We start from the raw sequence: 57092 nt of genomic DNA, 5'->3' as shown, positions 1-57092 counted from the left end.
CTCTGATTGTGAATGAAAATGAGGACATTCCCTCTCCTAAGTATGGTTGAGGGGAAGGTTTTGTTGTGGATGTGAGGGAAAGAATAGCCAGAGGCTTCTGGAAGGATCCAGACTGAATCCAGCCATGTGAGGAGGGGGAAAGGGGAGAAAGAGAGAGAGAGAGAGAGAGAGAGAGAGAGAGAGAGAGAGAGAGAGAGAGAGAGAGAGAGAGAGAGAGAGAGAGGAAGAGAGGGGGTGTGGCAAATGGACCAAGAAGCCAAGAAAGTGGCTGGGAACTGAGAGAACCAGGTCAAAATGGCTGAGTTATGTAGGGATCAGAGACTGGGGGGAAGGGAAGCAAAACTCAGCCCCTGGTGGGAAGTGGGGGGGAGAGGTTCAGGGTAGGGGGTGAGGAGAGAAGCCTGGGAAGAGCCACAGGTACTGAGTGACCAGGAGAGCTGGCCAGCATCTGCTTTGATACGTTAATAGACATTTTAGTTAACCATTTGTCCAGGTTTCTTTGTTTGTCGAGACTGGGTTTCACTACATAACTTGGGCTGGCCTGAAACTTGCTATGTAGACCAGGCCGATCCTCTGGAGTGCTGGGATTACAGGCTTGCAGTACCATGCCCACTGGCTCTCTGTAGGTTTTGTTTTGTTTTAGTGGATTTAGACCAGTGGCAGGCTGCTGGGTGCTTCTTACAAAAACTAGCAGGTAGTTTTCCTAAAGCTCATTAGATATGACTTAAGTCTACAGAGTGAGTTCCAGGACAGTCAGGGCTACAGAGAAAACCACATCTCGAAAATGCAAACAAACGAAATCCTTCTATTTCAAAATTCCATGTGCCCTGCCAGTCTTACTTGTCCCATCTGTCTCCCAGAGACACATCCGTCTCTTTCCTCCAGGTCTCCTGGGTACAAGTCAGCAGCCCCAGCATTACAAAAACAGTCGCTGGCCCTTGATGAGTGTTCTTACATAGAGCAAATTAGTCTTGCTTTTGAAACAAACTCACTGCAGAATTCTGGTGTTATAATGACTTTTTAGCTCAAAATAAGTGTTTCCGTTCTGTAATTAAAGAAGTCTTCGGGTCTCAGGATGCTTTGTCATGGTGGTAGTTATAGCCTCTAGGTCACCAACCATAATTTTGTTCCTGTTAAATTAAAACAACAGAAGAAACCTATGCGCTGGAACTGTAAGGTGACTGCATTAACTTCATTTTACCAATAATTGTGTCTCACAGACATTTCAATTCAATTGATCTGGATGGGACTGGGGCACTTTGTATCTTTTAAAAACATGCGCTTCCCCCAAATAATTCTAGCATGGAGAACTTCTGTCCTGAGGGACGCTCACTCTGGGGTGTGCGCCCCATCCTCTTCCCTCCTGCTCAGGCACCCTCCTGGGACAAGATGGGCCAGCGGTAGGTGGTTTTGTCTGGCAGTATAACTGCTTCCCAGAACGGGGAAACTGACATCATGGCTTCTGTGGAACCAAAACGCGAGCCACTGAATTATCACACATTATTATCAAGTCTCCATATCTTACAGGAAGGAGTTTCTGTTTTCCTAAACCTAATGCATCCCGCAAACCATGTTTTTCAACCTGTGCTGACCTTGTAACCCCATGATGTACGCCTACCCCTTTGTCTTGCTAAACTGAACACTGTGATGACTGTCCTCCCACACGACAGATTCTTGCCCTCATCTACCCGACAGGCAGCCTTGAGAGCCAAGTCTGTCACTCTTCTGTCCAGTGCTAACGGGCAATTCAACAGCTGTTTCCTATCATCCTAACCCTTCCCCCATAAAAGAGGACCACTCCTTCTTAGGTAGAGCTGTGGATGGCCCAGTGAACTTGCACTTGTTCCCAAGACTCAGGAAATGGATAAATTACTGCCAGAGTTCTGGAGAGTACCCAGAGGAAACAGCCTAAAGATGGGAAACTATCCAAAAATCCATCAGCAAAGGCCCTGCGTGTTGTCATCTGGGAACTCTAATCCCCTTGGTTCAAGTAAACACCACAGACTGCGGTGCGATGCTTTAATGAAGTAGAATAAAGTAAAAAGACCAAATATTAGATGCTGATTCATGGACTTCTTTAGTGACTTACTCAAAGCACTGCTTGCACTGCACACGCGTGACTCCACTGGCTACCTGGAGCAGAATGACCCAGAGAAAGAGCTGAAACAACGATCTGTTGCCCTTAACAACCTGCTGATTGCCAAGCACCTGTCTGTAAAATCTCTCTTGCTTGCCCACCCCATCTTGTGGTTTTAGATTATAAAGGAGGAATGCAAAACAGACCCCGGGGGCCAAAGCCTGTCAGGTGCTGCCCTACCTTGGAACTGGTAATGTCTCTCCTCCCTTTTCATTGGTGCTGGAGTGCTTAGTCCAGCAAGATTCCCGCATCTTGTAAATCCATTGGTTTGTTTTTGGTTGGTGTTGACCAACTGTGCAGCTCACACACAGTAGGGCTGGGACCTCCCAGCTGCTAGCATTTGCTGGTAGGTAGCAGTGACAACCCAAACAAAGGAGGCTAGAGTTCCAACACAGCACCTCAACAGTTTCCAATTAAAGACGTCATTAAAGATGGCACACGCAAGTCAGACACACACCCTTATGCCCAGTAGTCTGGAGAAAGAAGCAAGTAAATCTCTATCAGCTTGAGGTCAGTATTGTCAACATACAGAATTCCAGGACAGCCAAGGTTATATAGTGAGACCCTATCTGAGGTACAGGAGGGCCTATCATTAGCTGGAATCATAGACAGCAGCAGGGAAGCATTGGCAGGAAGATTAGGTTAACCTAAGACCCAAGATAAGAACAACTGAATTTTGCACAGGGGAGTGCGAAAGAGTCCTCCAGATAGCATTCCATTTGTCTAATTAAAGAAACCCTGCTCTGATGCAAAACGCTGCTGGCACCCAGCAGCAAGGTGCTGAATGCAGGTGAGTGTGAGATGGGCATTTGAGCTGGATGTGGTGCAGTGCTATAGACTGTTGCTATGGAGTTGCTCCCAGGGACCAACTGCATGGACCTTGCATACACTCTAAAGCTCAAACTGGATTTGGTAGTGGAGGTTCGTTACCGGCAGGGCTTGCCACCCAGAGTCTGACCTTAGAGCCAGCACCAACAACTTCACCTAGAAGCTTGCTAGAAAAAAACCACTGAATGTGTTGCAAAGTTTTTAGGCCCATAAGATATATGTAACATAAAGTCTACCACTGTCAAGCGTACATTTCCGTGGTATTAAATGCATTCACATTTTTTGAACAATCTCATTATCCCATCTTGAGAACCTTTCATTTCCCAAACGGAAGTTCTGATCCCTAAACCTGAAAACAAGTCCCCCAGCGTGTGTCATAGACATGGGAATAGTCAGTAAGCTCCAGGTTAGGGGACTTCTGAGCATGACTAACCCAACCACGGCCTAGCGGACCCAATTACATCATGCCTAACTAAGCCTCCCAGGACCCAAGGAAGGGGCTACTCCCACAGATTCCAGGCTCCTGCCGAGGGAATGGTCAGGCATTTTCTTCAAGGTTGCACAGGTGGGAAAGGATTATGTGAGCTACCATCCGGGTAAAATCTTCTCACCCAGGTGTCTTGCGTTTGAGGGTGCACCTTGAAGAAGAGCGGCTCTTGGATAAGATGAGAAACCTTTTTCTCCATAGCTCCTTACAGTTGTGTATCTGGTAGAGAGACTTGGTGAACCTGGACTCTGTTATCAGTATTTGTCTCTCTAGAAACTATTCTCTTACACAGTTCAACTCAATGTATTTCTAGTTTAGAACACTCCGGAGCAGAGAGGGTGATCAAACAGGAAGCTGACACTGCAGGGCTCTGGGCAGGGTGCAGTAGAATGGCCAGGCTCCCTACTGCCCCCAAGGCTCCCAGGTTCAAGAGCTCAACATAGCTCAAGGGTGGGAATTCCAAAAGACCTTGCCTGGAGTGTGACTCAGGAGTCCTGGCTGGCCTACCTCATTACAGCTGAAGCTAGGAGCTCTACAAAATCCGAAGCCTTGAGTAATTAGAAAGGATACAGCCCATAGAAGGCACAGAAACACACAGGGAAATTCCACTGGAGACATCCGAAATGAACTGACTGTTGACTCAGCAATAGCTTGCAAGGTCAGCTGTGACCAGATAGGTCCAAAGATGCACAGCTGGCTAAGCCTGCTGCTCCAGAACATACAGAGAGCACATCCAGCCACTGAAAGCCGCTTAATAGTGGCATGAATTAAGCGTGTGTGTGTGTGTGTGTGTGTGTGTGTGTGTGTGTGTGTGCGCCCTGTGCCTGACTTGATCCCCTTGCCTCCCAGTGGCAAGGTGTGTGTCACCCTGAGGGCTTGTCCTGTTCATCTTCGAATTTATAGAGTCTCACCCAGCACCCTGCACTGAAGTCCTTCCAAGCTAATTAGAGCACAGACAACCACAGGCACTGGGTAGCTCTCCTTGGGCTTCCAGATACTTTTGACTGTGCTTTTTTTTTTTTTTTTTTGGTCTGTCAAAAAGGTAAACTGAGGCAGGATACAAAATTTTAAAGACTTTTATTTTTACAGAACACACGGACTCATGAATTGAGCAGTTCCAAACTAAGAGGGTTTGGGGACTTCGTTCCCCAAGCATAAAGGATGGGTTTCTGTAGGAAATGTTTGGGTTACATGGCCAGTGAATTAGCTCAATGGGTAAGGCAACCTGTTGTCAAGTCTGAGGACCTGAGTTCAATTCCAGGGTTCCACATGGCCGAAGGAGAGAACTCTTGACAGCTGTCCTCTGACCTCCACCTGTGTCCTATGGCATGACACCCCCCCACACAAAAATAAATATTCAGCAATAAAATCGCATTATTTAGTCTTTCCCCTAAAACATGTCTATTTAACATGCTTACTTCATCGGATGTTTCTGAGCAGCTAAGCTAAAGTTCTGTTTTCTTTAGTCTAGACAGATGCAAACTAGAACAAAGTTGTTTTGCTTGTATTTGCAAAGTTAAAGGTTAAGGTCACTCCTGGGGCCTAGCCAGTTCTGTTTAGGGATCCTTCCCTGCACCTTGTTTGCAGATTAATTTACTTTAACAGGTGGCTTCCCTGGGAAATATTGCATGATACATGCTCATGAGGAGGGAACTCACGCCTAATGAGACTAGGCGATTCTTCTACTGAAACTCATCCAAACTCACAACCAAAAAGACTGTTCAACGCTGTCCAAGCACAGGTTTAGTGACCGAGTTGAGTCTCCCCTGGTTGCGTCTGTGCCCTGAGGACGCTTGCACCCTGATAGATTCAGAAGAACTGCTATATTCTTTTCTCACCCTACCCTGAAGTCTAACATTCATGTTTTATTTTTTTAAGGCATGGTCTCACTGTGTAGTGCAGATTTCCCTAAAACTAATTGTGGAACCCGTTCTGGCCTCAAGCTCCTTACCTCCTGCCTCCTCCTTCCAAGCCCTGGGATTGCACACATGCACCGCCATGCCTGAGCCTGAAGAGTAAGTTTTAAAAAGTGCTCATTATAGAAAAATTTAAACACAAAGATCCCTCGTATTCCTTCCCTGGTGATCCAGCAGGGTCAGCCTGGCTTTGTTCTCACCCCCACCTCCCCCAACCTCTATTTTGAAACATATCCCAGCACATATTTCAATGTGTATGCATAGTGACTTAAAAATGACCTCTAAATCTTCACCATGTCTGAAAAGTGAATAATGCCTTCACATCATCAAGTATTCTATTACTCACACATTTCTGGCTATCTAAGGAGGGAACAGCCATCCTTTGGGGATTGAATTAAATTCTGTATGTGGTTGCTATAACAATTTGAGACAAGGTCTCACTATGTAGACCAGCTGATCTCGAGCTCGGGGAGGTCTACCTGCCTCTCTCTCTCCGCAGTGCTGGAGTTAACAGTATATTATATCACCATGCTCCTCAGAAACATTTTAAAATCCAAGGTTTTCTCCTCCCTCTCTTTATGGTCCTCTCCTTGTGTTTGCTTTATTTGCTGAAGAACCCTGGTCCTTTGTCACAGTGTCCCCACAGTCTATATGTCTTTGGTAATTACATTTGTTTCCAAAATTTCACCCCAATCTTTTACAAGTGTGCCAGTTATATAAAAAGTGAAAGTCCCACCCACCTTAATCCCAGTGCCATAACCCAACCATAACCACAGCTAATAGCGGACCACTCTAACGGCTGTGTATCGTTCAATAGTGGGGGAGGAGGTAGTTTTCTCCTATATAACGTGGGTAGAGCTAGATGCTGCAGGTAAAACTAGAAAGCCTCTTGGGTGGGGGCCCCAACTTATGTTTGTTTTATTAAGCCACATACTCGGCAAGTTCTCTGAAGTTCTCCTTCATTCACAAAGAAAATAAAATGTGGGAGAAGAGACAGTCGGACATTAGCCAATGACATATACAGTAAAATACAAAGGGAACACTATTCATTCATCTCTAGCAGAAAAAATGTGAAATGACCCCACTCAAAGCTGTGAGTCTATGGTAAAATCCTTGTGCTTGGTCTTGAAATATGTATCTGGAATATGTATCAAGCCAGAAAACATTCTCAGCTCTGATGGGTGATGCCAAGGGTCGACTTGAATGGATCATGGGGTGCCTGACTAGTTGATTAGAGTATTTCAGCATTTGGGAGGTAGAGACCAGAGGACTGGGGAGTTCAAGGCCATCTTCAGCCATAGAGTGAGCTCAAAGGCAGTCCTAGCTCAAGTTAGTGTGTGTATGAGTGTGTGTGTGTGAGTGTGTGTGTGTGTGAGTGTGTGTGAGTGTGTGTGTGTGTGTGTGAATGTGTGTGTGTGTGCATGCGTGCACACTTGTGCACACCAGAGGTTATGTGTGGTGTCTCATCTATGGCCCTCCATCTTTTTTGAGACAAGCTCTCTCACTGAGCCCAGAGGTCCCTGATTGGCTAGGCTGGCCAGCCTGGCTAGGCTAGTTGGTGAGTTAAACTCAGGGCACCATGTTTGCCATACACTTTACCAACTGAGCCATCTCACCAGCCCCTTGCCAAATCTTTTGAGTAAATCATTTCTACAGTTTATTGGTTCTCTTTCCCTGAAGAACCTACACTAATGCAGCATTTATGCCAAAGCAATCCCATTCCTGAGATCTGAATTCTATGAAAATGTATCATTCAACAAATTAGCCATGGTGTTATTTATAAAAACAAAACAAAACAACAACAAAAAATCTAAGCAACATATCTGCTTACTAGATGGGAACCAAAGGGACTATGGTACATTAATTTGAAAGAAAATTATACAACCATTAATAATAACAGAAAATTATATAGCAGCATGGGAAAGCATTACAACTAAATGTAATTTATTTTAAAATGAGAACATAAAATCAGAAAAACTCTATATGAAGAAAAAGTACATAATGAAAAATGTGTTTGAGTCATAGGAGTAAATACAATTAAAAAACCTTTCTCTCACCAACTTAACATTTTAAAACAATAAATAAAAGGTATGAAATGAAAACAATGAGGGTGTTAAATTATCAGTGATAACTAGAGTATATTTTAGAATTATACATACCTACACCCAAGTTCTACTTTGTAAGATTCTGAGATGAGGTCGGGACCACTATCTATTCACAAACACACACACATACACACACATGCACATGCACATACATATACACACACAAACCATGCATAGTCCACCAACCCACAAATAGGTGATTCTTGATTCCAATGCATGGTGGTGGCAAATTCTCAGCATCAAGTCCCCCAAGTCTATGTGGAGTCATAAGCTGTCATTGCCTCTAGGCACTGTAGGTGATAAAGGCCAGGCTAGCCTCAGCATGGACCTGGACGGCTTCAGTCTCTCTCTGCAGTGTCTGTGGACTGTAAGCAAGCAGAGGCATGGCCCTCGGAACAGGACTGCTCCACGAGGCGGAAGGCCTCCAGGAACTCATTGATATCGATGCGGCCATCCTTGTTGAAGTCGATGCTTCTGGCGAGGTCACAGATGTTGTCATCTGTGATGTCAATGTTCATGTGGGAGCTGAAGAGCTTCCACGTCTGTCTGAACTCATCCAGGGAGATGAATCCTTACAAGAGGGGAGAAGCCAGTGAGCCCATAGAGTTATGGTGCTAGTATCTATTGTCTGACTTGCTCCGGGAAAGCGATTCCCCAACTAGTAGGCAGACGCAGACCCCAAGGCCGAGGGTGAAGTATAAACTCCCAAGGGCACCACAGAAAAGTGCGGATCATGAGTAGCTTTCAGCAGGGAGCAGCTATGCTCTCTGGGGGCGCGGGCATCCAGCAATGTTGGAGACATTTTACAGTTGTAGCAAACGTGAGAGTAGTGTACTATGGGCGCCTAGTGGACAAAAGCAGAGCTGCTGCTTAACACCACACAATGCACAAAAACCCCTCAAAATACATCATCCTGCTCCAAATGACAGCCGTGGGTGTCTTACGCTAACTCATCCTAGTCTTACGCTTATTCATACTGTTTACAAGACGTGTGTAAGCCAGGTACACTTGACCTTTCCTCATGGGATGTAGAGGTGTGAGGTTTGCTTGAGCCCACGACTTAGACTCCAGCCTGGACAGTGTTCTGACACCTCACCTCAAAACAGCTCATAACATAACAAGAGCCCTTGGACCCATGGGCAATTCGTTGGAATTTATTTTCGGTTTGGTTTTCAGTAGTTGTAGAAGTTGAACCCAGGCCACGGCCTCTCGGATGGCTGACCAGGGCTCTACCACCACGCTTCATCCTCAGCTCACATCAGCTACGCTTTTCTCATTGTGGTTATTAGTGTAGTGTCTCTGCTCACAACCATACACATGCTTATGCGTGCTCTTGTCCATGCGAGCCACAGTCTGCATGTGGAGGTCAGAGGGCAACTTTCAGGAGTCATTTCTCTCCCCGCCTTCCGCTGTGGGTTCTGGGAATTCTCAGGCAAGTCCCTCTTTACCCACTGAGTCATCTCACTGGCCTGCAATTGATTTTTTTTTTTAAAACAAACATTCCAAGGTCACCGGATGAAGCCAGGAGTGGAGGTGAGAGCTGTGATCTGGGACAGCTAAAGAGGGTGAGGCAGGGGGATGACATGAGGCAGGGGGATGACGTGAGCCCGGGAGTTTACAGGCAGCCTAGAGAACACGGGAAGAGTCCATCTCAAACAGATACCAACAAATCTCACCAAGACCATCTGGTGTAGAAAGTGTTTTTCCAGCGCGGCTGGGGACAGCTCAGCAGCAGCAATGGCAGGACAATGGGTCACTTTACCTGAATGATCACTGTCGATGACCCTAAAAATCGTCTCCAAGTTGGATCGGTTTCGATAGAGTTTTTCCAGAAGACTCGACTGGATGTTCTGTAAGAAAGAAAAAAATAAATAAAACCACCTTATCTTTTTTTGTCCTAACATATAATTAGGGCACACAATGAACCCTGACAATTATCCATTCTCAAAAAAAAAAAAAAAACAAAACCAAAGCTATTTTATTATTATTCCACCTCTCTGGAGTGAAGTAGGAATGTCATTCATGGTAAAAAAAAAAAAAAAAAAAATTCTAAAATTGACGGTGGCGGATGGTTGCCTATATTTGAGAATAGCCATCCTTTACATCCAGAGGTTCAGGGTCCATGGTTTAACCATGGATGAAAATCGTGTCAGTGCTGAACATGTACAGACTTTTCCTGTCATTATTCCCTCTACAATCCAGAGTCGCAGGTTTTTACATACCATTTGCATTGCATTAGATATTATAAGTAACCTAGAGATTAAAGCCTGCTGGAGGATGTGCACAACCATGCTTTTCACACAGGGATTTGAGCATCCACAGCCCCCAGCACCCTCCTCATGCCAGATAACAAGGGATGAGCATATGCTGCACATTATTGAACTGTGTTCTTTCAGGTGGGTGAATTTACAGAACGTGTGAATTATGTTGCAGCAAGGATGTTCTTTAAAAAGCACATAACAGAAAGTCTCACTTAATGGCATTGTCAGTAACTATTTATTTACTAGTATTTTAGTATAAAGGAAGAGTCACAGACAGTGTTAGGAAAACAAAATGAGATTTAAAGTCAGTAGACTTGAGTCTGTTTTGTTCTGGAGGTTGATCCAGGGCTTTGGACATGCTAATCACATGCTTTCCCACAAAGTACACCCTTAGCCCATGCGTGAGTCACTGCTGGGGAATTCTCTAACCCCAGGCTAACGTCTTAAGCTCTATGGGCAGTGCATTCTAATAGCACAGGGTAAAACCTACCTCTGGGGGAGGGGATTAATTGAGGCAGCTATGTAAACCCCCAGAACACACAGTTTGATACATGGGAACATAACAATTAATTGCTTCTGTTTTCCCCAGCCTGCCTTTGGGGCCCTAAACCGCTGTTTCAGAATTGAGGGGGTTCTGAGGCTATGGTGTGCTCCCTGTTACCCCTGTCACCCCCTTACCTCTCGGCTCAGCTGTTCTTTGGCCAAGCTCTCCAACCAGGATTTGTATTCCAGCACATTATCCGCGGAACTGTTCACCAGCTGTGGCCGGAGCATCCGCCATGGCAGGCCCAGGTGCAGCACAGACTCCACGGCAACTGCCCAGTCACTCAGGGTGACCGTGCCTGCGGGAACCGCCGGGCCTGTTGAGCTGCTGCCTAGAAACTCAGTTTTGTCCGGCAGGACGTGCATGCCATGTATACGTTTTTTATCCTGACATTCTTGAACTATAGGTGGGTAACAGGAAGAATGGGCGGTACTGTCCCTTCTCTTGGTAGAGCTGACTGGAAACAAGGCTTGCCAGATGTTATGCAAGGTGCCGATTTGAATTTCAGATAGGCAACAAAGCTTAAGTGTGTGTTAAATATGATATAAAATTCTGCGTCTGCCTATAATTAAAATTTAATGATGCATTCTTTTGTTTATTAAATTTGGGTCCATGAAGATTATTGTAAATAATATCATAAAATGTTTGTGTATATGTATGTACATATAAGTATTTGTATATGTACGTGAAAATATGTGTGTATGTATGTGTGTGTATTGAAGGGCTCTCTAACAGGTCCAAGCTTGGCAAACATGGCTTTGGCCGGCTTGTTTTTTCCCATTCCCTCTTCCTTGCTAAACCGTGGATACCACCAAGGTCTATTCCCTTATTTGGCTACTTCCTCCTCCTGAGACTGACTATCAAGGTCCAGCTATCAAAGTGTTGAAGTGCAACAGCAAAGCCTCCTTTTGGCTCACCTAATTAACATGCCCAATTTAAAACCAAACAGTCATCCTAATGAGAGCTTTCCTCTTTCCCCCTTCATAAATTGCCTTTTGCCTGTGGCAACGTCTGTCTCCCCCTCTACCCAGAGGCAGTCCTCTGTCCCTCCTGGACAAACATCCGGTCCCCTTCCCCTTTTCCCTTGGGCCTTTTCCCTTCTCCTTAGCCACGGTCACACTCCAGCCTGCTGAGACTCCCTAGGTGTGTTTCTTGTCCTTACCGCTCCCATCCACGTCATGCTTCTGAAATTCGAGAAGCAGGTCTGAGGAATGAGCAAATAAGTTCTGCCGCAGGGCTCTCAGGGCTGACTCCTCCACCCTGCTGATCCTGGAACACGGAGAGAAGGGGGTGTGAAAAGCTGAGTCTAAGATAAGCCCTGGATTGCTGCAGGAGCCTCCTCTCTTTCTCAGTACCTAGGACTCCCAAGAGCTCAACTTTGGAGGGAAGTGTTCCATTTCTTAAGTCTCCCTCTGGAGAAAGAGTGCCTCTACTAGCCGGGTGGTGGTGACACACGCCTTTAATTCCAGCACTTGGGAGGCAGAGGCAGGCAGATCTCTGTGATCTGTGAGTTCGAGGCCTAGTGTACAAGAGCTAGCTCCAAAACTACAGAGAAACCCTGTCTCGAAAAACCAAAACCAAAACCAAAACCAAAAAACCAGATTGCCCCTGCTGTCAAGTATTCTAAACAGACTATGCCTCCATCCATAAAAAGGTATAAAAGGCCATCGGCCTCACAGGGTGAAAGTGGACTTTAAATAAGAAAATTCATAGTGAGCATTTCGTAGAAAGCCTCGCATCATCCTAAATCATCATGTTTTCCTATTATTAAGCAGAAAATGAAAATGATATTTACATAAAAAACACAAAAATCACTAATTCAAGTTTTTTAAAATTATTTTTGATGAAAAAAAAGAGTATTGAAATCAAGCTTTGCCCATGCTAAGCATGTATGGTAGTAACAAATTATGGCCCTAACCCAATTTTCTCATTTTTATTGGGTCAACCAAATAATTATGGGCATAGCACTTGGCCCAAAATAGATACTCGATAAATATTTATAGCTGTAGGGACAAGAGATAGAAAACAAATGTACTTAATTTGTGATATCAAAGAGCCAACCATTCTATAAATTATGATCAGCTAACCTTTCTTTTCAAGTGATAACTATTTTTTAAAGCATTTTTGTTATGTTTGATAAAACTATTGACCAGGTATAGTGATACATGCCTACAATCCCGGCACTCTGGAGGCAGACAGAAGGTTTAGGAGTTCAAGGTTAGTCTTGGCTACATAGCAAGTTCAAAGCTAGTCTGGAAAACATGAGGCATTCTTGCAAAGAAAAAAAAAAGAAAAGGAAATAGGGGTTTTTTTTTTGTTGTTGTTAGAAAAATGTTCATTACAATTTAAGCTATTTACCTAGCAACCCATATGCAGGTTCCAATAACCTTTTGTGTGAGCTATCTGAAACTTGGTCCAAATTGCCTGGGTATATGAGCCCACAAGATCTGTCTAGAATTTGTTATTACACCAGAAGTTAACAGATCTATAGACCCTAAAAAGAACAGGTTAGTGCAGTCATTTGAATGATGCCCTTGCAAACAGTAGGCATTGACAGTTAGGCAGGGACTTGGGGCAGCAATGCCTAGACAGCCTTCAGTCTGGATGAGGTTCTCTGTATCACCTGGAACTCTGCATGTAGTGTGTGTGTGCGTGCGTGTGTGTGTGTGTGCGTGCATGTGCGTGTGTGTGTGTAACTGCCACAGCATGCGTGTGTTGATCAGAGAATAACTTTCAAGAGTTGGGTCTCCTTTTATCACGTGAATCCCAGGCACGGAACTCAGGTTGTCTGGCTTGGTTGTAGATGCCTTTACCCGCCAACCGTCTGGCCAGCTTGCCTGCTTAGACATCCTCCACACCCTCTGAAGTGGGTAGCACCGTAATGACACAATGCCATGGCCTTGCCAGCTGAAACACAGGCTGGCTATGCTGTCCCATAGGACATGAATTTGAACAGGAAGCGAACTCTGAACCAGGCTCTTCTGAGAAAGGCGAGCGCGAGCTGACAGCCTTGAGGCCTTGGGACAGTCCCCTTATTGAGTTCTAACTTAACCATTGTGTTTTAAGTGGCTGATGCTGTTGACAATGACTTCTGGGGAAGTTAGGCTAAGTGATTTAATAATAATTAATTAGTAACTTAATAATAAGTAAGTTGTAATAAGCAATTAGTAACTTAATAACAACGCACTCAGTGTTTACCATGAGAGGAATTCTATTTGCTCTTCTTATTAAAGCTCACTGTCACAGAGTCCCCCACGTTGACTCTATAGTGACAACAGCTAAATCCTAGAAGATTGCAGTCTTCCGGTGCTGGGTCCATTCCTGGGGAGTGGCTGAGTAGCCAGCCCTGTGGGACGCTCAGGTGACTGGGTTTTTTTTGTTTTGTTTTTTAATAAAGCTCCAAGGATGATCTGGATTCACGAGAGGGTTTATTCTATGTGGGAAATTTACATTTTATGTCACATTTCTTTCTGAAAAAGGTTGGACTCAAAGTCAATGTTAAATCTTTAATATTTTAAATCTCTACCCACTTGATTTATGCTAACTTTGTCCATTTTGACTTTTAATTTAGTTTGACTGAATAATTAAACAAGACTGTTCAGCAGACTAAAGTTGGACCTCTCAGCAAGCTCTCGTTTGCCCCAAGCCCTCTTCTCCATGGGAGGCAATAATGAATAGTCATTAAACCCAGGAACGCTACAATCTGAGTGCCAGGGTGCAGAGTGCCAGCCTCACTACAGGCTGGCTGAGCTAAGCTCTGTTTCTTAGTAAATTCATCTAGCAACATGAAATGGATCAAATGAAAACATGTCACAAACTCAGTGTGAGATAATATATGGAAATTCTTATAACTCTCTACATACATTAAATTCTCCACTAGAGTCAGAATTCCAAATCATCTCAACAGATGCCATTCAGATCCTAGCCCGAGCTTCCTTCCTGAAAAGACTCACAGTTAGCAAACCTGTGCTCTCGAATCTATTTGCCAAGTCCCATGAGTGTGTTACCCCTTGGGGTAACACAAACCGTAACTGAGTAGCAGGAAATAGAATAGCATTGACAGGACTTAGTGGCCTGACATCAGGAGGTCTGACCTCCTGGATCTTATCCAGAGACGCCTGTATCAGTGATGGGAGGCTGAAGAGGAGAGGGTGTGGAGAAGCAAGCCACTCTAGTTTGCTAGGACACATTCTCCAAAGGTTCATGTGCTGGGGACTTGAACCGCAGTGTGGTGATGGAACTTTTGTAGGGTGGGGCTGAGAACAAGGTCCTTAGGTCAACACACAGATACACACACAGACACAGACACACACACACACACACACACACATGCATACACACACATGCATACACGCAAGAGATTTAGGCAGTTCTTGTGGGACTTTTGACTGAGTTCTGTGAGAAAACTATTAAAATAGATGAAACCTAAGCCCCCTTCACCTTGTCTGCTTCCCGCCTCAAGTTGTGATCTTTCCCTGAGTCCTTACCCCTGATGAGATGCCACCTGCACTTAGGTCCTCAGTAAAGGACGGACTGAGAGGCTGCCCAATCTTACTCGTCCAGCCTCCAAAGCTATAAGCTAAAGAAGTTCATCTTCTTTGTAAATACTGTGTATCAGACATTTTATTATAATATCAGAAAACAGAATTAGGCAGGTGTGATAGGGCCTGCCTGAATTCTCAACTCTTGGGAGGTGGAGGCAGAAGGAACGGAAAGTGAAGGTCATCCTTGTCTACGTGTGAGGTTGAGGCCAGCCTGGGCTACATGAGACCCTGTCTCAAAAAAAGGAAAAAAGAAATAAAAAGAAAGGAAGGAAGAAAGAAATGAAGGAAAAAGAAAGAAGAGAGAGAGAGAGAGAGAGAGAGAGAGAAAGAGAGAGAGAAGAAACAAGTGCTAAGCAAAAACCTTTAATCCCAGTGCTCTAAAGACAGAGGCCAGTGAATCTCCATGAGTTCAAGGCCATGCTGGTACACATAGCAAGTTCCTGGCCAGTAAAGGCTACACAGTGAGACCCTGTCTCAAAAAGAAAAAGAAACTGAGCAATGAAATAAAAAACAACAAAGAGAACAAGACAGGGCCTCTGGTACAATGTCTATTCTAGACTTTAATAGGAATGTAGCTAAATTCTGGAGAATTTGAATAAACATAATGACATCTAATGTTTCAAAACACTAAAATTTCTTTTTTTCCCTTCCTTTCTTTAGTTCTCCCCCCCCCCCAAGACAGGGTTTCCCTGTGGAATAGCCCTGGCTGTCCTGAAACTTACTCTGTAGCCCAGGCTGGCCTCGAACTCACAGAGATCCACCTGCCTCTGCCTCCCAAGTGCTGGGATTAAAGGCGTGCACACCACTGCTCGGAAAAATTCTTTCTGATAACCACTCATTGAAAATCTTGCCTTTGCCTCATGGTTAGCCTGTGTGTCATCTTGTTAGCTTGATACTGCACGATATGTGGAGTCAGGGCTGGTCCCAGTTTGACATAGGCACCTCTGTTACTGCCAACTTCATAGTAATTGGAGGCAGAAAAGACAGTCAACACCTGAATCAAAACAGAAGAGTCATGGCATGTATGCACACTGAAGAACCTTCATCCTCAACCCCATTGGCCAACCCAAGCCGGGGCTGCTTCTCACACTCATCTACAGACCTACCTCCCTCTCTCCTTCCCTCCTATTTCCTTTCTGCCCTTCCCTCCTCTTCCTCCTCCTCTCTCTGTCATGCTGTTAGAGAATTGTGACTTAAACTGTAGACACTCAAACTGATTGGAATCCATAACATAATTTCACTTTTCTATCCCAGCTTTAAACAAAGGGGTAATATACCTTATTTGGCTCAGCTTGGAAGCAGGCTGGGACTTAATAATCAAGGCAGTCATGTGTAGAAGGCAAATTAGTTCTCAGGTTAATGAGCTGCCCCAATGCAGGGTTTCCTTAATTCCTTTTTTATAATTTTGAGTGTGTATGGCCCTGCATGAGTTTATGTGCTCTCTCTCTCTCTCTCTCTCTCTCTCTCTCTCTCTCTCTCTCTCTCCCTATCTCTCTCTCTCTCTCTGTGTGTGTGTGTGTGTGTGTGTGTGCGCGCGCGCAGTGCCCACAGAGACCAGAAGCCAGTGACAGATTTCTCAGAACTGGAGTCTCAGGTGGTTGTGAGTCCTGAGTGGATGATAGTAACAGACCTCAGGTCCCCTGCAAGAGCAATAAGCATTCTGAGTTGACCATCTCTCCAGTTCCCAGAGTAGGGTTTCTATGGGTTTTGTACCTGTGGTGGTTTGAAAGAGAATGGCCCCCAAAGGAAGTGGTACTATTAGGAGGTGTAGTCTTCTCATTGTAGGAAGTTTGTCCCTGGAGGCGGACTTAGAGGTCTCATATGTGCTCAAGCCACACCTAGTGAGACAGTCACCTTCCTGTTGCCTGCATACCACCATGCTCCTTCTCCAGCACCATGTCTGCCTGCATGCTGCCTTGTTATGCTATGTTGATAATGGACTAAACCTCTGAACTGTAAGCAAGCCACCTCAAATGCTTTCCTTTATAAGAGTCGCCGTGGTCAGTGTCTCTTCGCAGCAGCAGAACCCTAGCTAAGACAGTCGTACCTCAGAGATACCCTGTGAGACTTTCCCCTGTTGACATGTACGTTTTATCTTGGGGGATGCTGAGCGCACCGTCTCTCCCTTAAGATTTACAGTGAGCATTAGAAAGAAAGGTTCTTGGAGCCTTGCAACAAGGAAATATAATAACCACATAGCCAGATGTTTCTTTTATTAGTTAACTGTGAATCCATTGTTCTCCCACAGAGAGGACTCTGGGAACACAGACTCCTACATTATTGCATTTGGGGTAGCTAAATACACAAATACACAAGATCCCGAATATCTGCCTGGACAGTGCCAAATCCAGTGCCTTGAAGGGATGTTTGAGGGAACTGATCGCAAAGCACGTGACTCAGAGGTAAAGAGGTCTCTGGGGAAACTGGCCTCCTGTGTCCATCAATCAGAAAGGCTCTTATCTGTCCCTTGCTTTCAGGCTTTGGGAAGCAGTAGCTACAATCAAATCTAAAATGTTAAAAGCTGGGTATGGTGATGCTTTTAATCCCAGGAAGACTCAGGAAGCAGAGGCAGGCAAATCTGTGTGAGTTCGAAGCCTGCCTGGTCTACATAGTGAGTTCCGGGATAGACAGGGCTATGTAGAATGACCCTGTCTCAAAAACAAAATAAAACAAAACAAGTCATAAAAGTCCAAGGTAAGATTGTAAAGCGGAGATGATAGCTCTGTTTGGAGAGTACTTGCCGCGTGGAACATGGGGACCTGAGTGTGACCCTCCGGCATCCACACAAAAAGCTGGGTTAGTGGTACCCGTCTGTACTCTCAGTACAGGGGAGGTAGAGATAGGCAGACCCCTGTTGTTTACTGGCCAGCCAGTCTAGATGAACTGGTAAGTTCCAGAATCAGTGAGTGGCCTGCCTCAACAAATACGATAGAGAGCACTGAAGAAGATACCCAATGCAATGCTAACTTCATGTTTCCACTGCACATATGCACGCACACGCACACACACCCCCACACACCCAGTACCTAGCTGTCTTGGGCAAGTAGGTAACAAACCGTAGGCAGAGTTGGCTGTCAGCTCCTGTGGGGAGCTCTTTGGACCACTTCTCTGACACAAAGATTGACCTCTGTAGAGGCTCAGCCCACCTTGCGGTTGTGGCAGAATTCATAGCCTTCAGGTTTGCACTCGTGTGAGCGAATCAGGAACTGCAGCTTGTATTTCTCCAGCAACTTTCCTGTCACATCAGGCCCGAAGTAACAGCCTCCTCCTCGGATAGTGTTGGCCTTGCAGCCCTCCTGAGCCATGGGATCACTCCACAGAATATCCACCACCTAGGAAGACCAAGGTACACAACCACTCAGTCATTCACAGGAAAAACAGAAGGAAGGTGGACAATGCGGGGAGGGGGGGGGTGGAGGAAGCAGAGGAGGGAAGAAAAGAAGGGAAAAATAAGATGGAAATGAATCTATTTCTATGCAATTGATATTGGACACATTTATTTTGGAGTTTTATTTGGCCAAGGAGGCCAGAGAGGGTGTTGGGTTCCCTGGGACTGGAGTTACAGGTGGTTTTGAGATAGCCTACGGATGCTGGGAATCAAACCCAGGGTCCTCTGGATGAGTGACCCATGGTGCTCTTACTCTAAACCACTGAACCATCCCTCCAGCCCCATGTTTATATTTTGGATGCTAAGGCTGCATTTAAAAAGATTTGCCTCATCGTTTTCTTGTTTGCTTGGGTTGTTTATTTGCTTGCTTGTTTGTTTTGAGACAGAGTCTTGCTAAGCAGCCATGGCTGTCCTTGAACTCACCATGACCCTCTTACCTCAGCTTCCAAGTGGTTGAGATTTCTTGCTTGTTCGTTTGTTTTTGTTTGCTTGGTTTGTTTTGTTTCGTTTTGTTTTTGTTGAATATAGCACAGGAAGACTGTAATTCAATGTAAACTCCTTAGATTCCTCTTGGCTTTTTCCAGCCTTTCCTTGTAGGGCTACTTTTGTAAACCTTTAATCATGTTAGTAGTTCTCCAAGTCCTCATGCTCTCAGAGAGCAGAGTGTCCTTTCAAGTTCCAGCGACTGCCCTAAAATCACGATTTAGTAAATTAGATACATTTTGGGTCTTTTAGCCAATTACTGTTTAGACTCAAAACATTTAAAGTCCCTGACATTGAAACAGTCCCAAATTCTTCTAAAGCGAGGGCATATGCAAAAACCACAAAGAAGAAAACTTCAACTCTGTTCACAGATCCCATGCCATCATGACAGTTACTTATACCTCTCTGTGTATGTTGGGGGTAGAGAGAGAGTTAGACTAACATCACCGAAGTCTTTAGAAGAATAATATTACATATGGAATAACGTGGCAAAGCACCAGCTTCAGAACGTACAAATCTCCTCCCCTTCAAAGGGAATGAAGAGCAAGGCCGCATGTCTTTTATTGCTGCACACTTAGTGACAGAAGGACAGATTTGGTCAATGGGAAGCAGGACAATGTTCCTCGTTCTTCTGTAGGACTTTCGTGCTTTGCAGTTGGTTTCTCTTGGGTATGGTCCTTCAGCATGACTTAAGTTTGGTGAATGATTGTAGCAAGTTCTTTGCTTCACTTATTTTTTGTGCTAAGTAACCAGATCCACCTTGGTCTGGATGGTTCAACCTCATCATGGTATTGTATGCTGCTTGAATCTTGGCCTTGCCAGCAGAATGACTTACATCTAAAATAAGACTAGCTTCTCGCCTACTCATTTTCAGCTCAAATCCTCATTTATAGTAGATGAAAGGCTCGGTGAGGAAATCTTCCTTGCTGTTTCGGTGATTACTTGTTGTAGAGGCTTCCAGATTTGAAAGGTATAGCGACCTGCAAATGCAACAGCTGCAACACCTAGTCCTACCGCTATCAGCCTTCTTCCCATGGCCGGCGTGGTCGATGTTGGTGTCCGGCCTTTGGGTGGAGGGGGGCAGGTATTCGGCGTAGTACAGCCTCTCCCGCCACCGGTGGCTATAGCTGCGCCTGTTTGTTTGTTTTGAGAAGTGGTCTTGTGTAGCCCAGGCTGGCTGAGATCTCCTGCCTCCACTTCCCGAGAATAGAGATCTCAGGCATGCAGCTTAGAAATGTTTTTTTTTTTTTCATAAGTGGATGTGCACTCATACATGGCTATTAGCTGGCAAGCACAGACCCATTTTCTTGGATATAAATCTTATATAAAATGTCAATGTGTAGAAGAGGTTGCATTGGTCGGGGAGCAGCTGTGCATAAGGGCTGTTACCTTCAGAGCCTGCATCCCAGGCCCTTCCACCCTGGCTCCAAAGCAAAGGCAGAACTAGAAATGGCAGGACAGTCTCCCCTGTGGTGTTCAGGGGCTCTAAGCCGTGGTCCTGGAGAAGCTCAACAAACATTTTGCTTTTTTGAAGCAACTTAAGGATTCTGACAGAAGGCTGCAGAAGACCTGAGACGTGTTTCCTGCAGTTCAGGCTCCACTGTCTTGCTCACACTCAGGAGAGTATCCATTGCCGGTCTGACACAAGGCAGACGCAGGGACCGCAGATTTGGAGGGATGGCAATAATACTGTCAGAATGTACTTTTGCGAGAAAAATGCATTTGAATTATTTTCACACTATTGGATCACGCGTCATGAAAGGAGAGGCCTCCATTTTAAATTTCAAGTGTACGTTGGGGTTGAAGCCCAGATCAAGAACTCGGGGAGAGCGTGACGCCTGTTCTTCACCTCCCTTTGTCCAGCCAGGGCTACTTCTGCTCATTTTAGCTCTCAAAGGAGTCTCAATTCTTCTCTTTGTTGGATGAACTCCATGAAACTGCCATTTTTGCAGATGACAAATGACAGCACCGTAGAGGTTTCATAGTTCTATAACTGTCCCCAAACCACCAACATCACCTCCAACCTGGTTACCAAAGTGTGCTGACAGTTTTATGTCACTTGACACAAGCCGGAGTTATCTGAGACAAGGGGAACGGGAACGCGACTGAGAAAATGTCTCAGTAAGCCTGGTCTATAGGCCAGCCTGTGGGGTACTGTCTTGATTAATAATCCATATGCCACAGGGAGGTCATCACCCCTGGGCTGGTGGTCCTGGGGATCCTAAGGAAACAGCGGAGCATTCCAGGGTCAGTAAGTAGCATTCCTCTGTGGCTCCTTCATCAGCTCCTGACGCCAAGTCCCTGTCCTGTTTGAGTTCTTTCCCTGAATTTCCTCCGTGGTGGACCATGATGTGGAAGTAGAAGCAAAATCAACCCTTTCCTTCCAAGTTACTTTTGATCATGGTGTTTAATTACAGCAATAGAAACCCTAACTAAATAACAGCCAAGTATGGCCACATATGCCTTTAATTCCAGCACTTGGGAGGCGGAGGCAGGCGTGCCTGCCTGGCACGTGGTGAGTTCCAAAACAGCCAGGGCTATACAGAGGAACCCACATCTCAAAATACAAAGCCAAACTAGAACAACAATACCTAACCAAGACTGCAGGCCAGCCATTTCAGGGCCTCCCTGACATGGTCTTGCCCCTGCAAATGTCTCTTCCAGTTAGCCTGAGTCAACTGTTTTGGCAAATGATGGGCCATACTGTGCAGGGCCACTGCCATATCTGCCCCATTTGCTTTCCTCTGTCCCGACAGAATGATTGTGTTTGGGATAGCAATGTGCCCAGCTATACACACTTTCCCAGACACCCTTGCAGGTAGGGCGTAGCGGCCAAATGACATAGTTTCGGAGAGCCGGGGAAGCCCATACTTTCCTGACAACAGGGGCCAGAAGCCGCTGGCTAGTTCTCTAAGTCTTGCACTAGTCAGCTTCCTGCATAAAATCAGCATGGAAAAGAATCCACTGAGTTCACCTAACCTGCATCCCCAGTTGATGCCAAGTCCTGAAACAGATAATTGTGGACGACGGTCCCTTGCAGCCTCTCCCCACTCATTACAAACTTAACATGAGTTATTAGACAAAACTAATGCTCTTCCTGATAGAAAGTGGGTGTTAGTTTCCTCTGGGACAGCAGCCTGCTTCTGCCACCAAAGAATTTATGTCATCAGCGGTCGCCAGGAGCCTTTCCACCATCAGCTATGCAACGTGTGCACCCTTTAAAAGTGTCCGCCAGGCACAGCTTGCTCTCTTGCCTCTTTCCTCTGGTTTCTCTTGCTTTTCTCTCTCTTGTTTCTTCCTTCTTCCCCATCCCCCCACCTGTCTGCCTCTCTCATGTCCCCACTCCGATGTGGCCTTTCACTTTTCCCCTCCCCCAATAAACCTCCTGCATTAACTTTGTTGTGTGTGGCGTGTTTGCTTAGTGGCATACCATGGCAGCCCCCCAACCCCCGAAGGTACCCACTTCGCCCCACTTCTTTTTCCTATTTTTATTCTTTCAGAGGGGTCTTGGGCAACCTCCGCATTTTTACAGGAGTTCTTTTTTTTTTTTTTTGGTTTTTCGAGACAGGGTTTCTCTGCAGCTTTAGAGCCTGTCCTGGAGCTAGCTCTTGTAGACCAGGCTGGTCTCAAACTCACAGAGATCCGCCTGCCTTTTACAGGAGTTCTGATCTGTTGGTTCCTAGATGGCAGGCATATCCTCAGAAGCAGCAGCTAGCCACACTCACCTGCTTCCACTCCTCCGGAGTGGGCTCCAGTGTCTGTCGTACATCAGCATCACAGTCGGTGTCTAGGGCCAAGGGCGAGGGCTCCCCCTTCTCTCTGATCCCTGGGAAGCCGGCTTGCTGCTGGCACCGCTCCAGCTCCAGGTCCACCGAGCGCCGCACTTGCCCGGATTGCTCCTTGTGGCCCAGCGAGCTGCAGGGAATGCTGCAGGAGCGGCAGGCTTTGTAGGCCTTAGAGCCAGAGCCCGGGTGAAAAGGCGAGGAGGGCAGAGAGCGGCTTTGCGGAAGAAACCATGGAGTAGGTCTCTGTCCAGAGCTTGTCTGGTTGGCTTTTCTCTTCTGCTCCTCCCGATTCTCACTTTCCTTTCTCGTTTTGCACCTCATGGTAGAAACAATCTAAACGTGTCCATAAACAAACAAATAAATAAACACACGGAGAGTTGCAAGAATGAAACGCTGTCATTTCAAACTATGGTTCCAGCATACAGGTCAGTCCTAAACCTTGGAGCCCACCAACCATGCTTCTCTCTGCAGTTTTCCCGGGCTGAGACAAGCACAGATCTTGAGAGCAACTGTCAGAACTTTGAACAGCAATTCCTACAGCCACTACCTTCAAACACGTGATTGCCACGCTTATTTTTTTTGTATTTCATGGTTAAAGTACTCATATTTAATATATTTTTACAAAAACCCATAGTAACATTTTGTATCTCCAAGGGAAAATTGTGTACAACCTGAGTCACCCGTGTGTGTAAGAGCATCCACGCTGTGTACACGGTCCGCCCATCAGTCTTGTAGCCTAGGTTTTCTGGTAGACAGTCGCAGTATTATCATGCCGTTTTTAAGGAATTATTCTTTTGCTTAATGATACCCGCGAATGGAACAGTAGCGGGACCAGGGCATAAAACGTGGACGAGCAGATCAAACCGTCTATTCTGTGCGGGGTTTGGCGCCATCTGCTGGAAGTCCTAGATTGCCTCGATTGACAGGCTGATGTTAAAATCGAGAAAAGCGGACTCTTGCTAGACAGACAACTGGAAAGGCTGTGACCCCATCTGCTGCATAAGGGACAAGGAAGGGGAAGGGGAAACCCTTTTCAGCTTGAGCCGTCACCGACTCAGTCATCGTGGTGCTGGGACCGAGTTGAAAATAAATAGAACACCGTTCTCGAGAAAGACAGAGGTCTGGCACGGAACTGCGGGGCAATGAGGACAAAGACTACCATCACTGGAGCCGGGGGCTACCGGGAAGACTAATAAATAACTCTGAGCGCGTGTGCACAGATTCACATCCCTCTTTTCCCCGCCGATGTAAAAACAAAACGAAACAAACAAACAAAAAACTTCGGGTGGACTGGCTTAGGACAAGAACAAATAAAGGTCCTGGAGAGGGCCAGCGAGACGACTGTGCTGGGAAGAGACCACACTGTGTAGAGGCAAGGAGGCTGTAAGGACTTTGCTCAGGTGCTGCCCGACCCTTTCCTAACAGCTGGGAGAGAAACGGGTTAAGATCCCCCAGTTCCTAGTCAACCTGCCCCACTGCAGACTCAAACAAAAGCTGTGAACCCTCCCCCCCATCCCCCACCCCGTCACCTCGCAGGGAACTTTAAGGATTCCATCACCAGCTCCTAGAAGAGTCTCTAACTTCAACTCTAAGGGAGACTTCGGGTTCCAGTGTATTGAGGCTTCCTGGTGAGGGGCTTCTCTGCCCAATTCACGTAAGCCAACCAATGTTATCACTGGCTCTATGGGAGCATCCTTTACAGACAGCCAAGGAAACTGAGACACAGCGATACCAAGACTCCTCCTGCTCGGGACCCAGTTAGCCTGACTGGATCCGTTCCCGCCCCCACCGCTCCACCCCCCCGCGGTACTCCCCACAGGCAGCTGTGCCAGCCCTGCCAAGAGCCTTGCCAGCTAAATGTTAGGAAGTTAGCATGTGCTGAGCCATGAAAATAAACTGCTCCTTCGACTCTTTCCAAAGTCCCTCCCACTTCAGTGCGCTCAGCGTTCCATAGCGTTCTCCCCAAGAGATAACTGGCTCTCCAGTGGCTTGCTGTCTCTGCCTCCAGATGGAAACATAGCTGAACAGAAGGTTTGAGCTCAAAGTTTGTGAAATATCAAGCTTTAAAAAAAATCAGGTGCCAGGCAACATGTAGATTTAACAAGGGGGAAAAAAACGAAGAACTGGCTTTAGGTCCTAGGGCCCTACACTCTCAAGAATGTAAGTGAGGGTGGGAGCAGGAAGGTGGAGAAAGGAGGAGATGGGTGGGAGGGCCAGCTAAGATTAAATACGGGGGCTGGAGAGATGGAGCAACATTTGCTGTTCTTACAGGGGTCCCAACTTCAATTCCCAGCACCCACATGGTGGTTCACTGTCATGGGAAGCTCCGGTTTTAGGGGACCCCTGCAGGCATACTCATGGTGCACATATATACATGCAGGCAAACAGATAAATTTTGCTTACATCGTATTTTAAAAATTAAGTGTGGGGCTGGAGAGATGGTTCAGCAGTGAAGAATTAACAGCACTTCTGCTCGTGTACAGTCCGGGAGTTCAGTTCCCAGCACCCACATTGGGCAACTCACAACCACCTGGAACTCCAGTTCCAGGGGATCCCATGGCATCTTCTGGCCTGCACAGGCACCCACACCCCTACAAAAGTCTTTAAACGTCAGCCGCCCCTGGGTATGTGCGTGTCCAAATGCCGTAAAGAAACCTGCAACTTCAAGGCTGAAGCTGGCCATGGTGGCACAGGACTTGGTAGGCACAAGGGAAAGGGTCACAAATTGGGGACCAGCCCTGTCTAGACCATCAAGATAAAAAACAAACGCGAAAGGCTGAGATGCCCAGAAGAGGGCTGTGAGCCCCTGAATTCTAAAGAGCTCTCTTACCAGCGTTTGCCAAAAGTTTATCTTTCTCCTCTTTGAACATTGAATTTGGGTATAAAGGGGTCTGTCACTCGTCCCCTGGTCACCAAATCACAAGAAGTCATACCTAAACATGACACTCAGGACCCGAGTGCAGAAACTTTGGACTCTGAGGCAATGTAAGGGCTGAATGAGCCCCATGTAGCCCTGGGCCATGAGCCTGGTTCTGTGTGTTGAGAAAGAGTGTGCACAGATGTTTGGGTGGCCAACAGGACAAACTAAGTCAGTGTTCTGCCCTAACTCAGTCCTGTCTTCATCTCTCTCTCCCTAGTCTTCATAATGGTCAGGTACCCCAGGATAAAAACTCTCTTTCCAAACTGTTTGTTTTCAGGTAAACATAGTCATGTGACTAAGTTCTTGTCAATCAGATAGGAAGAGAAATGCGATCACGATCAAGCAGCCATGTTGGCTCCAACTCGATCACAATGACTGGCACTCAAGCAGCCAAGTTGGATCATGATGCCCGGTGGCACATCAGCAAGAATTCCAAGGTCCTAAAATTTTGCATTGTTGTTATAGACCTTCATTTACACAAGAAAGAGAGAAACGTTTAACACAGACGTTTGAACCTTCCTGTCACCTCAGCCAAATGTAAACACCATTGTATAAGGCATGTGTGACATATTTAACATATTCACATTCAATCTTCATAAAGCCAATAATATAGTTTATTCATGTCCCCATTCTACAAGTTAAATCTAAGGTCATATTAAATTAACTGGTCCAAGGTCACACATTCTAAGCAGAAGAACCAGGATTTTTAACCCTTTCTGCCTCACTTCTCAGACCAGGCTCTGTCAGCTCAGGTAAACCTTTCTTACTGAGCATGTCTGTGCCAAAGGCTATCATTCCTCCCAAATCTCTCTCCCTATTCTTTCTCACAGGATGGAAACTGCAACTTTCTTGCAGAGCGGATGGCCAACCATAAAAGGCTGTATTTCCAGCTTCCCTGCAAGTGTGGGGGTCCCCATGTAACCACAGCCTGATGAGGGGGCTGACAAACACACGGCACTGGTCACCCATCTTATGTGACCATGACAGACATTGCTAATGGATTATCGCACACTTGTTCCCTCAGCCCTCTCTCCACATTCTCACCATGTCTAATGTCACCATGCAAGGCAACATTTATTTTCCATTTACAGTGTGACCAGACAGAGGTGGGGTTTCTATCGGCTCATGAATCAGTACCTTGTGTCTGTCTAATTTAGCCAGAAGGTCCAAGTCTGTCCTGTCTGAGACCCCGCCATGAAGAACAAGGACTTTCTCATCAACCAGTGTGGCCAGTGGAAGCCAGCAGAAGACGTCTTGAAGCGTCCTTAGGATTTTCTTCCCGTGTATCTGCGAAACCGACAAGATGTTCAGCTTCGCGGGTCTCAGCCTGAAGCGGGGGAGGGTGACTTGGGAAGGGGCACACCTTGTATTTCTGCATCACTTCCTTGGTGAAGCCGTATCTGGACACAAAGCACACATGAAGATGCGTTTAGTAACAGAGGCCATGGTGCGATCACATCTTATAAAAGTGCTTACTCTATCTTTGTGCCCTTAGAATATGTTTAAAAAGAGAGAGAGATAGGAGTCATCATCAAGAAGTTTGCAATTTTGCCATTATTTCTGGGTAGAGAAATTATGAGATATTTAAATTCTATTCTTTTTGTTTGTCTAGATTTAATAGTTTCTCTGTGTGAATCCTTATTGTTTTCAAGCTAAAAATATTCATACATTAGAAATATGTTCTTATTACAATAGTAAACTAACATGAAAGCTATAAAGAAAAATCTTTTAAAATATTGTATGCTGTGTGTTTTTTCAAAAATTAGAAAACTTTTTTCCTGCTAATTTAACCCAGAGCCTTGGGGATGCTCGGCAAGTGCTCCATCGCTGGCTACAACCCTAGGAAAACCATGTTTAAAGTCATCTGTAGTAAGGGACTCTAGAGAAGTAACTTTTTACAACTGAAAGCAAGCACCCAACAGCCAGCGTGTCTGGGCCTGTACCGTAAGTTCACAAGGTGATCCTCATGGTTTCCTCGGTTAAGATGGAACTCTTTGGGATAAACCAACATGAAGGCAAATAGGACCATCAGGACCTCTACTGAGTCCTTGCCTCGGTCCACGAAGTCACCATTGAACACGTACGCCCTCTCTGGCGATGGTAGACCGTTCTTCCAACCCAAGAGGAAAAAAGAAGGAAGGGGAAAAGAATATTAGGTTAAAGGCAGCAGGCGTCTGACTGCTACGCCAGAAATAGTCAGTCCTGTGATCTGCGGGTTCCTCCATAATAAACACCAGCGAAGAGGGGAATGTTCCCCATTGTGCTGTATTTCCTTTCCAAAGAGGCCGAGGACAGGAGATGCCCACAAAACCAACACTTCATACAGAGACACAGTGTCACCTTGCAGTGTGGACCAAAGGATGCTGGGCTTGTGACATGGAAGTCACTTTTAAATTCCAAGTACATAACAACAATAATGATAAAAATCATAATGACTGCCATGGACGCATAAGGATTAAATAAAATAATGTCAGGCTCAGTATGCTAGCACACCCCTGTAATCCCAGAACTTGGAAGGGAGAGGCAGGAAGGATCAGGAGTTCAGGGCTAGTCTGGGCTACATAGTGAGTTGGAAGGAAGCCAGCCTGGTCTACATGAGACCGTATTTTTAAAAAGAATCAGGCGGTGGCGGTAACATGTGCCCTTAATCTCAGCCCTAGGGAGACAGAGACAAGCGGATCTCTGTGAGTTCAAGGCCAGCCTAGTTTACAAAGTGAGTTCCAGGACAGTCACGACTATTACAAAGAGAAACCTTATCTTGAAAAAAAAAGAATACATATATTCTTTTTATTATGTTTTATTTTTTATTATATATAATGATTTGGAAATACAGTAGATATACGAAGTAATATTTTACTAATAAAATATTGAATATGCACTTTGTTATATATTCTAATTATAGCTAAAATGGATATAAAAACAAACTTTGGTTGCTTCCATAGTAATCTTCTTTATATGGAAAAATAGGAAATTAATTGCTTAATAATGGTTCCAATTGCTTATTAATACCATTGGCTTTGCCTAAATTTTACAAAAATAAACCAGAACCAAAAGCAAAGCTGACTTTTAGGTCATGTGTTGTACAGACACATATATCATTTAAAATAATATTTTAAAAATCCAAGCAATTGGGGTGGAGAGATGGCGCAGAGGTCAAGGGCACTGACTGCTCTTCCGGAGGTCCTGAGTTCAATTCCCAGCAACCACATGGTGGCTCACAACCATCTGTAATGAGATCTGGTGCCCTCTTCTAGCCTGCAGGCATACATGCAGGCAGAACACTGTATACATAATAAATAAATAAATGAATATTTTTTTAAAAAAACATCCAAGCAATTGGGCCGAAGAGATGGCTCAGCAGTTAAAAGTACTGGATGATCTTCCAGACAGCCCAGGTTTGGTTCCGCACACCCACATGAAGACTCACAACCATCTGTAACTCCAGTTTCAAGGGGTCTAGCGCCCTCTTCTGGCGTCCATAGGCACTGCATACATGTGGTATGCTAAAATAGGTGCGGACAAAATAAATATACATATAAAATAAAAATAAATCTTTTTAAAAATCCAGGCTATGGCTAATTGTTTTGTAATGGAAGGCATATCTGAGCTTTTAATTTAAGCCCCAGAACAAGAAAGCAACTAAATTTGAATGTTCATACCTTATGAAATATAAATATTAAGTCATCCAATTGGCCATGTAGATCTCCTAAAAGAGAAAAAAAAATTTGCTCATACTTGACCCTTCTTTAGCGAGAAAACTACTGTGCCTGGAAAAGCCCAAGCAAGTGAAGGAACCAACAGTTACTGATCTGGGGACAATGCTTCCCTTTCACCTTGATATTGAAAAGCTAAAAATGTTTTTTTCTTTTTTCTTTTTCATGATCCTCACAAACAGTAACTAATCCATGTTGCTGAAGCGGAGATGGGGAAGAATGATACAGGGTTATAAGGGGTGAGAGACTTTCGTTAGAAGCTGCCGCTCACTTCGGGGCCAGCGTTAGGAGATTGTTCAAGAGAAGTTACCAAATCCAAACATCAAAAGAAATCTCCTGTTCACGTGTAGAAAAAAAATGATTCTTAACGTTCAGATGCTTGAAGGGTGGGCAGGACACATCCGCTGGACCAGTTCGCAACCCCTTGTGTGTATCTCCCTCAGCTGGAGCGTGGGCTTCTCTCCACATGGATGTTACTGAGCGAATGGCGAAGATTGGCTGCTAGAGCTCCCCGTGACGTGTGTACGGATGGGAATCATAAAAGCCTTGATACTGGCTCAAGCACACACACACAAAAAAATACATCTGCTCATACAAAAGGCCGGGTGGGTTTTCTTTGTTTGTTCTTTGCTGTTGGTTGGCTGGTTGTTGCCGTGATTTTCTTCCCAGGATGGAATGGGAGCTTGGGGTCACTACGAATGGCTTCTCTGAGCCACGTCTTCTTTAAGGAAGTGTGGAACAAGCGTGGAAGCTGACAGAGAGCCGCTTTGGCACGCTATTCACATGCCATCATGTTCCCGCTGGCTCAGCTCCGTCTCCAGACTCCTCGCCACGGCAGTGTTTTCTGGGTTGTGTCTAGCCGGGGAAGGCGTCACCCACGGGCACTTACCGCACACTGTGATCTCCTCGCTGTAACAGGTTGAGACCCGGTTGATGTTTGGCAGCTGGGCCAGGTGCTTCCGGGTCTCGTACAGAAGACTGAGGACGTAGCGAGCATGGAGCTGCTACTGGGAGGAAGGAAAGGGACAGAACAGAACAACACTGGCGGCCCCACTTTTGCTGGTGAATGCCTAGCCAACCCCAGACCCCAGAAGGAACCCTGTGAACTGTGGATCCTCTTTGCTCAATTCTGTTTCCATGTCTTTTCTCCCGTTTGTCCCTTCTGTAAACATAGAGCCACCCCCTCTTTCCATCTAGTCTATAAAACTCTTCTTTGCTCATAGGGAGAAGTGCATGTCTGTAGTAGCAAAACAGGAATTAGTATACACACACTGGTAGAGTGGCCGGATCCTGCCATTGCTTAGAAGCAGTATCCCGACCCCTACACTGCTTTCTTTCATCTTGGCAAAGAGTGGAAGGACCGTGAACTACAGGCCTCTCAGAACCGAGCCACTTCTCACCCCACTGGCCATGGGGGTTTCAAAGCAAGACAGTGTTTGGCTTGGACCATTGTCTACCGGCAGGTCTCCCTGCTTCAGCCCTCACCCTGCACGCTGGTCTCAACTCAGCAAGCGCTATGGTTTTATAATTACATCAGAAAGGTTCTCACTATGAACTGTTTCCCCGACTGCTGGAACTCACTCTCTAGACCCAGTGAGCCTGGAACTCACAGAGATCAGCCCGCCTCGGCCTCCCAAATTCTGAGATTAAAGGTGTGAGGCATGGGGCCCGCTATTTTAAATAGCAAGCTAGAAGATCATTCTGGAGCTTCTGCCACTGCGTCTCTTACTTAGTCCCCGCATTTCTCCTTGCTAAGCACAGTGGCCTTCCCGAGGTCTCTGAACAGTCCACGAAGGTCCCTGAATAGTCCACAGGGCCTTGGCACTTGCTCCCCTGGCTAGAATACTCCATTCTCAGAGAGCTCAGGTGTATCCCTCACCACCCTGGACCTTTGCAGGACATCTCTTCCCAGACTCTGTAAAACCGCCGACTCTCCTGCCCCCTCTTCCTTAGCTCTCATCGCTTTCTGTACTGACTCATTGTTTTATTGCTTGTCTTCCTACACCACTAGTGTGTCAGCTGCACGAGGGCGCTGCATCCCCAGCGCTCAGCTCAGCGTGAGCCTCCCAGCATCCCTCACCATCCTGCCTGCGGGCGGAATGAACAAGGCAAAGGTTTCGATCTTAGAGACTGGCTCATGGACCATGACAGCCTGGCTACACTTCGGGGGCTAGTTTGGTCTGCCCTTACTCAGGAATGCAAGTCAGGAAGCACCCACAATCCCACTTAGGCTTACTTGTCTCAGTCTGAAAGCTTCCACCAGGGCAGTAGCATGGTCAGGAAGAAGGGGGAAGGAGAGGCGTGGCCCTGTGTAACTGTCGGGCACCTCTATGGATTCGTAGTCTGTCTCCACATCCTGGGCGAATCTCTCCTCAGTGAACATGCGGTTTAGGAAGTCCCCTAGTCCAGACACAGAGGGCAAAGGCAGGCCAGCTCAGGAATAGACCTCGTGGGATTGCTAATGCAGTGGGACCCTGCCTCAGTACTGGCTCCAGCCCAGGATATGACAGGGAAAGAAACGGGAGATGAGGAAGGGCCCAGGAGGGAGGTTCTATTTCTGGGACAGTACAATCATTAGTTGATATCTAGCTATGTTTACTTTTTAGAAATCACCAGAAACAGGTGATAGAGGATGGCTCAGCAATCAGGAGCCCTTGCTCCTAACTGTGGCTCTTCCAGAAGTCCTGAGTTAGATTCCTAGCGCTCTGGCTTCTCACAAGGACCTTTAACTCCAGATCCAGGGGGATTGGTGCCCTCTTCTGGCCTCTTTGGGCACCTGCACTCACATGTGCATACACACATCTACACATGCTTTAAAATAAATCTTTTTTTAATAATCAAAATATGGGTCAGAGAAAATCCAGAAATGCAGAGGCCTGTGAAGTCAGAAAAAAGGTTGGAGCAGAGCCAAGAAGGAAAAGCTTCGGGGCCATTTGCCTCCTTCAGTGGGCACAGCAGGGTCTAAGACCATTCCCAGCACTGCAGCTTCCTCCAGCTGCCAACCTCTGGAAGCCCAGGCCAAGGCTTTCCCTGCTGGACTGCGGGGACCATGAGTGGCAGACCAGAAAGGCTATGGAGTCGACTCTCCCTACATCCTTCTCTCCAGGAGGCCTTCATTCAGGGATGCCCAGGCTGACACGGCCCCAGAGTCCTGGTGTCTGGAGGCTCAGTTTTCATGATTCCCCAGGCCTCCTGAGTTGCTGGTTGTTCTCCCATCACCTGCATCTCTCTCCACTCCCTCCATCCCAGTCCACTCCCTCCCACCTCCAGGGATTCCTGCCACTTAGTAAACCAGCTCCTGGAGCTTAAACTCTGGCCTCCAGATGTGCTTACAGGAGAGCCCAGGCTAAAGGCTTACCCTGTCGTTCATTTGCCAACCCGCTCACTCAGTCCTGGACTCTCACCAGATTCCCCGGCCCACCTACCCTTTGTGTAACCCCAACCACACTTCAGATAGAAGATCACGTCACATGGCAACTCCAGTACTCACTCTCGTGGTGGCTGCTGGGTGTGAAGTGATCCACAAGGTAGCTAAAGAAATCATGGAGCTGTGGAAAAACCAGACAAGGTTAGCTTTAAAAAACGAGGGAAACAGGATCCAGGAGTGGTTCAGATCAGCTGAGCCTTCAAGCACCAGGCCTGCTGCCCAGGCTGTCAGGCAGTCCCCCATCCCCACCAGCATACCTTGACCTGGTCTTGCTGTCCAGCATACTCTATAGACTGGAAGATGTTCCAGGTACATCGCCGCCTCATCTCCAAGCGGGCCGTGTAGCGCCGGTACCACCTCTGGATCAGGGCCGCTGCCTTGAAGGCTATAACACAGACGAAGACACAGGCCTGTGAGCAGGAACTCCCAGAGATGGAGCAGGAAGCAGGGGAGGATGGTGTGCAGACCCTGTCCCACCGTAAAGGTGGGGAGAGGATGGTGGGGACAACTCTTTGCAGAAATGCCAGAAGGAAGCATCTCTCTTACTGTTGGTCACAGAGGCTTGTCCTCCATGCCATCCCACCATCCCTCCAAATCCCTGCCATGACTGATGGTGCTAATACCACTGACAGTTTATTGGATTTTCACTTCTTGAAAGTTGTACCTCACCTTGACCCCTGTCTGGAGACATTTGCAGTTACCTGGTGGATGCCGGAAACCAGGAATATAATGACGCTATCTATGTTCTTCTTTTTTCCTTCATAGTTAAGTCAAGAAAAGTCATCTTTTCACTTAAAGAAACACCTTCCCGCTTCTCTTCGGCCTATCAGAGTAACTGCATCTGTAGGCTAGTGTCGCTGGTCCATTGCTAAATAGGTGATTACTTGACAAGAACCTCTGTGGGGCTGAGAGTTGGCTCAGCAGTTAAGAGCATCGGCCACTCTTGGAGAGAAGCCAGGTTCCGTTCCCAGCACTATGCGGCTGCTCATAACTGTCTGTATTTCCAGTTCAAGGGCATCTGACACCCTCTTCTGGCTCTGAAGGCACCAAACATATGTGTTGTAGAATATTATTTGAACTAGGCAAAGGTGTGTGACATTTGTTTAATGATGTAAGGATGTGTTACCGTTGTTTGTGTTGCATTTGTTTGGTTATGAAAAGCTGTGTTGCATTTGCATGTGCCTTGCCTGTCCAAGGTACCTGATTGGTCTAATAAAGAGCTGAATGGCCAATACTGAGGCAGGAGAAAGAATAGGCGGGGCTGGCTGGCAGAGAAAATAAATATGAGGAGAAAAAAGAGAGGAAAAGAGATTGAGGGAGAAAAAGAGGGGCACACCCAGGGCAAGAAGCCAGGCAGCTGCCAACCAGACTTGAGAAGCAGTGAAAGAAAGATACACAGAAGGAAAGAAAGGTAAAGGCCCCTGCGGCAAAAGACAAGCAAGCTGGAAGAGCTGGTTAGAAACGACCCTAAGCTAGGGCGAGCATTTATAACCAATAAGTCGCCGTGTCATGATTTGGGAGCTGGTTAGTGGCCCCCCAAAAAAGTCTGCTACACATATACCTTTACAATACATACGTGTAAGCAAAATGTGCATACACATAAGATATAAGTAAATAATTTACTAAAAAGAAGAAGAAGAAGAAGATGGACAGTGGTGCACGCATTTAATCCCAGCACTCAGGGGGCAGGCAGGCAGATCTCTGTGAGTTCTGGTCTACAGAGATAGTCCTGGACAGGCTCCAAAGCTACAAAGAAACCCTGTCTCAAAAAACCGACGAGAGAGAGAGAGAGAGAGAGAGAGAGAGAGAGAGAGAGAGAGAGAGAGAGAGAGAGAGAGAGAGAGAGAGAGAGAATTGCTGTATATGCATAGAAGAGTTGGGGTCTGAAGATTCTTGGAAGGAAGGCAAGGATTTTACACACTTGAAGAATTTGAAGAATGTGTGTGCGCACGCATGTTTGTGCGTGTGTAATATTTCCACATTGTGGCAGTAGGCTGAATATCCAGAGGCTGGCTTCCTCTAAACTGTCCTGCCAAGCTTTGTGGCCTCGGTAAACCATCTTACATCTCAAAATCTTCATCTAGACAAGTAATTAGACCCCGTGAAGAGTGGATATTCTTGATGTCACAAAACAAGTTGTGAGTGTTTCCTACATCCCAATCCTTCATATGTTACTGTCCTGGTTAGCTTTACCTCAACTTGACACAAGGCAGAGTCTTCAGAGAGGAGCAAGCCTCAGCTGAGAAACCGCCTCTACGAGATCAGGCTGCAGGCAAGCCTGTGGGACATTTTCTTAATTAGTGATTGACAGCAAGGATCTGGCCCAATGCAGAGGACGGGGCCATCCCTTTGCTGGGAGTCCTGGGTTCCACAAGAAAGCAGGCTGAGCAAGCCAGTAAGCACCATTCCTTCATGACTTCTGCATTGTCTCCTGCCTCGAGGTTCCTGCCCTGCTTGAGTTCCTGTCCTGACTTCCTTTGATGATAAATCGTAATGTGGAAGCGTAAGTTGAAGAAACCCTTCCTCCCCAAGTTCTTTGAGCACGGTGTTTCATCACAGCAATAGTAACCCTGACTAAAACAGTTAACATTATCAGTTTAAGAAATACTTTGGGGAGGAGGAGTGGTAGCGTATGCTTTTAATCTCAGCACTTGGGAGGCAGAGGCAGGCAGATTTCTGTAAGTTCCAGGACAGCCTGGTGTACATAGTGAGTTCCAGGATAGCCAGCCAGAGCCACAACATAGTGAGACCCTGTCAATAATAATAACAATAACAATAATAATAATAATAATAATTTCTGTTAGGTATTTGGTCACATCTATGCAAAAGTATCTAATACAGATGACATTAGTCGCTCTAAAAATTCATTTCTTGCTACCTTCTCTTCAAGCCTTTCTTCACAGAAGCCAGGGATGTTTTGAAGAGGTAAAAGTAATGTTATAGAATTTCTTATTTTGAATTTTTTTGTTCTTTATGCCTTTGGAATAAAGTTTAGAGTCCTACAGAAGGCTAGACATGGTGGTACATGCCCCCAATACCAGCCCCTGGCAGGTAGAGGCAGGAGAATAGTGACCAGTTTTTGACCAGCATGGTCCATAGCAGGTTGCAGGCAGCCAGAGCTACACAGAGAGTCCTAATAAACAGAATTCTGCAGGATTCGGACTGGCCTGGCTTTTGCAGACCTCAACAGCTCTTCTTCAATTCTCCACCTCTTTCACGTTAGACGGTCCTGTTCCATGAACTGGCATCAGGTTTTCCTCCCCACTGACCCTGGTACACAGAGGACCCTCTCTCTTCGGTCCTGAGGAGTTCTGCCCCACACAGCGCGGGGTTCGGGCCAGCGCTAGCTCTGAAGGAGGAGAGCGCGCGTACCTTTCTCAGCATTCTGAAAAGCGAAGTGGTGCTGGCTGGAGGAGCTGCTTCCCATGGCTGAGGTACAGAGCTCCCGCGGGACACAGACAGCCGATCTGGGGAAGGAACGAAGGGGCGTTGTCAGAGGGACAGTCACACAAAGCGTCAGTTCAGACGGAACACACTGTCTGAGAACCCCGTGAGAGCACCCCCTCCTCTCTAGGCTCTGCACACAGGCGTTTGTTTATCCTATGAGAATTCCCTGCTTTTGTCGACCCTCGCCCTCCGGTTTTCACTCTCTACTGGCTTTTCCTCCGTGGTCCAGAAGCATGCTGGTAGCTTTTGTGGTTTTGAAGATGCTTTTCATACTATCGGCCATCCTTAAGCTCTTACAAACCCTTGCTCCCTTCTCACCCACAAGAACAAATGGCACGTTTTCTTCTTAGATTCTGTGTTGTTCTTTGAGACAGGTTTGCTCTGTGTAGCCCTGGAACTCGCTCTGTAGACCAGGCTAGCCTCAAACTCACAGAGATCCCCCTGCCTCTACCTCCTTGTTAGGAATGTTTCTTAATATTAAAAAATATTCCTAACACTCCTGAGTGCTGGGATTAAAGGTATGTGCCACCACTGCCCGGCGATACTATTGTTTTATGGCACTGGGATTAAACTCGGGGCCTGGAATATACTAGACACACACTCTACCACTGAACTCTATCCACAGCCTCCCCCTTTTGTTCTTTCAAGACAGGGTTTCTCTATAGCTTTGGGTCACAACCCCTTTTTACTTGTTTGCTTTGTTTTGAGACAGGATCCCATGTATTCCAGGCTAACCTCAAACTCACTGTAAAACTGAGGATAACCTTGAACTTCTGTCTGTGTGGTCTTTGCTGTCTGAGTGCTAGGTAGCAGGCATGCAGCATGCACCAACGATGCCTGTTTATGTGATGCCGGGCCTCATGCATGCTGGTCCGGCTCTCTGCCAACTGAGCTACATCCTAACTCCCCTTTTAACATTCATTTTGATATGTTAAATATTCCAAGCTGGACTCAAACTTGTGCCCCTCTTGCTTCAGTCTCCCAAATCGCTGGGATTACAGGTCTGTACCACCCATGCCTGACCTCTTAGATGCTCTTAACACTACCATTTTTATCCTCATTGGTCAAAATATTTCCCAATGATTAAACCACAGAGTAGAACAGGAGAGGTTTGGGATTAGAATTCATACACAAGCATACACACACCCAGGCACACACATACATGCACACACACACACAGGCACACACATACATGCACACACATGCCCAGGCATACCCAGGCATGCACACAGGTCCCTAGGAACACACACATGCTCATACACACCCAGGCACACACACATGCACGCACATGGGAAACTTCAAGCATCTTTGGTGAAGTCACGGTTGCTTAGTGAGGCAGTTTGTGCTTCCCACAGACATCACACAGAGGTGTTGGAGGCAACAAACAAGCTATGCTTACTTAGGGCTGGAATGATGCATGAATTCCTACCCAGGCCCAGGGTAAGTGAACTGCTTATGTAAGAATCAAGGGACAGGAGCTGGAGAGATGGCTCAGCAGTTAAGAGCACTGACTGCTCTTCCAGAGGACCGGAGTTCAATTCCCAGCACCTCCATGGCAGCTCACAACTATCTGAAGATCCAGTTCCAGGGGATCTGACACCTTCACATCAACGCACATAAAATAAAGTTAAATAAACCATAAGGAATATTTAAAAAAAAAAAAAGAATCAAGGAACATAGAAGACTGAATACACCCTGCTCTTTCCTTACAGCCTGTTCACTACGGAAAACGCGCTACACTCTGGGCAGTGTGTGTGTGTGTGTGTGTGTGTGTGTGTGTGTGTGTATTGGGGATTGGAGAGACAGCCCAGTGGTTTTGAGCTCTTGTGGCTCTTTCAGTTCCCAGCACCTACATGGCAGCTCGCAACCATCCATAGCTCCGGTTTCAGGAAACCCAGCACACTTTTCTGACATTCATGGGCACTAGGCACACACATGTTGCACATACATAAGTGTAGGCAAAACTACTATACATACAAAAGAAATCTAAAGTATTTTTAAAAATAAGTGGTGCGCATGTGTGTGTATTTTGGGGGAGTATTCTTAGCAGGCCTTAGAGAAGAAACTTGAAGACTACTAAGCTCGTATGCAAACCCATTGTAAAGGGACCTAAGCTGACTCACCCAGAAGGCCACAGGCACCCTTGGGTGTCTCACTGCTTCCCTGAGTGCCTCTCTCCATGAACCTCTGTGCTTAATATCTGTCAGAAATGTATTTAGTTAATCTCCAACCTTGCTTCATACTGGCTCCTCGAACGTTCCTTCATGGGAGCCACACATCCTGGTTTTGCCTGGATGGAGGCTGTAGGGGACAGGAAACTCTTGAGGCTGCTGGGGGAGGTGGATGCGAGCTATGCTTCTATTCCGATATCATCCACGATGAGACCTTTTTCCTCCCACGTTACCTTCAATTGTTGGGCTCATGTCTTATCCACTTCTCTCCCACAGGCCAGGAAGCTCCCCCTTACCTTCTTGGTGCTTAGCTGCGAGGCCCGAGGACGCAGGCACCTAACTCTTATGTTTGGTCATCATCATCTTCAGGGCTGGTGGATGGAACTGGCTGTAGATTTAACAGAGAGGACAGCACCTTTGTCTGGTGTTGTCTTCTCGGAGGGCAGGGTGACACTCGCAAGCCTGGCAGTGAATTTCAAGCGCTGAGAGACATTTGCAATATCCACCTTTAAGCTCTGGGCCAGCAACCTGGGTCAAATGAGGCCTGGGGACAGGAGGCAAGTCTGCAGGGTGTGACGTGTCACTCTGGGTGGGACACACACACACACACACACACACACACACACACACACACACCAGTCCTAGATCCTCTTACTCTTGTGGATTAGGAGGTATATTCCCCAAGCCAGCCCTGGATGCCTGAGCTCCTTAACCCAGAAACAGAATGGTGACCCTGCAGAGGCCATGTGACTGCAGCATGCCAGCTGCTCCACAAGAGCCATGTGTGTGTGTGTGTGTGTGTGTGTGTGCATGCATGCACGTGGGCCTGTGTGTGTCTGTGTGTGCGCATGTGTGCACGTGGGCCTCTGTGTGTGTATGTATGTGTGTGTATGTATGTGTGTGTATGTGTGTGTACATGCATGCGTGCACGTGGGTCTGTGTGTATGTGTGTGTGTGTGCACGTGCACGTGGGCCTGTGTGTGTGTGTCTGTGTACGCACATGCGTGCATGTGGGCCTGTGTGTGTGTGTGCACACGCATGCATGCACGTGGGCCTGTGTGTGTTGTTCCTACCTTTCCCAGGGACCAATCCCTTCCAGATGAGGCTGAGTTGAGATGATCGTTAATCTACATTCCCAGATCATTCTTCAGCAAATCCAAGATGCCTGAGTATATTAAATAGGTATTAAGTCTCCCATGAATATTTACAGAGAAATCTATACTTAGTTTCCTTTCCTACACCCACTAGGAAATACAAAATAATAAGTTATATTTAAAAACGGAAGCGCGAGGTTTCAGGGTAAGCGAGTAGAACACAACACTCATATCTACAAACTTTTATTTTCCCTGACATCTTTTGACATTTTATTAACAAACGACAAACAATGACAGGAAATCACTTGGTTTTATATAATTTTCAAAAGTAGTAAGAAAGTAGGTTTTTTAAAAAATAAAGTCCGCATTAAAAAAATACATCAGAGGCATATAAGAAGTGGGGGTGGGTGTTGCTATTTGGAAATATGAAATCAGAATGAACACACTTTTAAACAGACTCCTCAAACTACAGGTCTCCACTTTCCAGAGAGACTTATTTGTTCCTTTATTCTGTGGCGCTGTGGGTGGAACCCAGGGCTTTGCACTTGTTAGGTAAACTGTCGTGAGCTGCACCCAGCCTCAGGAGAAACGTTTCCCCAGGCTTGCTCACTAGCCCTGCCATGACAGTCGTCATGCCCTGTCACGTCTTCAGCAGAAAGGCAGTAGTAGGAACATGGAATCATGGGAAACTGAGGCCAGCCAAAAACACCCTGACCCCAACACCGGGTATCTGAGTTGTTCCAGCCAGACACACCCTGACCTCTGACCCCAGTTATATGAGTTGCTGCAGGCAGGGTGGGCTGTTAAGGAATATTAAGGGGACCAGGATGTGGGGAGGATGCAAGACAGTGGGCTGCTCTCCACGTGCCCAGAGATGCCCTCACATCCGCAAGGCGGAAAAGCTGAATGAGGGAGGCGGCCACGCTGCTCACGAAGGAGAACACCATTTCACTCTGTCCCAGCCTTTTAGATGCGGCCTTTCGACAATAATCACCTGGCAGGAAGAAAAATTACATGATTTAATTCAAACAAAATTTTTTTAAAAAATGTAATTTTTAAGATTTGCATTCCCATGGTAAAAGACTGACTGAACTGTCAGGCCAGGTTTAATAATCCAGAGACCTGAGCAGTAGCCCAGAGTCCTGACAGCAGGTGCTATTCAGAAGGTCGAGTCCAGGGACAGCATGAAGGAACTCCTGTCCCTTTATGTCCCTTACGTCTGTCCTCTTCTCTTGGGATCACTGGAAACTCCAGGTGAATCCTGGAAGGGTCTATTGCCTTCAGGATCTGCCTTCTGCTACTCAAAGACCCAGGGCCTCTCTATTGCTCTGGGGATACATGGGTCTTCCTAAATATCTGCACCTCGATACGTGAGGGGTTAACACTGGGTCTTGAGAGCAGGGTTTTTAGGCAGCAGTGGGCAGAGACACTGAGAGTTTCAGTGTCAAATAAACTCTTTTTTTAAAAAAAAATATCTAGGGGTTGGAGCGATGGCTCCAGCCGTTAAGAGCCCTAGCCGCTCTTCCAGAGGTCCTGAGTTCAATTCCCAGCACCCACACGGTGGCTCACAACCATCTGTAATAGGACATGATACCCTCTTCTGGCGTGCAGAGCACTCATACATAAAATATAAATAAATAAAAATAACTAATGATGACTATCATATGCTAAATACTTATCCAATAGTATTATGTACTTTTAAGTCTTAGGGAGGTCACTATCATCTGTGAGAAACACTCCTCGCGCCGCCCCCACCCCCCAAAGAGTAACAGAGCTAACGGATCCTTCACGGCCCAGCACGGTGGTGCTCCTCTGCTCACCTTCAGCTTGGGTTCCGGATCCTAGTCGTGTACTTGTCAGGCTGGGCAGCACTCATCACCGTGGTGTAGATTGTGAAACTGAAATAACAGGACCCATTCTTACGCATGAATCACCTTCCCCCTATGGTTCCTCACCCGGTCTCTTGGGATGCGGGATAAGAATGCAAAGAGGCAGAAAGTGTTTTTTTCTGCCTGTTCTGAAACACCCCGGAAAGCCAAGATGGACTTTCAGATTCTGATTCCTCAGAGCTTCAGGCTGTGGTGGTGACCTGGGCAGCTACTTCTGTTCTTTGCTGTCACAGTGAAAGAGACCCCCAACTTCTGTATAGCTACCCCTCAGAGCACACGAGGGGCATCCTGTGGCCCTCCCCTTAGGAGAGCGTGTGGGTAAAATCACAGGCTACAGGCCAGAGAAACCCTAGCTCAGGCTGGGGTTGTCAAGAACACAGGTTAAAGGGCAGGGATAATAATAAAGCCAGCAATCATAACGTAAAACGATATTTTTAAAAATCAAAAGAATAAATACATAAAAAGAGAAATACAATCGCCTGGTGGTGGTGGCACACACCTTTAATCCCAGCACTTGGGAGGCAGACAGAGGCAGGTAGAACTCTGAGTTTGAGGCCAGCCTGGTCTACAGAGCGAGTTCCAGGAGAGCCAGGGCTACACAGGGAAACCCTGTCTAGGAAAGAAAGAAAGAAAGGAAGAAAGAGAGAGAGAGAGAGAGAGAGAGAGAGAGAGAGAGAGAGAGAGAGAGAGAGAGAGAGAGAAAGAGAGAAAGAAAGAGAAAGAAAGAAAGAAAAAGAAACACGGACAGAGAGTGTTCTGCAGAAGGAAGAGCCTGAGTGGGTAGCAGAAACTGGAATCTGGCAAAAGCCAGTTCTTTCAGGGAGCTCATGAACTCATGAAGACTGTCCCCCTGCAGACTGAGAGGCAGCCTCATCCAGGTCACCGCATCCTGCTGCTGACTTTGGTTTTCTTGACTTTCTCACCTGGTTGTAACATGTGTACCCGCCCCTCCCCCTCAACTAGAGTATGTGTCCCCTGAGACTTGGCTTGGCTCACTGCTGCCTCCGGGAGCAAGGATCCCTGGGAAACCAGGGTACGCGTGAGGAGGTAACAAGCTCTTAGATGAGAGCTGACTCCTCGCTGGGTGCACACGGTAACAGAGAGGACAAAAGCTGGGCACCCCGCCTTCATTTTATATCTGTCTTGTTGGAACACTGCTCCCCTCTGCACACGGGCGTGTGAATGTGTCACTCTGAATCTGAACACAGCGTGTTAGTAGGGGGTGCCTCTCTAGAGACTGGTGCTGTTTAACTACACCAACCCGATACCAGGCTTAAGATACATGGACGCATCTTACCGTCCGTTTTTACAATGCCCTGTTCAGTTCCCCCCAATGCACTTAAATGCACTTAAATGCCCCCAGTCATTATCCTAAACCTGTGTCAACTTGGGTTCCAGGAACAGCACAGCCTTACAGGACATCCCCACGTCTTCTAAGAACCAGCCCATCCTCTTAAGAGGCGGGGACTTCTTCAGAGCCCCCTGCAAAACCAGAATGGAACAGGGATCAGCCAGACCACGGCCTCACTAGGAGAGCTACACTTGACTCTTCCCCCAATTATTATTATCACCATCACCATCACCATCACCATCACCATCAGCCTCTTCTTCGTTTTTGTTTTGTTTTTCGAGACAGGGTTTCTTTGTGAAGCTTTGAAGCTTGTACTGGAACTTGCTCTGTAGACCAAGTGAACCTCGAACTCACAGAGATCCGCCTGCTTCTGCCTCCCGAGTGCTGGGATTAAAGGCGTGCGCCACCACCTGGCTCCCCAATCCTTCTGTTTAAAACCTAAGCACCTGCCAGCCCCCTCAAAATGAGTTTGGACTCACTGACCCCTTTCCTTCTTGTGCCTCCCAGCATGCCTTTCTTTGTTTTCTTCCAGTCTGCCTCTCTCTAACCGGCATATTAGGACAGGCAGCTGAGCTAGCTTTTAGAGGCAGTTCGTGCCGGAGCTTTTGCTCTGAAACACCTGGTTACAGGAGCATTTTTCCTGGGGGACAATGAGATGTGCTGAATATGCAACTTACTTGTTATAAACAGGAAACACAGATAAAACCTGCACAGGAAAAAAATCATATTAGGAAAACAGTAAAAGGTAGAAGACACACGTGCAGAGCACATACAAGGAGACTGTAACCACGTGCCCGGCGAGAGGGCTCAGTAGGAGCTGCCTGCCAAGCCTGATGACCTGAGTTCAGTCCCTGGAACCCACATGGTAGAAGGAGAAGATCAACTCCCATAAGTTGTCCTCTGCGCGCGCGCGCGCGTACACACACACACACACACACACACACACACACACAAAATAAATAAATAAGTGTTTATAAAAAAGAATATAACCGTGTAACATTCCAGTGTATCTCAGGATGATTGTTGCAGATTTTTAAATCCTTGCTCGCTCTCTCTCTTTTTCAATTTGCTTATTTTTATTTCGTGTGTTTTTGGTGTGTTTGCTTGTAGGCATGCCTGTGTGAGGGCATTAGAGTCCTTAGAGTCCATGGAGCTGGAGTTACAGGCAGCTGTGAGCTGCCATGGGGGTGCTGGGACTTGAAACTGGGTCCTCTGGAAGAGCAGCCAGTGCTCTTACCCATTGAGCCATCTCTCTGGCTCCTGTTCTTTCTCTTTTAAACAGCAAACATATAACTGTGCTCATTTCTTCTAATATGACGAAAGCTTAGATGAAGACAGATACTCTAACCTATACAGACCCAAACTCAGAAAACATTAAGTGGCTTTTAAAATGTCTTCAATCTTATAGAACTTTTACTGCAACATTTTTCTTGAGTTCAGAGACGTTTTCTGCACTCTTAGGACAGCAACACCCTAGAGAAGGTAAGCACGGAGACAGAGTTACCTGGAAAAGCGTCTCCAGGTTGATGTGTGCTTGCCCTGTGGCATTTAGGGCTTTGATAGCTGGTGTTCTGTAAGGACAACGGGTCAAAGGTCACCAGGTGCCTGGGGAAACCCTGACTCTCATCAGATGCCATTTAGAGAGGCACAGAGCAAGGCCCAGTCTCCTTCAAACAGATTCTGGCTCCCAACCTTCTTTCCCACTTCATCTGATTCGTTCAGCTAGACCCCACTCAAGACACGTGCTCAGGGAAACTGGACCAATTGCTGCAGCAATCAATATCGCCAAGCACGTGGGACAACAGAGATTAGTGGGATATACTACTTCCTGTAACCCAATGACTCACAGTGTTTCCACAGTAGAAAGAGCAATTGTATCAGCAGGGCAATGACTGATCGGTTTACAGAAAATGACTTCCTTCCAGAGAAAGCCTGTTAGCAGCAGCCATTATCCAGCCTTTCCTAGTCTCTTTCACGGGCCTCATAGAGTCATTGGTAGGGTTCATGATGGGATCCAGGGCTCCTTGACCCTGAGGCCAGGGCCAACCCACCCTTCCAGCCCCCACCAGCTACCAAGAGGTCCTCCCCACTTCCCTCTTCCATACACTCTACCCATCTAGGTCCTGGTGAGGGGTCAGGGTGTATTTTCTGGAAGGCGATGGAACCTGTAGGCAGGTCCCTGTTGTAGGAAGGGGACAGTTCCCTAACCATGAGAAAATATTGGACGTCTATCTTCAGGGCTGGGTTTGGAGACTCATGCCTCTAATGGCAGTACCCAGGAGGCTGAGGCAAGAGGATTACTCTGAATTTGAGGCTAGTCCAGGCTTTAAAGGGAGTTCCATGCTAGCTGGGCTGCAGAGTGAGACTCTGTCTCAATGACATGGGACAAGACAAGAACAAAAAGTCTACCTTCGGTCATCCCTCTTGGGTACAGGTTTCCAGTGATCATAATTTGTCTCAACTCGGAACCACCTGCAATAGAGCGTGTCAGTTCACGTTATCCAGGGGCATTTTAGAGGAATTATTCAAATGTAAAAATAGTTCCCACTCCAGCAAATGAGATTTGATGACGGGACAGTAATTCTACTCACGCTCCACTCAGAGGGTCAAGAGGCCAAATGTCCGCTGGGCCACCTCTGTCCCGGGTGATGACTACCCCCTCCTGGGGTGAGGTACCCCCAACGATGTAGTACACATCAGCAATGAGGGGCGTCTTAGCCAGAGTCAAAACAGCTGCTTCGAAGTTTTCTGAGTCACTCAGGGTCTGAACAGAAGGACAAACAAGTATTGGCTACGGCATCCCAAGGAGAGGCCCACCTGGCAAGGCACACATTCCAAAGCACAGCCTCCTGTGCTAAGCCATGGCTGTAACCTGTAACTCCTGACTGTACCCTGTAGTCCCCTGGGATCCTGGGAGGCAAGCAAACAGCACTGGCAAACCCCTCAACGTCAGCAGAGAGTCCACAGCAGGACAGAGCTGTCATCTAGTTCTAGAGTTGGCTCCCTCAGACTTAGGGGATGTGATTTTTGGCCATGTCTCCCCATTCCTTTCTTCTTGGTCACTGTTCTGCACTAGACCACATATTGGGGGTGGGCGTGGGGGGGCAGGGCCTCATACTTGCTCTCAACAAATTCTCCAAGAACACAAAGACATGACCAAGCAAGGGTAACATGGTAATGATAGAAGCCAGAACAAGGAACCCATCTTCTTTTCGGGCACAAGAGTCAGGTACCAAGGATGAACAGGACTCACACTGTGATGGTAGCTACAGGGTGTGGAGTGGGTGTGGGACTGAGTGTCAGGTCAAAGACTTGGGACAGAGAGATGGCATGTGGCATCAGGACAAGGAGCCAGACCAAGTCTGTGGAGTCAGGCGGAGGTCTGAGGCACGCACAGTGAAGAGCATCACTGCCCAGCTCCCCGCTTCTATTTGTGCTCCTTCGCTAAGTTCAGCTGCCAAGAACACCCTGCCCTAGGGACCTCCTGTCCCCACCACCCTCACAATCGCTCTTGTCCCCTTCTGAGAGAAAGTCATTTCATAGCTACCATCCTACTAAGGCACTCAGAAGTACGGGGATAGGAAAGGAGTCACTGAAAGGACAATTCAAAAGTTGGTGTCCCCAAAGGTTCTATTGCATGACACATTAACCTCAAGGCTCCGACAAGATCTTGTTCATATTGCTGGAAAAATTAGATATTTTTACAGTTTTTCTACGTTTATTTCATGTATGTCCTCTCTGAACCTTCTAAATCCCCATTCACCCCCTTCCTTATCCTCCTATTCTTCCTTTAAAGCAGCCAGGCCCCCCCCCTGTACAAACCAGAGCTGAGCTCAGTTCACCCCCATTCTTGTCTCTATTGCAATAGTACATTACTGATTAAAATCTGCCCGTGTCACCGTTAGTCGTATCCAGCCTTATTGTTAATGTTTACATAGCTTATTCTTCTTGGGGAAGAACATCCGTCTTATTAAAGGACACAGAGCCCTGCAATATGGTCCCTCTGTTCAGACGAGCCTGGGGGAGGTGGACGCAACGTCAGTACTCACTTTGCGGATAAGCCAGCTGATCGGAGAGTGTCCCAGAGACATCGCGGCGATCACGTTCTCCCACCACCAGCCTTTATCTGCAGGTGTAAAGCAGTGTCAATCAGCGTAGGGTCCGAGCACCATTCACATTTTAAAAAATGATTTTTAGTTTCGAAAGGTCTTTATTACATTTATGTCCATTTTTATTCTGATGGTGTGTTTAGCTGTGTGTGCCGCAGCATGTACGTGAGAGTCACGGATGGCTGCAGGAGCCAGCTGTCTCCTTCCACTGTGTGGGCCCTGGGGAATCAAACTCAGATCCTAGGACTTGACAGCAGGTGCCCTTCCCTGCTGAGTCATCTCATTGGCCCTAAGCCTGAGAGTCAGCCAATCACAAAACCTCTATACCAAGTGCGTGTACATATACATACAGTAATTAACAAAAACATGTAGATGTTCACTGATCTCTCTTTTTCCTTTTTCTCTTTTATTTATCTTTTTACATTTTGAGGCAGGAGCTTCTTATGCAGCCAAGGCAGACTTCCAACGTGCTACTCCTCTGCCTCAGCCTCCAGAGCATTGGGATACAGGTGTGTGCCACCATGCCCAGCGTCCCTCAGGTTTTGAAAACAGAATCTTTTGTACCAGATTCAATAGCGATATGTTAGATAAACTCATTCTACCAATAATTATCTCAGGCAAAATTAAATTCTGTTCCTTTCAAGGGAAGCTGCTCAACAAATTTTAGGAAGGAATTGGCAAACTTTGTCTTTCTGGCATATCTTTAATAAGTTTAAATGTGACAGCATTTCATCATTTTTGTGTGTTACAGACTAACTCAGTTATTTTAAATTGCTGACATTCCAATAATCAGTTTAACAAACATCTTAATTCATAAAATGGAATTAAAGCTTGTTAAATAAATATATACATTTGTAGAAATTTGTAGACATCACACACACACACAAAATCATTTAACATTGTCATGCTGTGGTTTGGATTTAAGATTCAGATTCATTCATTACTGATATTTGAGAAAATGTTGAATAAATACACAGGTATAAAAAGCTGAATACGGGCCAGGTGGTGGCAGTGCACACCTTTAATCCCAGCACTTGGAAGGCAGAGGCAGGTGAATCTTTTTGTTTGAGGCCAGCCTGGTCTATAGAGTGAGTTTCAGAACAGCTTGGCCTTCACAGGGAAACCCGGTCTCAATAAACAAAACAAACACACACACACACACACACACACACAAAACCAAACAAACAAAAACACACACACACACACATGAATAACCCCATCCAAATGAAGCAATAACAGCACGATGCCACTCGGGTTCATCAGATGAGGAATGTCATGTGGATTCTCTGCTCTTCCTTAGCTTCGAGCCCCTGGGGACAGAGGCAAGAGGTCGCCTCTCCCTGGGTTTCCCACATATTATGGAAGCAAACAATGTCCCCATGAGGTTTGGGCAATGACATGGAGTTGTCAGCAAACAGAACGACTGGCACAAGTCCCAGGAGATCAGTCCAAGAGGCGCCTCTTCCTCCTAGTAGCTCTCATTTCATTTTGTAGCCTCAGTTTTCAACCCTGCCTCATGTATGGTCCCTAGGGTCAGCCCTGCCTGTGTCGGTGAGAACATGTCTGAGCGTATGCATGTTAAATCCAAGAGCTTCACAAAGGTTGCCTGTGGATGGGGTCATGGACCAGAGGATGAGTTCAATAGCCCCTTAGTGTTCCTCTGACTCTATCTTAACCCAACACGGTTCAGTCTCTACTGAGCAGCCAAAGACGGTCAAAGCATAAATCAGAGCTACGATCATGGTGCTTCTGCAAGGCAAGCCCAGCATTTAGGAGACTTACACAAAAGATCCTACTGTTTCAAATGTGTGTGTGTGTGTGTGTGTGTGTGTGTGTGTGTGAGAGAGAGAGAGAGAGAGAGAGAGAGAGAGAGAGAGAGAGAGAGAGAGAGAGAGAGAGAGAGAGAGAGAACCTGTTCACTCTTTGTTCTGAAACTCTCCTATGGCATTCTGCTTAAAACCCAGCCCCTCCTCACAGCCCTGCACACAGGTACAGTTTCCTCTGCATCTCCAATGTCCTCACCCCCTGCTCTGACTGCACAGACTGTATGCCATTTCTGGACTACACCAATAGTAACAGCTATTGCCGTATCTACCCCGACTGTTCATTTCATGATACCCACCATCTTTGCCGTTGCCGTCAGACCACAGAAATGATCTTCCCCTTGCCTCTGCAGACCCGGATGGGGGTCACATGGGTCAGGCCTTCCCTGGCCCTTGACCCTAGGGACAACCTACACCCTCACTCCTCTGCACCTTCCTGTAGTCCCAGCACTGCCCGTGGTCACCTGCCCGTCTCACAGAAGATAGAAGTCCTTGGTTCTGGAAGTCTCCCTCCACATATCCTGTTGGTTGAGACTGAAGGAAGCAGACAGAAGACCTCAACAAGGGTTTGCTTTAAAATGCTCCTGAGTTTGTTTTAATCACCTCGTTCATCACCAGACACCGTAAACTTGTGTGGACGTTGACCTGTCCACAATCCTACATAGCCAACAAAAGTAGTCCCCGTGAACACGACCTGAAATCAAGAAAACAGAGCATCATTTACCACCCAGCAGAAAGCAAATAGAAATCACTTAAGTCCCTTACACTTTCCTGTACTTTTATTTGTGTGTTTGTTGAGAGAGTGCCTCACTGTATAGTCCTGGCTGGACTGGAACTTGCTATGTAGAGCAGGATAGCCTCAGATTCATAGAGATCTACTTGCCTCTGCCTCCTGAGTTCTGTTCTGGGATTAAAAGTGTGTGCCACCATACTCAGCTTCCTGGATTTTTTTCCCTTAGAGATTTCAACGTAACAGAATGAAACTCTGAAACAGCATTCTGGGACAGGTGCTCTTTACCTTGTCGGGAGAGGGGCCCATGGACAGCTAGTGAAACGGATGGGGGTGGGGTACAGCCTTCCTTTCCCTAGCTTCTAACCACACCACTTTTTTCTTTTTTCTTTTTTTAAGATTTATTTATTATGTATACAGTGTTCTGCCTGCATGTACACCTGCAGGCCAGAAGAGGGCACCAGATCTCATTATAGATGGTTGTGAGCCACCATGTGGTTGCTGGGAATTGAACTCAGGACCTTTGGAAGAGCAGGCAGTGCTGTTAACCGCTGAGCCATCTCTCCAGCCTCCACGCTGCTTTTTTTGTTTTGTTTTGCTTTTAGAGACAGGGTTTCTCTGTGCAGCCCTGGCTGTCCTGGAACTTGCTCTGAAGACCAGACTGGCCTTGAACTCAGAGATCCATTGCCTCTGCCTCCCAAGTGCTGGGATTAAAGGAGCGTGGCACCACACTCTGCTCTCCAAACTACTTTTTAGAGAATTTTTGGTAAAGCATGAAGTAATGGTGGTGCCTGTGACTTACACCACCACCCATGGTGTCAATCTGCAGGAGTCATGGTAGTTACCAGACCGGCTGCTAAGTCAGACAACTACTAAAACACTTAAAGATCTGAGTCTGAACCGGCAGATGTCAGCATAACTAATTGTTTCTCACCCTTTGCATCCTGTGTGCCTACGAAACACTATTCACCCAGAAGACTTCCATTCTGAAAGCAGCAAGTGGGGTTTACCTGGACACGTGTTTGAAGCTCACGACAAGAGATGCTCTATGTTTATAAGGTCTATGGAGTCAGGGGAACAACTGGGCCGTATTGAGGTTTATTGGGGTTAAGCCTTACTAAACCTCTCAGGATTCAGAAGGATCGCTATAGAGGTAGAAATCTGACTAACAAGGTCTAAGAGTAAACAAAATAAATTAGCTCACATAAGTTTTTTATCATTTTATTTTTTTTATTCTTTCTATGCTCTCTCTAATGCTCTCCTGATGTTCCTTCCCCTCGATGTTTCTCTTTCAATGTGTCTCCTTGTTCTCCCATCCAAGGTTTCCAGTTTCTATACCGATATAGACATTGTTAACAATTTTCTGGTAAACAAAAATGATACCAAGCGTGCATTTCTTAGGGTTAACAATTGGGGTGGAGCTTGTCTCTCCCCACTGGGCTAAGTATTAGGGTGCTGTATCCACTGGGTCCCAGGTGAGAAGGATTTTCTTTCTCTGGGGCTGGTTTAGCGTCCCAAGGTTTCTTCCTGTATATTTTAGGGGTAAAGGTATAAACAGGTAATTTTCTAGACTAAGACCTTGTGTCAAATGAAAAGTGAAGAATACAGAATATTGATAACTTGTTATGGTAGGGCAGAGGCCAGTAGGTTACACCCTCCTGAGTTAGCTACTAGAGAATTCAGGGTCACCCTGACCTGTTTGTCAGTAAGAGCAGATATACTGTCTCTCTGCTCAGTGCCTCCTGCTCAGGGCTCCTTTCTTGTCAATAAGCCCTGTCAATAAGGAGACTTGTGGGGAACCAGCTTTATATAGATTTGACTAGGAGAACAAAGGTTTGACTGAGTGAATGCCTTCACACCAGGGCCCCACGGTGTGGGTAAAGTCACCCAGTTGCCAGTTCAGGAAAAGCCAGGGTTAAAGAATGATTCCTACACAGCTGGGATATTTCGGGATGAATCCCATTATGGAAGGGAGAAGAGTTGTGGCCTCACAAGATTTCTACAGAATCGACAGCAACTATCAAAGGACTGGTGTTCCAGGAGGTCTGCAAACCGGGTTCTCCACCAGATCACACGCTTGCGGACTGTCTGCAGATCTGTCAACTGTAATTTTACTGTATAATGCTAGTGGCTCACAGCAGCAATGACTCACCAAGAGCAACCAGATTAAAGCTCAAATGCTTGAAAAGCCCCCCTACATCCAGCTTCCATTTAACACGGCACTCATCACCGTAAACCAAGTCACAAGCTGCAGTGGTTGAAAGACACCACCAGCAATGATCTTCAGGCTTTGCTTACTGGAAACATCTAGAAGAGCGCACAGTTTGTACTGTTTAGAATGGCTAGCCAATATTTTTATATTTTGAGAAACTAACTAGACCTAGAGTAGTATTTTTCTTTTTAAAACTTAATATTAAAGCTAGGTATGGTGGTGCATGCCTTTCATCCCAACACCAACGCCTAGCACAAGGGAGTTCAAGGCCAGTCGGGTCTACATCGTGAGTTTCAGGACTGCCAGGGTTACACAGAGAAAACCCTGTCTCAAAATAACAAAACCAAACCAAACTTAATTTTGTACTAATAACCTTGTTCACTGGGTTACTCAAATTTGCTCCATCTGGAAAATGTGAAAATAACTTGGGTGACTGAACTGTGAAAGACTTGAGATAATAGGCTGAACAGTTTGTAATTAATATAAAGGCTCAGAGTGGTTATTCAAGAACCGGCGGGAGGGAGAGATACCTCCAGTTACATACCCGGCTGGTACACACTTTATATTCAACCAATATTGATTAATGCTACTCTCTAGATGTTTCCAGTCATGTGACAATAGTAAATATTGAGTTATATGCACCACATGAGTGCCTGTTGCCTCGAAGGTCAAAAGAGGGCAACAAATCCCCTGGAGCTGGAATTATGGATGGTTTTCAGGTGTCGTATAGGTGCTGGGAACTGAAGCCAGGTCCTGTGTAAGAGCAGCTCTTACACACACTTAACCACTAAGTCATTTCTGCAGCTCCAGGATTGAGCTGCTGTTTATCTAGACCTACAATCTGCTGTACACCGAGGGCTTCATTTAGTCATAACAGCTACTTCAGAGAAGCAAATGTTAATGTCTCTGAGCTGGAGCCTGCAGAACAGGATTGAGCAATTCTCAGTGGCCATAAGTGACAGAGGCACAAGGCAAACCCAGGACCACCCCACTTTAAAGCTGGGTGTCCCTCACCACTGTGTAGCTGTCCCCGATTCCAGAAGTCTCCTGAATAGGGAGAGCAGTGGAAGGTGTAGATAGTACACAGCCTTTGCACGACTGGTCAGTCCCCCAGGGTTGGAGAGTCTGGCACAAGCTAGAATCATCTGAAAGGAGGGAACCCAACTGAGAAAATGCCTCCGTGAGATCCAGCTGTAAGGCAGTTTATTCTTTAGTGATTGATGAGAGAGGGCTCAGTCCCCTGCGGGTGGCACCATCCCTGGGCTGGTTGGCCTGGATTATTTAAGAAAGCAGGCGGAACAAGCCATGGGGCGCAAGCCAGTAAGCAGCATGCCTCCGTGGCCTCTGCATCAGTTCCTGCCTTCAGGTTCCTGCCCTGCTTGGGTTCCTGTCCTGACTTTTTTTTTTGAGTGATGAACAGCAATGTAGAAGTGTGAGTTAAATAAACCCTTTCCTCCCCAACTTTTTTTTTGTCATAGTATTTCATTGCAGCCATAGAAACCCTACCTATGGTACTCCCTAAAAATGTGCCTAAAGAAAATCGGTCTCTTTAAGCCCATTCCTACCACCCCGCAACAACTGACCCTTCTTCATTGGCCACAATGGTTATAAATCTCTCCTGATTTTGTTTTTCCCAGGAAGTTGATGGTTTGGGGATTATTTTTAATTGGGGGGGGGGCTTGCATGTGCCATGGTGCATGTATGGAGGTTAGAGGAGAACTTCAATTTTGGGTGTCAATCCTTGCCTTCCATCTTCCCTGAAGTAGAGTCTCCTGCTCACCACAGTCTATGCCAGGCCAGCTGGCCTCTCTCTCATGAGCACTGGGAATCACAGACTCCTGCTACTGAGTTCAGCTTTGCATGGCCTTGAGGATCCAGACCCTGTTCCTCATGATCCACTGAGCTAACGCCCCCATCCTGGTGTCTGGCTCTTACAGGGAGAAGGGCCCTGCAAATGGCTCCTATCCTGGATCAGAAACTCTGCTGACCTCTGCATGTTGTGTGCATGGCTGTACCTGCCCCGGATCTCTGCATCTTGTGTTCACGGTTGTATCTACCCCTGATCGCTGCATGTTGTATGCATGGCTGTACCTGCCCCAGATCTCTGCATGCTGTGTGCATGGCTGTACCTGCCCCAGATCTCTGCATGCTGTGTGCATGGCTGTACCTGCCCATTCTTTAGGAACTGCACATCCGCCGTCAGCTTTCGCAAGGCATTTCCAAAAGGGTAGTCCAGGTTCCGGCCGTGATAAATGTGGCCTTGGGAGTCTTGGGCCACAATACTGGTGCAGAATCTGAGCAAATGGAAAATTCCAACATGAATGAAGACAACAGGAACAGAGAACGAGATTTCTGTTTTTAAAACGAATCCCCCAAAGCATCAGGTTTTCTTCCTTTCTGTTAACATGAACGCTATAATATGTTCTTGTACAAGGATATGGAACTACAATTCCGGCTGGAAAATACAACTGGACACAATGCATCTAGACCCTGCTGTGGGCTCACACGATGCTGCTACAGATCAGAGTTTCGTGTTCCCCCCACGTCCTGTGTGTATGCAAGGCACAGTTAGGCCTCTGAGCTCCGCTTGCTGATACGTTACCTAGTAACATGGTATTCAATGCTAGCCCAAGCTGCCCTCTTATTATTCATTGTTAGAGCAAACAACACACACACACACACACACACACACATTAAATTAAAAGGAACTCCAGGGAGGGCATAGTGACAGAAGTCTTTAACCCTAAAACTTGAGAAGCTGAGGCAGGTAGGTCTCTGTGAGTTCGAGGCCAGCCTGTTGTACATAGATAGTTCCAGGTCAGACAGGGCAACCCCATCACAAAACAAACAAATAAATAAATGAGTGGATCTAAAAATCTTTTTAATAAACTTTTTGGCACTATTTATTTTTTGTAATGATTCAATGTTACTTTTATAATTAGGAGAAAACAAGTATTATCTCACGGCTTGGTCTGTTTAAAGAAAAAAGATTACTGAAGTTTTGACTCCTCAGGTTTCTGATCTTGAACCCAAAGGGCTGAGGACCCAGGTAACACGGTGAGTGCTTAAAGTCTGCAGAGGTGTTCTCAAAATTGATGTTTTCTAAATGGCGGCAAGGTGACTGCCAAGTCTTTTTTTTTTTTTTTCTTTTTCTTTTTTCTTTTTTTGGTTTTTCGAGACAGGGTTTCTCTGTAGCTCTTTTAGAGCCTGTCCTGGAACTAGCTCTTGGAGACCAGGCTGGCCTCGAACTCACAGAGATCCGCCTGCCTCTGCCTCCCGAGTGCTGGGATTAAAGGCGTGCACCACCACCGCCCGGCTGCCAAGTCTTTTTTGGCCATGTCCTGGAACTCAGCAATCTAGACCAGACTGGCCTCAAATTCAGAGAGATCCTCCTGCCCCTGCATTCCAAATGCCGGGATTAAAGGAGTACACACCACCATTCCCAGTGTGCAAGTCTTTCCAACGTGACCACTCCTGCAGAAGCACAGGGGACAAGGACGTGCCTCTGCTCCGGGAGAGGTACTCTGGGTGGCCTTGGGACTCATCAGCCACCAGAGAGCCGGCAAGTGTTCCCTCTGAGGCTTGGTTTCCACATCACAGACCAGAAAATGCCACTGTCCACCCAGGGCTGTGCTCCTAGGCAGCCTGAGGCCACGAAGAGTCAGTAGCCACACTTAGCGTACAGTTACTGTTCTCACATAGCCAGCCTTCAGAAGTGAGAGCAGCACACTTCCTACCTAACCTGAGGGCGACTTACAAAGAAAGTTAGGCAATTTAATAAAGGTCTTAATTTGAGACACAGGGCAAAATGAACTTAGTTTGCTTTGAAAGGCACTTGAGTTTAGCAAGTTCCTGTGATCCTCTCCTCTTTCCCCACCCGGATGACTGGGTTACAGGCACAGACGGACAGACCCTGCCAGGGGTCTGAATTCAGGTCTGCTCCAGCCGCTACAGGCACTCTTATCCACAGTCACAGCCCCAGCCCCTGAGCAGTTGGGACAGTGGGATGCCCCCTAGACTGATGACAAGATAAAACTAAGTTTTGGGTGGAGCAGCTGCTTCCTCCCGGAAGTCCACCTGCTGGGCATGTGCTTCTCAGATTTCCCTAGGGACTCAGAAACCCAAGGTGGTTTCCAAACTGCAGGGACTGTCCTGTTTCACCTCACAGCAAACACACCTTCTCCCACTCATCGTGGGTGACTTTAATCCACCCTAGCATGGGGGCACTTACGCGGAGGCCTCATAGGCCAGGTTGACCAAGATGCCCTCGGCCAGGCTGAGGTTGAGGAAGTTGCACATGCCACGGATCTCGTCGGTGAAGGGCTGGGGCAGGAAGCTCTCCACCTTTGACACCACCACTTCCATCATCTCGAGTACCCACTGGGGAACCCTGTCGCTAGAGATGACAAAGCACGAAGCTCGTTTCTCCTGCTCAAAGCACGGAGGGTGCCAAGTGTGCGTGGACTAGGAGACAGAAATACTAGAGTCTAGATTTTCCCAGAACTGAAACAATGCGCGCTGCTGCTCCATTCCCCAAATCCGAGCCAGACGGAATAAACATGAGCGTTAGTGCAGGGCCGAAATCCCAGCTACTCAGGAGGCAGAAGCAGAGGGATTACAAGTAAGAGCAGTTTATGTTACTGCAAGATTTGATATTTTTCTCTCAACATAATATTTTTATTAATTATTTGGGAATTTCATACAAGGCTCACACTTGCTTCCCATTCCTCCCGGGTCCATCCTCCCGCCCTTATGCCCTTCCCCCGCCCCCGTAAAACCCACCAAGCCCTTATGCCCCCCCCCCCACAAAAAAAACTACACCAAGTCCAATTTGTGTTGTCCGTATACTCATTGGAGCAGGGTCAAACAAACTCCCAGCAAAACTTCCAAAAATGAAAATTATAAGGGCTGAGAAAACACCCAATGGTAGAGAACTCGCTTCCATCTCCAGGGCCAGGCACCATGGAGAGGAAGGGCGGACAGGTTAATCAGGGATGGAGAGGCTCCTGGGCTGCATGCCGTACTCCGCAGCTTAGCCGGCTGGGTGACTGACACCTTGTGCGTCGCCCTAACCCGGAAAACGTCTGGAAGGCGGGCGCGCCACCCGAGACACCGAACTTGACAGCCTAACCCGCCGCACAGTGTCAGCCACCCGCTGGGCGCTGCACGGTGCAACGGAGGGAGGACCGGGACGTAGCACCGAGGGAAAGGAGGAGCAGAGTCCGGCTGCAAGTTCGTCGGACCTGTCCCGCGCTCACCCGATGACCTCCGCCACCGCGGCGCGCACGAAGTCCGGGTCGTAGTGCTGCAGCATCGGCAGCCAGCGCCGCTCCGGGGCCGCGTCCAGACTGACGTTGAAGAGTGGCGGAGCTCCGGGGACACCAGCCGACAGCCAGGGCCCCAGCAGCAGCAGCAGAGACAGCGCCAGGTGTGCCCCGTAGCCCGCAGCCCCCATGGCTCGGGCTCCTGAGGCCAGCACCCTACCACGGACCCTTTACCCGGTCCGGGAAGTGAAGTGGGGAGACATGGGGGCGGTGCTAGCACTGAAGGCGGGGCCTGCCCTACTAGGTCGCTCCACCCGTCGCCAGGAACCCAAAGAGTGACACCCGCCTCCTGCCCCAGGGGGATCAAACCTGCCGCAGCCCACCTCTGTGGGCCAAGAGTGTGAGCTGTGCTGGTCCCGGGCGTTAAACCCCTACTGTGGTAAAAAGGCGTCGTTCTCTCCTTA

At 46.9% G+C, this 57092-nt stretch overlaps 2 protein-coding genes and 1 pseudogene across 2 annotated transcripts; all 3 read right to left on the bottom strand.

The window, feature by feature from the left end:
• Positions 1–7811: 7811 nt before the first annotated feature.
• Ppef2 (protein phosphatase with EF-hand domain 2) lies at positions 7812–35965 on the bottom strand. Its single transcript, XM_038313350.1, has 16 exons — positions 35911–35965; positions 32796–32923; positions 32602–32659; positions 31348–31511; positions 30001–30115; positions 29058–29104; positions 27342–27508; positions 26762–26798; positions 26536–26685; positions 22419–22811; positions 17969–18154; positions 15674–15816; positions 11441–11547; positions 10413–10576; positions 9236–9323; positions 7812–8044 (listed from the first exon to the last, which is right to left on the bottom strand). Exons 1-16 carry the CDS (start codon positions 35963–35965, stop codon positions 7812–7814), a joined length of 2235 nt encoding a protein of 744 aa, XP_038169278.1.
• On the bottom strand, positions 19373–21041 carry LOC119818397 (annotated as a pseudogene).
• A 3512-nt stretch (positions 35966–39477) lies between the features above and the next one.
• Naaa (N-acylethanolamine acid amidase) lies at positions 39478–56892 on the bottom strand. The gene is made up of 11 exons (XM_038332456.1): positions 56623–56892; positions 55596–55760; positions 53532–53658; positions 49026–49116; positions 46540–46616; positions 45082–45254; positions 44900–44962; positions 43995–44061; positions 43168–43196; positions 41071–41148; positions 39478–40244 (listed from the first exon to the last, which is right to left on the bottom strand). Exons 1-10 carry the CDS (start codon positions 56817–56819, stop codon positions 41073–41075), a joined length of 1065 nt encoding a protein of 354 aa, XP_038188384.1. The 5' UTR covers positions 56820–56892; the 3' UTR covers positions 39478–40244; positions 41071–41072.
• Positions 56893–57092: the final 200 nt, after the last annotated feature.

Source organism: Arvicola amphibius, chromosome 1, assembly GCF_903992535.2.
Source record: "Arvicola amphibius chromosome 1, mArvAmp1.2, whole genome shotgun sequence".
Classification (NCBI taxonomy): domain Eukaryota; kingdom Metazoa; phylum Chordata; class Mammalia; order Rodentia; family Cricetidae; genus Arvicola; species Arvicola amphibius.
This window is presented reverse-complemented; position numbering and strand designations above follow the sequence as displayed.

What these genes read in the sequence shown, in the direction of transcription:
- Ppef2 (XM_038313350.1), bottom strand. Translation starts at nt 35,965, where the DNA reads ATGGGAAGCAGCTCCTCCAGCCAGCACCACTTCGCTTTTCAGAATGCT. An exon ending in TTTTCAGAATGCTGAGAAAG is followed by an intron (nt 32,924 to 35,910) that starts GTACGCGCGCTC and finishes TCTGTGTTATAG; the next exon opens with CCTTCAAGGCAGCGGCCCTG. An exon ending in CGAGGAGATCACAGTGTGCG is followed by an intron (nt 29,105 to 30,000) that starts GTAAGTGCCCGT and finishes TTTCTCTTTTAG; the next exon opens with GAGATCTACATGGCCAATTG.
- Naaa (XM_038332456.1), bottom strand. Translation starts at nt 56,819, where the DNA reads ATGGGGGCTGCGGGCTACGGGGCACACCTGGCGCTGTCTCTGCTGCTG. An exon ending in CTTGACCCTCTGAGTGGAGC is followed by an intron (nt 44,963 to 45,081) that starts GTGAGTAGAATT and finishes GCTCTATTGCAG; the next exon opens with GTGGTTCCGAGTTGAGACAA. An exon ending in GTGTTTCCTGTTTATAACAA is followed by an intron (nt 41,149 to 43,167) that starts GTAAGTTGCATA and finishes CTGTTATTTCAG; the next exon opens with TTTCACAATCTACACCACGG.